This window comes from Hyperolius riggenbachi, chromosome 3 (assembly GCF_040937935.1).
Source record: "Hyperolius riggenbachi isolate aHypRig1 chromosome 3, aHypRig1.pri, whole genome shotgun sequence".
Lineage (NCBI taxonomy): Eukaryota > Metazoa > Chordata > Amphibia > Anura > Hyperoliidae > Hyperolius > Hyperolius riggenbachi.
In genome coordinates, this window is record NC_090648.1 from 354,160,114 (window position 1) to 354,231,995 (window position 71,882).

Consider the following 71,882-nt stretch of genomic DNA (forward strand, 5'->3'; position numbering starts at 1 on the left):
CTTAGTTTAATTGTAATAATGAAGCAACCTCTGGTCACTACATGAAGGGCAATCCCATGTGACTGAAGATACATTTCCTCATGCAAATTTGGTCATTTAAAGAAGATGCACTTGGATTTTCTGTTATATACATGCCTTAACCCATGCTGCCCTTTTTAGTTGTGTACCCTAATTACCTAATTGTGAATGCCTGCATATATAATATTGTGATATCTTTGCTGATCACTTCAATAGCCAACTTTTTTTGTTTTTCACAGGGTACTTGAAATGTCCTACTTCTGCATAAGTCAACATTACAATGCACCTAAGTGTGGTATAAAAACTTCAAGTAGAAGAATAATCGTAATTCTGAGATCATTTCACACTTGAAAACAGTAAGTACAGATTGTTGTTGAAACACATCTTAATGGTTTCACTTACCTGGGGCTTGTTGCTTTGTGCCTGTGCTGTCACAAAATGTTCCCCCGGTCCTCTGCAGCGACTAAGTTTAGATTTCGGTGACAGAGCAAGTCACCGGCCACTCGTCCCTAATCACGCGCCCGCTGTTGGGACTGCGCATTTGCAGGATGCTCCCGGCGATGGGAGTGTGGACGAGGGACTGGAGGATCATTCCAGGACGGTGCGGACACAGGGTAACTGCAGGGGGCTGGTAGAGGCCCCAGAAAAGTGAAACTCTTTTTTTTCAGTTCACTTTAGGTTCCCTTTACGGTGCATTTTGCAACAAGTTTTTCAAAACAAAATTATAACATTTTCATAGGCTAGTTTCAATAGAAACCTGCTTTGCATAATGCGTGTTCTATTTCACCTGCAGCAAAGAGCTCAAAAAAACAAAACCATGAAAAGGAATAACTAGACTCCGATGGCATTGCTTTCCTAACAGATACCTGTATGTCACTCATAAATACAGATCAAGTAGGGAGGTTAATGAGATGCCTGGAGACATCTCTATATTTCTCATTTTTGTCCCTAGCCAGTAGTATAGATTCCTCTGCTTGATGTACATAAGATCCATTCTCTAACAGAGGGAGGATCTGCATGTCTCCAATTAAAGGCAATAAGGCTCTTGGCCACGTTTAAACATAAACGGGAAGATCAGGTTCCTATATTTTTTAGTCAAGATTAGTACAAGATGAACTAGAACAGTCCAAGGGTCATTTGCCACTTCAATGTCTGTGACTCAGGGTCCTGACTAGGGTAGAATCTAGCTGTCTACACTCTACCAGTGTACCAACAGTTTATAGCTGCTCTCCTGGTGCTATCTGTTGCAGCCGCAAGCGGAACCGGAAGGAATCATAATCCAGCCTAAGGACAACTATTGGCTTGTGGCTAGACAATTGTACCACTAAGAAAATGACCAATAGTCATGAGCTTAACACCCTTCCATAAACCAAAGAATCCTCTCTACAACCCCGGGGCAAAAAATGGCAAGCCTTACAATGGTAACATTGGGGACAGGAAGGGGTCCAAACAGATTTTTCAGGGAACAAGTCCCATTGTCTAAGAGTGTGTCTCACCCACATAGGGGTCATCTCACTCAGTCCTCTAGCCACGGGCTCCTGCTAAATTCCTCTTTTCCATCAGCTCCCAGCCCTTCTGCATTACACAGTGCTGCCAGTAAAGTAAACAATGCTGTTCAAGGAAATTGCTCTATGGTACGTCTTGATATCTGGGACCCCCAATCCCCCTTTCCATTTTTTTTAGATTCATATGTCTGTAGGAGTGCCTTGACTGTTTTAAATATGAATACAATAACATGAAAAAGGTCCAAGGCAGAGATGGAACAGTGGCATGCAATATGCTCTAATGGTGTTAGTTGCATAAATGTTGGTTCCAGCTCCAGGATGCCCACCTCCAGTGTGAGTGCTGTAGATAAGATATATATCATAAATCAGACAGTCCAAGCAAAATAACAAATAAATACCCGTGTCCTCTTGGCGACTGTTGAAGTTATTGGAAGGAAATAAAATTCTTTATTGGTTTATGCAATGGAAAGCACTCAGCTAAGCCTAATTTATGTAACCTAATAATGTGAAGCATAGCTCTGGGATTAACCATCTAAAAAGGAAATGCAATCTCTGGCGAAACATTAGACTGCAGCGGAGTATTCCTTCTGGTATCGTAAAAGCTCCAAAATGAAATGTTTAGTTATGAAGATGCCAGACACTTCTTGCGATGATAAAATGACTGTCCTAAGCTTTGAAACATAATTTCATAAAACTGATAAAAAGTAAACAACTTTCAGCTACACTCTGTGCAATTACTATTCCAAACAGGCATCAGGTAAAACACAAACAAGGGCAAGAGGATTGTTTAGATTCAGCTGACTGAATTAATTAGCTCAGGAGGATGTATTGGAAGGAGTTTGTGGCTGGAGAGTTTTTGAAAATATTTGGTGTTTGTTTAGTACACGGGAACATTTTCTCAAAAATGCTTAATGTCTGTTGTGTTCGGGTTCAGTAAGAGTTGCTGAACTTGATGTTCAGCCTGTCTTTGTGGAAAATATGATGCCTATGGTTTTTGCATGCTAAAGTCAGGATATAAAAACAAGCCTTTTTTTAGCCCCTAGTGTGAGAAGGGATGAAGTTGTGGTGCTGTGATGATTTGCTCAGCTGCCTGTGCAGGCAGGCAGGCAGGCAGCCTTTTGACCATTGTGTAGGTTTGCATGCTGCAGGACTCTGGAAAGAAGAGCTTCTGTCAGTTTTGCAGCTTGGGCTTGCAGAGGAATTTGCATACGTTGTCATGCAAATTGCCTGGCCACATTCATTGGAGGCGTGTACTATAAGTACTATGTCTTTCCCACAATGCTTCGCTGGTCATAAGGATTTCGTCCTATGTAACACTCCTGGTGGGGTGTCAGCCTTACTCTCTGTTGAAGATCAGCTTAGAGTAATTCCTGGAAACTGTGCTAGGCAGATTTCCATAGTGCAGTTAGGATTGTTTATCTGTTTTGTTTGTCTGTTGCGATTGTCCTGTCCCAGCGGTGGTCGATAGGAAGTCATTCTGATCTCTGTTCTTGGAGCATAGCTGGTGCAGCGGTTGCTACCAGCTATCTCTTCTGTTCTGCCTCTCTGGATCGCGCTAGCCACTTTTCGCTAGCGCTGTGGATCCTTCTGTTCTGTCTCCTGGGATCGCACTAGCCACTTTTCGCTAGCGCTGTGGATCCTTCTGTTCTGTCTCCTGGGATCGCGCTAGCCACTTTTCGCTAGCGCTGTGGATCCTTCTGTTCTGTCTCCTGGGATCGCGCTAGCCACTTTCTGCTTGTGCTGTGGATCCTTCTGTTCTGTCTCCTGGGATCGCGCTAGCCACTTTTCGCTAGTGCTGTGGATCCTTCTGTTCTGCTACTCTGTACCTGGATCGCGCTAGCCACTTTTCGCTAGTGCTGTGGATCCTATCTCTCGCTTGTCCCTGTTTTCGTGTGTCTGTCTTGTCTGCTACGACCGCTTGCTGGAGGCTCGGTGAGGTAACCGTTAAGCAAGCGTTCGTGTCCTCTGTTTCATGTTTGTCTGTCGATGGTTAGTTAGGCGTGCTTGTCTCTATTGTGCTTATCACGTGGAGACCGCGCATAACCGCGTGCACTGTTGCGAATGAGTGCGGTGTTCGCGGTTAGCTAGCGTTTGTTATTTTCCGTATCTCCCCATTGTATGATTTGCTGTGCCTTTGCTACTCTCGTGCTCCGCCTTGCTGTAGCCTTGTGTCACTTCTGGCGATCGCACCTCTCGCGATCGCGTTTCTGTTTCGTATCGGCTGTTGTGTGTGCGCGGTCGCGGGGTGGCGACTAGATTGGCGCACACACACACAACCTGTCCCTTTGCTCGTTCTCATTTGCAATCGCTTCTCTTGCGATTGCGTTCTGCGCTTCGTACAATTCCTGCCTGGCATTTGTGGAGGTACAGAGGATTGGTTCCTCTGCACTCCCCAGCACCATCTGCTGACAGGAATTTCCCTCTATGGGTGCGTAGCACCTTTTGCTGGGTGCCTGCAAATATACGCTTGTGGAGGATTTCCGACGTATCAGCGCACACGTTGTGCGCTGATCACGGAGAAAGTTCCACAATCGTTACAGGTGCATTTTTAAAATGGAGCTAAAGGGAGCATGTGAATAAGATAATGTGAGGCTTGAATGAGAGTTAACAACTGGGCTTAATGGGTTGTAGTACGAAGTTATCGGGATGTTGTGTGCATGTACAGTATTAATAAGCAGTAGGTCAGGAAGTGGTGGAGTTTTGTTTTACTAATGTTAAGTTTAAGGCAGCAGAAGGGCAAGGATGGGGAAGGAGCAGACAGACAGTCAGGGAGACAAGATATTAGAGTGGAGAGGACAGAAGCTGAGAGTTAGATCTGGCTGTCATCTTCAGGGAATGTCAAAGGAACATATGAACTGTCCCCAAGAAGAGGAATCCAGGAATCACACTTCAGTTTACCCCAACAGACAGCTGAAAGGGCAGAGTTAGTGTAGCATCAGGTGGTTGTGAAAGAGAAGTAAAAAACACAGAGATCCAAGAATGAGGTGCACCTTTGATGCCTAGAGATGACAAAGACTGGAGAAGTATAGAATGATCAACTGTGCGGAAGTAAGCTCATGTGTCTTTGGATATATTGTAGCATTGTTAATGCCAGACATGCAACCTAGCTGAATAGGAGGGAGGAGCAAATGAGTATTTGGCCCCTCCTCCGTAGGCCATAATTAGACCACAAGTCTTTTAGCATTGAAGGCAGTACCTTGAAAGGGGTGGCAGCAAAACACTATTGCCCAAATTCTGATGTCATTCTTACATCACTCAGCAGTTCTGTACATGGCAGTGGCAGTGTATAGCTTCCAGGTTTGAAAATAACTGTTATTTGTGCTTAAATTCATTATTTTGAAACTCATAATCAGTTTCAAGCAGAATTGGAAATCATTTTTAATAAGATTCAATTACAAAAAAATTTATACAACACTGATACATGTATGGAGAGAAATGAATGAGCGTAAGAAGAATATCCCTTTAACAATGAGGGCAGCGCACAGAGCTCTGGCTCATTCTGCCCTATGCTTTGGCCTCTGAGGAGATAGTATATACGCAGGAATTGTAACTATCAACAAAATATCAGTGACCCACGAGGTAAATAAAATACATTTTGTGCTTTCTTTAATGCATTTGCTATGAAGAATACTAAATATTAAATAACAATACTTAAAAGAGAAATGGTCAGACACTCATGTATAGCAATATTAAAAAGAACCCTGATAAATATTATTTCTTGTGAACAAATCCTTCAATTGTTAAACATCAAGACATCTAAACAGACATATTGCAGAATTCTTTTGGTCATCAGGGGAATAAAACATAAGACAGGACCACGTAACAGTCACATGCATACACGCATATCTACAAGAGACAGCCATATCTACCAGAGACACGCAAACATTAAGTCACAGCATATATCAAACAAACTGCGTGATAACAGGCTAGGAAGCCTCATTGCTGATTTCTTGACATGTGTTTCTGACTATCAGTTCTGCGTTCGACCTTCACTTGCTCTCGCCTTTGGAGAATTCTCATCTGTAGCTTCTACAGAATCCTATGGAAGCACACAAAAAGCAAGACAGTGTTACTGTAGAAATTGTAAATAACATAAGATGTCAATCTAAAATGATCCTTACGGATTCATAATCACAATGTGCTCAGGTACAACAATTAGTCTGTGTATTTGCACACAGAGACATGCGCGCGCGCGCACACACACACACACACACACACACACACACACACACACACACACACACACACACACACACACACACACACACACACACACACACACACACACACACACACACACACACACACACACACACACACGTCACCAGCATTTTCTAGTATAGCAACCAGCAAAACACCACAAGATAAATAGCAACTAAGGCTGAGTATACGCCTTCAATTTCTGTCACATGGTAGATTCCTCTGAGCTAGTTTGTGGCTGATTTCTATGCAAACTTGCTGGTAGCCCAGAGGCTAGCAATGTATTTGTTGCTATGGAAGGAGACAAAGTTATTGGCAGATGAATGGATGTAGCGCTGAAAGGTGAAAATTGCTCTGATTTTTAAGGGGAAAACACCTTGGAGGTGAAGTGGTTAAGGATCTGGCATGCCGGATCTTTAAAGTGGATCCGAGATAAACTTTTACTCATTGCATAATTGTGTTCCTTTCATATAGTTTATAGGGCATTCCACAAACCAAATACTTTTTTTTGTTTTTTTTAATACACTAATTCCCTTTAAACAAAACAAGCCTCGCCCACAGCTTCAGAGAGCCTTGGCATTTTCAGACTCATTTACCAAGGGCTTATGGGAGCTCAGTCTGGGCAGGAGGAGGAGGAGGCTACTAGCCATAGATTTCAGAGGCCAAGGGGAGGAGGGAGGAGGGGAGGCTGAGGGCTGGCATCTATTTGAAAAGGGCGCCTGGAAAAAAGGGCGTCTGGTGTAGCCCATGTATGCCAAATTCGGCTACAAAAATGGCGCCTGGTGTAGCCCATATACCAACTTCGGCTACAAAGGACGCCTGGTGTAGCCCATTAATGCCAAATTCGTCTACAAAAACAGCGCCTGGTGTAGCCCATAAATGTCAAATTCGGCTACAAAGGGTGCCTGGTGTAGCCCATATATGCCAAATTCGGTTACAAAGGGCGCCTGGTGTAGCCCATATGCCACATTCAGCTGCAAAGGGTGCCTGGTGTAGCCCATATATGCCAAATTTGGCTACAAAGGGCTCCTGGTGTAGCCGAAAAAGGTAGTTTTAGTTTATAAAAAGGATGCTGTTATAGGCAAAATTTGTCGGGCTATAAAAGGGCTTTAGATATAGCTGAGAAAAGTGACTACTATGACCTAACTTATCCCTACTCTCACACAGAACCCTGCCCTGATGGTGCCTAACCCTAACCCCTCCCTGGTGGTGCCTAACCCCTCCCTGGTGGTGCCTAAACCTAAAACAACCCCTGGTGATTACTATGACCTAGCTTCTCCCTACTCTCACCCAAAGCTCTACCCTATCCCCCCCCCCTGTGGTGCTTAACCCTAAGACCCCCCCAGGTGGTGTCTAACCCTAAGACTCCCCTGGTGGTGCCTAACCCTAAGACCCCCCAGGCGGTGCCTAACCCTAAGACCCCCTAGGTGGTGCCTAACCCTAAGACCCCCTAGGTGGTGCCTAACCCTAAGACCCCCCCAGTTGGTGCCTAACCCTAAGACTCCCCTGGTGGTGCCTAACCCTAAGACTCCCCTTGTGGTGCCTAAACCTAAGACCCCCCAGGTGGTGCCTAACCTTAAGACACCCCACCCCCGCTTTTGATGTCTAATCCTAGCCCCCCTGCACCCCCAAATCAAAAATCTCGTCTAGCAGAATCAAAATCAAGGGGCGCTCTTTTGTAGCAGAATCAAAATCCTTGTAGCCGAATAAAAAATATGGGCTACAAAGGGGGTGCCCTACTGTAGCCGAAAACCTTGTAACCAAAAAAAATATGGGCTACAAAGGGGTGCCCTACTGTAGTTGAAAACCTTGTAGCCGAAAAAAATATGGGCTACAGAGGGGCGCCCGGTTGTAGCCTATATCAAAACTCGAGCGCCCCTTTTCACCACCTTGTAGCTGATATTTGCAGAAATAACATTGATGTCTATAGAGGCGTCCTTTTCCTACAGGCAGCTCAGGCACCCTTTTCAACGGATCCCGAGGGCTGAGATGCTATCAGCTTTGCCGGTGTAATGAGACAAACAGAACATGGCTGCCCTCATTGTATCACAGGAAGAAATAATCATATACTGTTGAAGCTGTTTGCAGATAGATTTGCTGAGTAAACTATCTAAACTTTAGAAAAGATATATAAACAAGTTACTTGTTATAGTTAGTTTTTTATCTCGGATCCGCTTTAAGGGCTGCTGTACACACACTAGAGACATGTTTGATTTTTATGTGAAGGCGGCCTTTATCGGTCAACTTAGCCAAGTTTAATGTAGTGTGTGTATGTAGCTTTATAGCTATAACTCTGTGTGACTGAAAAATGTAACAAAAATAGATGCTCAATTGGGCTCACTTGCAAGTTTCCAAAAACCAAAATCCGAACTCCAGAGTTCATTCTACAGCAACCATCTTGTGCCTATATTCAGACTATCACACATCAACTTCGCAGTCCGGGGTTGTGCCGCGTACCTTCCTGATAATTATGACACTTTTCCATCCCTTATAACATCCAAGTGATTATATACATACATATATATATATATATATATAGATAGATAGATAGATAGATAGATAGATAGATAGATAGATAGATAGATAGTTTTTTCAGGACAATCTAGTCTTTCTATGGGAAATATTTTTTTCTAAGGATTTTTTATTTTATAGGCATTTTTGTAGTAAAAAAAATATAAATGCAGAAATTTCTCTGTTTTTTTTTTTGTTGTTACAGTTTTCATCCTTCTTAATGTTCATATGACAAGTCCCACAGTTATAAAACTTATAACAATATATTCTTTGGCCCTTCCCAATTAAAATGATACCACATATGTCCTATTTCACTACTAGTTGGGTATGTGGCAGGCCACTATCCCCAGCCTGTGTGTCTGTAGCGATCAGATGCGACTGCTAGAGCAACAGTTCAGGGGCCCCAGTGCTGTACAGATGCATTGCTAGGCAACAGCAGAGCAATGCATCTGTACAACATTGGGTTACTGAACTATCTCCCTAGCGAACGCAACTACTCGATACTGGTGGCAATTATTAAAGGTGTATTAACCACTTAAGGACCGGGCTAATTTTGGCTGATCTGTGCTGCGTGGGCTCTTCAGCGGGCAGGCAGGGCGATCAGACTTCCCCCCTTTTTTCCCCACTAGGGGGGGTCTGATCGCTGGGGGGGTCTGATCGCCGCCGCTCTGTTGTGCCTTGCGGGGGGGCTCCTCAAAGCCCCCTTCCACAGCGCTATTCCCCCCTGCCTCCCCTTCCCTCCCTCTGCTCCTTTCTATGGGCAGTACAGGACGGCGATCCGACATGTACCGCCTCTGATAGGCTTCAGCCTACCAGATGCCGGCGATCCCCGGCCAATCAGAGGCCGGGGATCGCCGATCTCCTTTACGGCGCTGCTGCGACAGCAGCACCATACGATGTAAACACAGGGGATTATTTCCCCGCGTGTTTACATTTAGCCTACAAGCGGCAGTTTCCATGGAAACACCACTGCGACCAGCCGCCGCCTATCGGCGTTAGGCGGTCGTTAAGTGGTTAACAGGTATAGGTAAAAAGGGCAGAGGTTTTCCAAGGTGTGATATTTAGTGTTTTTAATGAATGATCATATTTTTGCTCAAATCATTCAGATGAAAAAAAAATATATTTGTTTATCGGTCTACAGCATTAACCACTTCCCGACCGCCTAACGCACAGGGGCGGCCGGGAAGTGGAGCCCCCAAGGACCAGCTCACCCACAGAGGCGGCGGTCCTTGTAAGGGCATGGGCGGAGCGATCGCGTCATCCGTGACGCGATCCTCCGCCGGCGCCTGTCACCGCTCACCCGCCGCAACATCCCGCCGGCCATACGGAAGCGCCGGCGGGATGTTAACCCCGCGATCGCCGCATACAAAGTGTATAATACACTTTGTAATGTTTACAAAGTGTATTATACAGGCTGCCTCCTGCCCTGGTGGTCCCAATGTCCGAGGGACCACCAGGGCAGGCTGCAGCCACCCTATGTCGCACCCAAGCACACTGATTTCTTCCCCCCCCTGCACCAGATCGCCCACAGCACCCCTCAGACCCCCCCCTGCCCACCCCCCAGACCCCTGTTTGCACCCAATCACCCCCCTAATCACCCATCAATCACTCCCTGTCACTATCTGTAAACGCGATTTTTTTTTATCCCCCCCCCTGCCCCCTCCTGATCACCCCCCCACCCCTCAGATTCTCCCCAGACCCCCCCCCCCCCCCCCGTGTACTGTATGCATCTATCCCTCTGATCACCTGTCAATCACCTGTCAATCACCTGTCAATCACCCATCAATCACCCCCTGTCACTGCCACCCATCAATCAGCCCCTAACCTGCCCCTTGCGGGCAATCTGATCACCCACCCACACCAATAGATCGCCCGCAGATCCGACGTCAGATCACCTCCCAAGTGCAGTGTTTACATCTGTTATCTACCCTAAACACCCACTAATTACCCATCAATCACCCATCAATCACCCCCTATCACCACCTGTCACTGTTACCCATCAGATCAGACCCTAATCTGCCCCTTGCGGGCACCCAATCACCCGCCTACACGCTCAGATTGCCCTCAGACCCCCCTTATCAATTTGCCAGTGCAATATTTACATCTGTGCTTCCCTGTAATAACCCACTGATCACCTGTCAATCACCCATCAATCACCCCCTGTCACTGCCACCCATCAATCACCCCCTGTCACTGCCACCCATCAATCAGCCCCTAACCTGCCCCTTGCGGGCAATCTGATCACCCACCCACACCAATAGATCGCCCGCAGATCCGACGTCAGATCACCTCCCAAGTGCAGTGTTTACATCTGTTATCTACCCTAAACACCCACTAATTACCCATCAATCACCCCCTATCACCACCTGTCACTGTTACCCATCAGATCAGACCCTAATCTGCCCCTTGCGGGCACCCAATCAACCGCCTACACGCTCAGATTGCCCTTAGACCCCCCCCCCCTTATCAATTCGCCAGTGCATTAGTTACATCTGCTCTTCCCTGTAATAACCCACTGATCACCTGTCAATCACCCATCAATCACCCCCTGTCACTGCCACCCATCCACCACCCCCTGGCACTGCCACCCATCAATCTGCCCCTAACCTGCCCCTTGCGGGCAGTCTGATCACCCACCCACACCAATAGATCACCCGCAGATCCGACGTCAGATCACCCCCCAAGTGCAGTGTTTACATCTGTTATCTACCCTAAACACCCACTAATTACCCATCAATCACCCCCTATCACCACCTGTCACTGTTACCCATCAGATCAGACCCTAATCTGCCCCTTGCGGGCACCCAATCACCCGCCTACACGCTCAGATTGCCCTCAGACCCCCCCTTATCAATTCGCCAGTGCATTAGTTACATCTGTTCTTCCCTGTAATAACCCACTGATCACCTGTCAATCACCCATCAATCACCCCTGTCACTGCCACCCATCAATCACCCCCTGGCACTGCCACCCATCAATCACCCCCTGTTACTGCCACTCATCAGCCCCTAACCTGCCCCTTGCGGGCAATCTGATCACCCACCCACACCAATAGTTCGCCCGCAGATCCGACGTCAGATCACCTCCCAAGTGCAGTGTTTATATCTGTTCTCTACCCTAAACACCCACTAATTACCCATCAATCACCCCCTGTCACTGCTACCTATCAGATTAGACCCCTATTTGCCCCTAGGGCACTCAATCACCCGCCCACACCCTCAGAATGCCCTCAGGCCCCAGCCCTGATCACCTCGCCAGTGCATTGCTTGCATCTATTCCCCCCTCTAATCACACCTTGAGACACCCATCAATCACCTCCTGTCACCCCCTAGCACACCTACCCATCAGATCAGGCCCTAATTTGCCCCGTGTGGGCTCCTGATCACTCGGCCAAACCCTCAAATCCCCCTCAGACCCCCTTCCGATCACCTCCCCAGTGCATTGATTGCATCTATTTTCCCCTCTAACCACCCCCTGAGACACTCATCAATCACCTCCTGTCACCCCCCTAGCACTCCTATCCATCAGATCAGGCCCAATACAACCTGTCATCTAAAAGGCCACCCTGCATATGACCGGTTCCACAAAATTCGCCCCCTCATAGACCACCTGTCATCAAAATTTGCAGATGCTTATACCCCTGAACAGTCATTTTGAGACATTTGGTTTCCAGACTACTCACGGTTTTGGGCCCGTAAAATGCCAGGGCGGTATAGGAACCCCACAAACTGACCCCATTTTAGAAAAAAGACACCCCAATGTATTCTGTTAGGTGTATGACGAGTTCATAGAAGATTTTATTTTTTGTCAAAAGTTAGCGGAAATTGATTTTTTTTTTCACAAAGTGTCATTTTTCACTAACTTGTGACAAAAAATAAAATCTTCTATGAACTCGCCATACACCTAACGGAATACCTTGGGGTGTCTTCTTTCTAAAATGGGGTCACTTGTGGGGTTCCTATACTGCCCTGGCATTTTAGGGGCCCTAAACCGTGAGGAGTAGTCTAGAAAACAAATGCCTCAAAATGACCTGTGATTAGGACATTGGGCCCCTTAGTGCACCTAGGCTGCTAAAAAGTGTCACACATGTGGTATCGCCGTACTCAGGAGAAGTAGTATAATGTGTTTTGGGGTGTATTTTTATACATACCCATGCTGGGTGGGAGAAATCTCTCTGTAAATGGACAATTGTGTGTAAAAAAATCAAACAATTGTCATGTACAGAGATATTTCTCCCACCCAGCATGGGTATGTGTAAAAATACACCCCAAAACACATTATACTACTTCTCCTGAGTACGGCGGTACCACAAATGTGGCACTTTTTTACACCCTAAGTACGCTAAGGGGCCCAAAGTCCAATGAGTACCTTTAGGATTTCACAGGTCATTTTGCGACATTTGGTTTCAAGACTACTCCTCACGGTTTAGGGCCCCTAAAATGCCAGGGCAGTATAGGAACCCCACAAATGACCCCATTCTAGAAAGAAGACACCCCAAGGTATTCCGTTAGGAGTATGGTGAGTTCATAGAAGATTTTATTTTTTGTCACAAGTTAGCGGAAAATGACACTTTGTGAAAAAAAAACAATAAAAATCAATTTCCGCTAACTTGTGACAAAAAATAAAATCTTCTATGAACTCACCGTACTACTAACAGAATACCTTGGGGTGTCTTCTTTCTAAAATGGGGTCATTAGTGGGGTTCCTATACTGCCCTGGCATTTTAGGGGCCCTAAACCGTGAGGAGTAGTCTTGAAACAAAATTTCTCAAAATGACCTGTGAAATCCTAAAGGTACTCATTGGACTTTGGGCCCCTTAGCGCAGTTAGGCTGCAAAAAAGTGCCAATCATGTGGTATCGCCGTACTCGGGAGAAGTAGTATAATGTGTTTTGGGGTGTATTTTTACACATACCCATGCTGGGTGGGAGAAATACCTCTGTAAATGACAATCTTTTGATTTTTTTTACACACAATTGTCCATTTACAGAGTTATTTCTCCCACCCAGCATGGGTATGTGTAAAAATACACCCCAAAACACATTGTACTACTTCTCCCGAGTACGGTGATACCACATGTGTGGCACTTTTTTGCACCCTAACTGCGCTAAGGGGCCCAAAGTCCAATGAGTACCTTTAGGATTTCACAGGTCATTTTGAGAAATTTTGTTTCAAGACTACTCCTCACGGTTTAGGGCCCCTAAAATGCCAGGGCAGTATAGGAACCCCACAAATGACTCCATTTTAGAAAGAAGACACCCCAAGGTATTCTGTTAGTAGTACGGTGAGTTCATAGAAGATTTTATTTTTTGTCACAAGTTAGCGGAAATTGATTTTTATTGTTTTTTTTTCACAATGTGTCATTTTCCGCTAACTTGTGACAAAAAAATAAAATCTTCTATGAACTCACCGTACTACTAATGGAATACCTTGGGGTGTCTTCTTTCTAAAATGGGGTCATTTGTGGGGTTCCTATACTGTCCTGGCATTTTAGGGGCCCTAAACCGTGAGGAGTAGTCTTGAAATGAAATTTCTCAAAATGACCTGTGAAATCCTAAAGGTACTCATTGGACTTTGGGCCCCTTAGCGCAGTTAGGGTGCAAAAAAGTGCCACACATGTGGTATCGCCGTACTCAGGAGAAGTAGTATAATGTGTTTTGGGGTGTATTTTTACACATACCCATGCTGAGTGGGAGAAAGATCTCTGTAAATGGACAATTGTGTGTAAAAAAAATAAAAAAAATTGTCATTTACAGAGATATTTCTCTCACCCAGCATCGGTATGTGTAAAAATACACCCCAAAACACATTATACTACTTCTCCTGAGTACAGCAATACCACATGTGTGGCACTTTTTTGCAGCCTAACTGCGCTAAGGGGCCCAAAGTCCAATGAGCACCTTTAGGCTTTACAGGGGTGCTTACAAATTAGCACCCCCCAAAATGCGAGGACAGTAAACACACCCCACAAATGACTCCATTTTGGAAAGTAGACACTTCAAGGTATTCAGAGAGGAGCATGGTGAGTCCGTGGCAGATTTCATTTTTTTTTTTTGTCACAAGTTAGAAGAAATGGAAACTTTTTTTTTTTTTTGTCACAAAGTGTCATTTTCCGCTTACTTGTGACAAAAATTAATATCTTCTATGAACTCACTATGCCTCTCAGTGAATACTTTGGGATGTCTTCTTTCCAAAATGGGGTCATTTGGGGGGTATTTATACTATCCTGGAATTCTAGCCCCTCATGAAACATGTCAGGTGGTCAGAAAAGTCATAGATGATGGAAAATGGGAAAAATCACTTTTTGCACCATAGTTTGTAAACGCTATAACTTTTACCCAAACCAATAAATATACACTGAATGGGTTTTTTTTTTATCAAAAACATGTTTGTCCACATTTTTCGCGCTGCATGTATACAGAAATTTTACTTTATTTGAAAAATGTCAGCACAGAAAGTTAAAAAAATGAATAAATATAATAAAAAGTAAAAATCGCAGGAGCAATCAAATAGCACCAAAAGAAAGCTTTATTAGTGACAAGAAAAGGATCCAAAATTCATTTAGGTGGTAGGTTGTATGAGCGAGCAATAAACCGTGAAAGCTGCAGTGGTCTGAATGAAAAAAAAAGTGTCCGGTCCTTAAGGAGGGGGGGGGGGAGGGGGTAAAGCCCACGGTCCTCAAGTGGTTAAAGGATCCAAACTATTTCCAATTACCAAACCAATTGTGACCATATGTATAAAAAATAAACTTGACATGCCTTGCGACCCGTTCATGAAGGAAAAAGAACAATAATTATTATTATTGATTTATAAAGCACCAACATATTCTGTGGTGCTGTACAAAGTAAGAAACAAACATGGGGTACAAAACAATACAGACAATGGTGTACACCAATATACAAAATACAGACTTGGTACAGAATACAGAACTGGTAATTACAGTGGCAAAGTAACTTGATGAATAAGATGTAACATACAAAATGAATACCAAATTCCAAGAAACCAAAGGGCGAGAGAGTATTGCCCTTGCAAACTTAGAATCTAAAGGAATAGGGGGGAATCAATTCGGCCCACCAGATTTTGTGTTTTCATACAATGTGAGCTGAATAACCCGATTGAAAACATGATTTTTCAATAAAAAATGTATAGTTAATATGAACCTTTGGATTAGCACCCCAGCCAAATGTCTGTGAGTTTTAAGCAGAAGTAGGTGATATTCACTATGGGGATTGACTTTTCAACTCGTCAGGGCCAGTCAAATATTGCCTAAGATGCCTCTTGTAAAACAAGAACAAATACAGAACATTTATATCGCATTTTCTCCTGGCGGCTGCAGCCACTAGGAATCGCTCTATAGGCAGTATGTCACGATCGCTTCTGCAGTGTGTACTGCTGGCTGCAGTGGTATTGCAACCCAAGCAGTTCTGATGTCATTACATGCATTTGCTTGCATAGTTTGGTTTGCACTCAAACTAGTTGCTGATTCCATCTGCCCCAGTCCACCCGGTCAAATGCCTTCTCAGCATCCATTGACAGTAGCATGACCGGAAGGGACAGGGACCTCGCCCAATTAATAGAGTTCAGGACCCGAATCGTGTTGTCTCTAGCCTCACGCCCCAGAATGAAGCCAGTCTGATCTACATGTATACGTTTTTGAAGCAGAGGGGCCATCCTATCTGCCAAAACCTTAGCATATAATTTAGTGTCTACGTTCAACAAAGCTATGGGACGGTAGCTCTGGCACTGAGTTGGATCCTTTCCTTCTTTGGGAATTACTGATATAAAAACTTCTAACATTGAAGCTGGGGTAGAAGTCTTACTTTGCTTTAACTCACACATTTCATTGTATACCGACACCATATAAGGGAGCAGGACATCAGACCAAGTTTTATAATATTCTACGTTAAACCCATCGGGTCCTGGAGCTTTTCCAGAGGGTGTCCGGGAAAGCGCTACCTTAAGTTCAGATATTGTAATTGGTTCTTCCAACTGCATAATTTCTTCACTTGTCAATCTCGGCATCCCAGATTGTCTAAGATATTCCTGAATTCTTGTGGTCTTAGCCACTTTATCTTCTTCGCTTATGGGTACAGATATATTGTAAAGGGCATCATAATAATCTTTAAAAGCGTTTGTTATCTCCTCAAATCTACTATATTTAGTAGCATTCTTCCCCACTATACATGGGATATAACTTAAACCTTGTTGTTTTTTCAGGGCTCTTGCCAGGCAAGCACCACTCTTATTCCCGTGCTCAGAATAGACACGCTTACATTTAAGGGCCATGTATTTCACCTTATTGAATAACAATGGTTTAAGTTCTTCTCTCTTATTAAACAATTCCTGGCGTGATGAATTCGAGAGCGAAACCTTATGGGCAGACTCCAAACTATCAATATCTTTTAGTAGTTCTTGAATTTTACCTTCTCTCCTTTTCTTAATCCTAGCTCCCTCCTTTATTAGAATCCCACTGATATAACACTTGTGGGCTTCCCACAGCGTAGTAGAGGATATTTCTTCACTCACATTATATTTAAAGTAATCCTTAATTTCCTGTGTGACGCTTTCTACCACTGAAACATCTTTCAGTAGTGAACTATTTAGTCCACATATGGGAGCCTTTCCCACCTAGTGCTAGATCAAAGGTGATAATGACTGGCGCGTGGTCTGATAATGTCATATTCCCGATCTGCACCGCAGTGGATGAAGAAAGAAGACTATGTGACACGAAAAAGTAATCTATCCTACTATATACGTTATGGGGGTGTGAGTAAAACGTATAGTCTCGTCCCTTAGGATTATGGGCTCTCCATGCGTCCACTAGTTGATATTTTTGTATAAGTGCCTTACATTTTCTGACCATGCTATGAGGCTGCCTAGAGCAACCTGATGACGTATCCATATGTGGGTCTACTGCAAAGTTTAGGTCTCCTCCCATTATGAGGCCTCCTTCTGCAAATTCTCCCATCTTACTCAGAAAGGATCCCAAGAAACTAACCTGTCCCTTATTGGGCGCATAGAATGTACCAATTGTGAACATGCGACCCATATATTTACCTTTAATGACAACATACCGCCCCAAAGGATCTCGTAGTTCTTGAATATCTGAAAGTGGGGTACCTCTAGAAATCAAAATTGCGGTTCCTCTTACTTTAGTAGGTTGAGGATCACTGTAAAAGGCAGTAGGGAAATCTCTATTTATTAACTTGGGCATCTTGGTGTGCTTGAAGTGTGTTTCTTGCAAGCATATAATATTTACACCTTCCTTCCGCAGCAATCTCAATAGGGCTGACCTTTTTCGGGGATGTTGAGACCCCTGGCGTTTAATGTCAATACCCTGAGTGACACCTCCTCCGATCCAGCAGGTTACTGCCCCCCCACTCACCCCAGCACCGCGGACCTTGACTGACAGACAAAAACAAAAAAAAAGAAAGAAAAAAGAAAAAAAGAAGAAACAAAACAAAAGGAAAAATTATAAAAAAGAAACAAAAAAAAATTCAGTACAACAAGAACAAGGTACCACTCCCAGTGGTTAGCACTAGAGTGAAAATTCACTCTGTGCTGAAAAAAGACGTTCCAGTCGAGGCCAAAACAGTTGGCCTCATCATCCCCGCCTGGAATTGTCATGGGGAACAAAGACATGGCACTCCTTGATGGACTAACAGAGCGCGCCACCTCCCCCAATCCGGATCCCTGCCATCCATGGGTCATATACTCGAACTGTTTATATCCTGTGTTCAGTCAGTCAGTTTCTAGCACGCTTTGGTAGGTTGCGCGTATCGTGATCACCCGTGCTTAGTTCAGTCCTGTTCCTGTTACCTTGTGTGGATTGCGCTCACTTCTGCGTAGAAGTAGCGAATCCTTCCTAGTCCTGTTCCTGTTACCTTGCGTGGATTGCGCTCACTTCTGCGTAGAAGTAGCGAATCCTTCTGAGTCATGTTCCTGTTACCTTGCGTGGATTGCGCTCACTTCTGCGTAGAAGTAGCGAATCCTTCCTAGTCCTGTTTCTTGTATTGTTCCAGTTCCTAGCTAGTTTTCCTTGCTTATGTTATATATCGGTTCATCGCCGATATATACATATGTTAGTCAGTCATTTGTAGCTTCATTGATAGCTGTAATCGTAATACACTAGGAATATCGTATCCATTGTATTTAAGTATTGTTTGTGGTTGCTCGGATCTACACCTGCTCTGTGCACCACATCTCCTGCGGGAGTCAGTCCTCTCCTCCACTACAACTGGGGATATTCTGGTTCTCTGTGCTAACGTGTGTGTCTCCTTCACGTCAGGATATACACCATGTGCTGACTGTGGAGAATATACCACCAAGCGTAACACAGTAGCAGTGTAAGGGAGTCTTGCCCAAGGTCTCCTACTGAGAGGCAGAGCCCTTAACCGGTACACTTTCCTGCCACTAGAGCTGTAGAGCTTTCAACGATAATGATTCCAGGGATAGCTAAAGAAAACATCCCATTTCACACATAAGTGGTAATACAGTACAAGCATATTTTTGTATCATAATCTGTGTTTTAACAAAAAATCTTATTGCAGTCAAATTTGCTTCCATATCAAAGCTATGTCCACCTATACATGCTTGAGCAACACTTACAGCTTCAGTAAGTCACCCTTCTAATTGCCAGAAGATCACTTCTATAGCTAAACATTTTGCATTCCTGGATGAGCGCACTATGAACCTGGAGCAGGTCCTTTTTGCCCCATTGCCAGGACTATGGTATTGCCGTTACCTGTGCATCATCTCCAGTATTCGGCAAAGACTTCTGAGGGGTTTGGAAAGCCTTTCAGGAAAAAAAATAAAAAATAAAAGCACAATGGCATTTTATTTAGTAAGGTAGTAAACAATATATGTCATACAACATGCAGTAATCCATAAGGGCTAAACAAAACTTATGCTACTTTTTTTTAAAGGACTGAACTGTAGCGATGGGGATATGGAGGCAGCCATGATAATTTCCTTTTAAGTAATACCAGTTGCCTGGCCATGCTGCTGCTCCTCTGCCTCTAATAATTCTATCCATTGATCCTGGGCAAGCATGCAGATCAGAGCTTTCTGACATTATTGTCAGATCCGACAAGATTAGCTGTATGCTTGTTTCTGGTGTCATCCAGACTCTACTGCAGCCAAATAGATCAGCAGGGCTGCCAGGCAACTGGTATTGCTTAAAAGGAAATAAATATGGCAGCATCCATATTCTTCTCACTTCAGTTGTCCTTAAATTCTCTAAGGCTGTGTTGGTATGCATTAGTACGCATTTTTTTCTCTCCATAGCAGTGCATTGTGAAAAAGCTTTCAGTTAAAATGCGTATAGTGTAAAAGAGCCCATAGGGAAACATGGACATTACTTTGAAAATCAATTCTCTTTCAGTTAAAACAGAGAGCAACTGATTAAGTGTAAAAGGATCCTAAGGGATGCAGAATTGATGCAGAATGAATGCAGAAAAACTGACTCCAATTAATGCCTATAGGAAAATCTGCATCAGAAAAATCGCGTTTAGTGGAAACAGGCCCATAGGCTTTCATTGGAGTCGTTTTTCTGCATTCATTCTGCATCCAATCTGCATGTAGTGGAAGTAGGCCCTTAGTGTATCAGTTATCAGGAAACATTCCAAAACATATTTATTCTACCTCATTGAAATGATCTTCATTTTCTCAACATCCTCCCAATGTGTGTTGGAGAGGATATCAACAGATACAAACTCTGGGTGCAGTTATCAAGAGTATCTGAGACAAAATAGGTTTTTAGAAATCCATGCAGAACTGTCTCAGACATCCTAAGAAATCACTAAATAGCGCAGATTCCTTCTTAAACTGTTTGGAATGGGAGGAGTTAGGAAGGTCTCTCATGCAGTGCAATGTGTGAGGGATATTGCTGTTGCTGAGGTAACTAATACATCTGTTATATTGCATCAATGTCCAGCACTGAAAGGGTTAAGCACAGAACAGCTTCACTGGACATCTGGCAGCAGGGGGGAGGAGCACTTCACAAATCATGCCTAGCCTACACTGCTGCACTGTCTGTAGAACTGCTATTATGCACTTCTTAATCTGCAGCAGTTTAGGGATGGATTTGCACTTTTCTTAACTGTAGTGCAGCTCTAGAAATCCACGGTAAACTGCTGCTATTAAGTAGGATTTGAGAAGTTTCTTATTATCATGCAGAACAGTTCCCCTGCTGGTTAGAACTGTTTAAGAAGAAAAAAACTGTCGGTAATGCTTTGATAAATCTGGCCCTCTGTATCATATTTTTTGGGGCATTTTTCCAGCATGCTCGATCAATGAATTCAACCAATCTTGACTCGAAATTGATGAAATCATCGATCAAGCAGACATGTAGCGGGACCAATTTTTATTCGATCTGATAGAATTACTACTAGATGTATGGCCACCTTTAGTCATTATTGTTTATATTACTAGATAGCTCTAGAAGAATACGTTAAATGATTAAAATAGTGTATGTAAATCAAGTTTTCTTGAGGCTGTTTACACAAATATAAGGTATATTAAAAAAGATAGATAGATAGATAGATAGATAGATAGATAGATAGATAGATAGATAGATAGATAGATAGACTGGCAGACAGATAGATTGATAGATTTCTTTTACACTGATTTCTTGCTGATTGTATCAGTCAAGCTTCTTTGCTGGGGTATTTAAATTTTAAACCTGGAGTATTTTTCTTTGTCATTCTGTAGAGTATAATATGCAACATTTAATATTTACTTTTATTCAGTTGTGTAGTACATTTGTGAACTGTGAAATTTAATTTCACTACCTTTTTCTTCTATGTTGCTACACGATTTTAATGTAAGTGTATGCATTTGTTTTGTTTTTCTAAGTTCTGATAAAAACTAATAAATAGGAAAAAATGCCTACAGTAGTTTTCTTGGTAAAAATCTTTAATAGAATTTTAAAAGAAACTTCAAAATAATTTCATTTAACATTTTCATATTTTTGCTCAGAATTTTACCATTTTACTTACAATTTGTTGTTTTTCGCAATGAAAACTTGAAATCATAAAAATTCACAATGATTTTCAAAATGTCTGAATTTAGGCAGATTCTGACCATCCCTATCAGCCATCTTTACGCGCTATCCTTCTCCTTCCTAGCACCCAACTGTAAGCTCCCTCTCCCAACATATATCTGTAACGATTGGTGTCAGCACACAGAGATAATCTGATTGTTGATGATCTGCAGAATCATCCACAATACAGATGTATACTTGATTATGGATGATCTGCAGAATCACCAATAATACAAGTATGACTAACATCTGGACACCAACTGAGTGAAGTACTGGATGAACTGAAGGCTATCTCCCGAGGAGCGGGAGATATGAGTGGCTCGACCAAGAGCAACCTGAGGGGCAGGTGGTCCTGGGCAGTGCAGAAACTATCTCCTAGATAGCAAGGGCCTGGTAACCAGGGACCAGATGGTAAACTGTACGGCAGCTAGAGGGAGAGACCTCTGGCTGCTAACAGGCCGGACTCTCTGAGGAGCGGGAGTCCTGTATGCAGCTGACACCTGGTGGAATGGTGTTACTGCTAGTACACATCGACTGAGCAGTCTGGGAGAGTGACAGCTCGAGTGGTCGGGCAGGCCAGGTCGGCAACACACGTGCAGATTAGGTACAGGGAGAGACTGATTCGGTAACCAGGTACAGGCAGGGTCTGGCAACAGGTAGGCAGATATGCAGAGGTACCGAATCAGAAGACAAGAGCAAGGTCGACAGAGCAAATGGTCATAACATATCAGTATAACAAAATCCTAGACTAAGGTGTGAGTTCCTTGGTCTCGACACCCTGGAACTAGTCTAGAGTATAACACAGTATTGGTTTAGTATTCCTAAACTTGAGTGTGTGGTCCTTGGTCACAACACCCTGGAACTGGTCTAAAGTATAACACAGCAATGACACAGTATCCCTAAGCTTGGTGTGAGGTCCTTGGTCACAACACTCTGGAACTGGTCTAAAGTATAACACAGCAATGATACAGTATCCCTAAGCTTGGGTGTGAGGTCCTTGGTCACAATACCCTGGACCTGGTCTAAAGTATAATACAGCAATGATACAGTATCCCTAAGCTTGGGTGTGAGGTCCTTGGTCACAACACCCTGGAACTGGTCTAAAGTATAACACATCAATGACACAACGTAATCTGGCTAAGTGTGAATTCCCAGGTCCTCCTGGTTCTAACACACTGTGGGATCTGACTGGTCTGAGTGCTCACACGTTAAGTATTCGCAATGGCAGACAACCAGCAACTGACAGGCAAGAAGTATATATAGTGCAGCGCTCCCCAGCGCCGCCCAGCCCCACTCAGCCAATCACTCACTCCGCTGGGATCAGCTGACAGTCCTGATCAGCTGATCCCTCTCTTATTGGCATAAAGGTCCTGTCTCCTAGCGCGCATGCGCGCGTAGCTCTCCATCTGTGTGCACTACTAGGCTCAGACACACCAGACACATGCTGCTGTGCAGAAACCGCCGGTCTGAACGCGGAGACAGCCGCCCCGCTGCCAGACCGTGCGGTGGTGTCTCCGCAATCCATTACAATATCTCTCCATAATGCCTATTCCTAACCCCCTTCCCCTTAATGTTCAATTCTAATGCCTAACCCTAACCTGCCCCTGAAACCTTACTCTAACTCCTGTTCCATTTGGGCACCAGAGGGAGTTAGAGGCTGCAGTGGTGGGGTCTATATTAGATAGGATTTCTGCTGAAATCTTGTATAATATCAACTGGTGCAAGCAGGGGCGTAGCAATAGGGGGTGCAGAGGTAGCAACCCAAAGGGCCCTTCCTCAACTGCAGTATTAGCTCTCTATTGGTCCTGTGCTCATAATAATAACTTCTAAAGATATTTTGAATAGTAGTGATCATTAACAAGCTGTTCCCCATCCCCTTCTTGCACCTCTGACACTGTAGTTGCCATTGGCAGATTTTGGTGTGCCGCATCAATTGTTATGTATAGAATTCTTGGGGGGCCCCATTGTAAAACTTGCATCGGGGCCCACACCTCCTTAGCTACGCCACTGGGTGCAAGGTAAGAGGACTATGTATAAGATCAACATCAGGAAGATATTATTTGTTTATCTGATCTGGTGCAAACTGTGCAGTATATGCTTTAGAATGATGTTACTTGTAGAATATAATCTAGAGGGGCAGATAACAGAATGCTGCATATCCTTAGGTGGATTGTTAGTGAAAACCTCAGTAGAGAGTTTTGTACAAGAAGTAAAATAAATCCATGCTCTACAATTGATTTTGAATTGATGTGTAAGTACTTTTGCATGATCATAAAGTCATGGTCTAGTTAGTACATAATGAGGGTGCGTGAGACAGAGGAAGCACCCTAGTTTCTTGGCATTTAGCTGATCTTCTCCCTGGATATTAGGAGGAGTTTTACACACATCTGTTATCACAGCTATAAAGGATATTTGCGTTTTATACTCTTTTTGACAAGTTAATGTAACATAGTGCATTTAGGTTTTGTACTTTACGAGACTTCCCAACGCAACACATTTGTTATGAAAGAGACCATCCCAGTGATTTTCTATCTCATTCTCACCTAAAACAAACTAGAAGTTTGCCATTAGCTTGCTGGGTGTTTCAAGTGCTACCTCATGGAGTTATATTTATGTATGCCTTGCACTGATGAGGACCACCCAGTTCGAAACTGTCTGTATGCATGTTGGATTAGTGTGGCTCTGTAAAATTAACAAACTGACACATCATTGCATTCCAGCGATTCTGGGGTTGTTTTTGGCTTTCAGGGACAACAAAGGGACAATTTGCATATTCAGCCGTGATGCATTGTGGGACACCTGTGTGGGGTTCGTTGGAAGTTGCAATAGCAGGTTTGGACAGTGATGGACCAACAAGTAAGTGTGTCCTTTGCTCATAAAGCTACAGAGGTCATTGCTTTGGGTGACTTCATGGGGAGCCTGTTTGTCCAGGTGGTGCAGAACGTTCAAGGTGGAGTCAGCAGGAATGCAACAGACTATAGAGCCACCAACTACTACAGTGAAAGTTTGCACTCTTTTATACCCTGTTGCAGTATTAGAAATGTCATTCTACTGATTATTTAATGTTACATAATTTTCTAGGTTGGAAAAAAAGACATGCGTCCATCAAGGTCAGCCTCCTGAGCCTCACTGCCCCTTGGTCCAGAAGAAACAAAAAGTCACAAAGGATGGAACTATCTTTCTGACCGGATCAAAGTATCATCTTCCCACACATAGCAATCATAGCTGTGAATGCCCTTCAAAGTAAGGAAAGGATCAAAGCTCTTTTACATGCAAGTATAGAATTTGTCAATTATTATTTAATCCTCCGCTAAATTTGTAAGTTTGCCCATAAACAAAGAAAGGAACCGTACGTAACTATTATTGTAGTTTAGTTTTAATGAAGAGAGAGACAGAACATCAACCAAAAATCCAGAAGAAACACATTATATAAAAGTTATAAATTGATTTGCATGTCATTGAGTGAAATAAGTATTTGATCCTCTAATACACAGCCAGGTTTGTGGCTCCCATTGGTGTTATGTGCCCATGTGGCACACAGATTACAAACAATCACTCAGTCACACTCAGTGATATTCAGATTTCACTCAGATCTCAACCTTTATGTGGATAATGCTGTCCACAATTTTACCATTTTTAAAGTACACCTGAAATGGTAAAAAAATGTTTTGACTTTTTCTTGCCTTCTTCCAGACCACCGTAGTCTATGAGGTCTCTCAGTGTCCTCCGAGTCCCCTCAGTTGTCACCCCAATTAATGCCCATGACTGGCTGAGTTGTGTACCTTCTTTATTAGGGTCCCTTAGCCAAGAGCGTTCTGTGTATCCACAGTTCTTAACCACTTAAGGACCCTGGGCTTAAACCCCCCCTAGTGACCAGGCCATTTTTCAATAATTAGGCCACTGCAGCTTTAAGGGCTTGCTGCAGGGCCATACAACTCAGCACACAAGTGATTACCCCTCCCCCCCTTTTCTGCTTACCAACAGAGCTCTCTGGTGGTGGGTGAGGATCACTCCCAGGATGTTTATTTTTATTTTTTTTGTAAATATTTATTTCTAATTTTTATTAATAAATATTACTATTTAACAAATACATTTTCCCCCCCTACCCTCCCTCCCCTTGCCAGTCTATGACAGCGATTGGCTCTCATAGGCTTCAGCCAATGAGAGCTGATTGCTCTTGTGCGTCCCAGGGGGGCAGCCGTTTCACAAGGCTGTCCCTCATACAGCGCTGCTCTAGATCGCATCGCTGAGCTACATAAACAGACGGCGATCGCCGTTGGGAGGCTGATAATGGAGCGGAGCTCCATCATTCAAGCAGAGATGCACCCACATCAGCGCACGATCTCCTGCAAAACACGCCCACAGGACCTCACGCCGATCTGCGTTAGGTGGTCCTGGGTCTTCTGCGGCGGCCTCGCCCATCAGCATGATGCTGTCGGCTAGTGGTTAACCACTTGAGGACCACAGGTTTATACCCCCCTACAAGTGACCATGCGATTTTTTACAATTCAGCATTTCGCCACTTAAACGATTTATTGCTTGTTCATACAACTTAGCATCCAAATTAATTTTACCTCCTTTTCTTGCCACTAAAAAAGCATTTTTTGGTGGGCTCTGATTACTGCCGGGATTAGATTGTGAGCCACTCCTGCGGACAGTTAAGTACAGTGCTGCGCTAGATCGCAGCTCTGTACAAATGTAAATAGCTTTTTTTTCTCAGTTACAGCCTGCCAGCTCCAATCACGGCTGGCAGGCCGATCATAGATCCCTGTTGTATTGTTGTACAGGGAAAAGCATGCAGGAGCGGGCACGCGTTCCCTACTAATCCCGCCCACTATACATTGACGCCAATCGCCATTAGGCGGTCCCCAGCCAGGCACTCTCCCAACGCCCAAAAGTCCACTTTTATCCCCGCCTCAGGTTAACTTTAAATAGTAACTTATCCCTCAGAACATTTGGTGTTTTTTTTTTTGCTTGCTGTAATTGCCCTTCAGATGTAAAAATCTTTGTTCCGGGATTCCCTTCACCCCCACCAAGTTTAATACTGTTCAGATTCAGGATCACCAAAACCAAAAAATGTTCACCTGTTTTGGTTGATAAACCCTTAAACTGAGTCAAGCAAAGATACTGGCAAATAGGAATAGTCGGAAAATGTCTGCAAAATTCTGATTTCTGAGTTTCCAATCGGAAATGGACTTACCGTGGCGGAAATTGATATGCGGAAAAAGGAAATCCACGCATTACAACAACTTGGAAATTTTAGCCTAATCTAAGAACTCAGAAGCATTGTAACAATCAGAGAATGCAGAATTCTTCCACGGAAATCAGATTACTTTGAAAATTTTAGACCAATCAGAGAAGGCAGAATTTTCCAGCGGAAATTTGATTACTGCGCTAATTTTAAGCCAATCAGGAGACTTTGGAAATATTAGAGCAATCACAGAATGCATACGTTTACTGCTGTCAAAAATGCGGTTCCCAAATAATAGTGTATATCTGAAAAAAATAGCGGATTCCACATTTTTTTTCCTTTTTACAATTAACTCATTTTATTTCCACCAAAAAAAAAAAAAAAAAAAAAGAATAATAATAATTCTTCAGAAATATGATGAAATTGGATTTCCGAAGAAATCCACAGAATTAGAAAGACACTCTTTGGGAAGTGATAATTTCACTGGAATTGGAAGTCTGCATTTCTGCCCATCCCTACTGGCAACTTCAGACAGAGGGACAAGAATGAAAATCTATGAATTATACATTTTATTCTTATTCTATGGTGAATCAAAAGAAACTTCAAGGAATGTCACTTTAAATGGGCAGTGACGTTATCTACATTACCTTTTTTGCTTGCTGAATCTCCTCTGTGGATTTTGACCGGCCTTTGACACCTTGTTTGTGTGGAGAAGAAGCCTGCATACACAAATGTTCAAAATTAAGTCTCCATCTATGCCAAGGGTACAGTATGCTCAGAGCACTACATTTGCTAAATGAACTGGCAATAACCGAGATGATTATTTTACACATGGGTCCTGTATCCTCTAAGTACTGCGAGTATCTCAGTGTATTTTCTGCATACACTTCCCAGCCTGGGTGATGTTTATGCCAAATGATGTGAGCTTCCTTCCAGCAGTCAGTCAGCAGTCACCCAGAGAAGGAAGTCTGCCAAGTCTCCCTGGATTTCTGCATTTCATCATTTGGACTTGAGTCCTGGATGCTTCCAGCAGCTTTCCACATATTAATGGACCTTTGCTGTTAAAATGTTCTTTCTCATTAAAATTAAATTTTTTCTGCCTAGTTCTTCCAAATCTAGACGGTAAATATCTCCCAGTGATCTATACCGAAGCATTACTGAGTTATTACTGTGTCGCTGTTTACAAATGGAAGGCAAATTCCCAGCACTAATTATGTAAAAAAAAATAAAGGCGAAAGTAGGATGTTTATTTGTTGTGTCAGTTGAAAAAGTAACTGAAACAAAAGTGGATCTTCTCCAAGGGTGCCAAGACCTAGCTGGGCCTGCCATGCTAGCAGACTCAGAAATTCTTTATTTTTTTTAATTTGATGAGGTTTGTTGGTGGTATTTTGACATTTTGGTTCCTCACTTTATTAGATGATTTTGGTAGTTACACTTTTGTCCATATAGGCTATATAGAGTCAACTGACACGCCCACTTGCACTCCATTGAAAACTTTTAGTTTTATATTTATCATGGTTTATTTTACTGCTTTTTCATATAGTTATTGTTCTTGACTACTTGTGGTATATGAATGTAAACATGATGAGCCTCAAAGGAAGTGGCAGTTAGGGCTGCAAAACATGCATATTAGTGATGGGCATAGGGACTGTTGAGCTTGCACTTAACGAGGCACTGTAGTGACACATAGTAGAATGTAGAAAATTATTACAGTAATTATTTTATGGGAATTTTCCTGGTTTAAGCAGCAAAAACATCCTATATTTATATATTTCTGTATACTGGAATGTATGTCCACCCTCCCAGTGATGCTTAGCTTATTATGTGGAATTCTCCTCCCAGAGCATTCTGGGAGACCAGGAATTATTACCATTCATGTGTAATATATCTCTCTTGCTTACTGCAGATAGCCCATTTACGTTTTTTTTCAATTATCAGACCTCTGACAGAAATTCATTATTTATATGGGATTTTAGTTTGTTTTATAATTTGTAATGTCCATCTGGTTTTATTCAGCTGTCTCCCCCCTCTTTTTGGTGTAATATTTGTTAACATATTTCATAGGTTACTTGTTTTGTTCTTTATGTTCTTCATTGCGCACCACTGTACATATTTTTGCACTTTTCTACTTTTGTACTCTATGCCTTTAAGAAAAGTTAATTTGCATGTCTCAGTGCACTGATCTGCTCATTTGGGCGTGACTATACATGTATAAATTGTTGCTCCTGTGAGAACATTTTAGCTATGACTAATGAGTGAATTTGTGCCCTTATACGCGTGAGCTGATATGTCTCTGTCGGACTGGGAGATGGTAAAGCTAGGGAAATCCACTTGCTTGCTAGAGATGGCCCGAACTGTTCGCCGGCGAACGGTTCCCGGCGAACTTCCGTGGTTCGAAATCGCGGAGAACCGCGAACTTTTGTGGAAGTTCAATTCGCCCCCATAGTGCTTCATTAGGGTCAACTTTGACCCTCTACATCACAGTCAGCAGGCACATTGTAGCCAATCAGGCTACACTCCCTCCTGGAGTCCCCCCCTCCTTATAAAAGGAAGGCGGCGTCAGGCATTGGACTTACTCGTGTGCCTGCAGTAATTAGAGCTGCTGCAGAGAGAGCTATAGGGAAAGCTTAGTTAGGCTCTTGTAGGCTTGTTAACTTGCTCCTTGCTGATTCTTATTGCTAAAAAAAAAAAAAAAAGCACCCCTCAACAGCTCTTTTGAGAGCTAATGTTGTTCTTGTGATTTTTTTTTTTGGGGGGGCCCACTTGCATTATGTACAGCCCTGTCAGTCAGTCGCAGCTGGCCTTTGGCACCTTAATTCCTACTGTGCCACTGCCAGGCCCAGCACAATCAGTGGCTGCCTGTGTGTGTGACAAGCAGCTGCAAATTTGTAATCCCAATCACTGCACATGTTCACTGTTCAGTGCACCTACCTACCTATACCTACGTGAGCGCACGCATTGTTAATACCACCAGTCATTGCACCTGTCATTGCAGTCCGTGTGTGTGTGTGACAGGCAGCTGCACATTTGTAATACCAGTCACTGCAACCTGTTCACTGCACCAGTGTAACCGCACATTGTTGTACCAGCAGTCACTGCATACCTGTTCACTGCGCCTGCGTAAACGTACATTGTATTAGTCAAGCCAGTGCATACCTTTCACTTCATCCCCCCAATATGGACAAAACAAAAGGCAGAGCCAGAGGCAGGCCACCTGGCAGGTCTGTTCGAGGTCACGCTGTCGTGATATCATGCGGCCTTAGACCAAAGTACAGTGTTCAGAAGAAGGCACGTGCCATCAACCCCCAATATTGTCAGGATACAGTTGACTATTTAACACAGAACACCTCATCTTTCTCAGCTTCTGCACGGAAGCGTGACATATCATCCTCCTCCTGTTTTGATTCTGGCACCTCACTTAACACTCAGTCGGCCATCACCACCAAAGTGCCATCACCCCAGGGCTCAGCGGTGTGGAAATTTTTGTGTGTGTCTGCCTCAGATGAGAGCAATGCTATCTGTACTCTCTGCCATCGAAAATTGAGCCGTGGAAAGACCAAGACCCACGTAGGGACAACTACCTTACAAAGGCACATGATTACAAAGCACAAACTGTAATGGGATGACCACCTGAGGAAAAGCAGCACACAAAAGCAAAGCCACACACCGCAGTGGAAGATACCAGGCTGCAATTTTTTCTCAAAAAAAGTGATACCTAAACTGTACCATGATGTTGAAAGGCAAGTGGTGACATCTCTGGCACACAGCGTTGGGTCAAGGGTACATCTGACCACGGATGCCTGGTCTGCAAAGCACGCCCAGGCCTGCCCGAAGACTAAGTCAGTCCCCACACACAGCATCTCTGCCTACACGCTGTGTGACTGCCTGCCCCAATACTAAGTCAGTCCCCACACAGCATCTCTGCTAGCAGGCCGCTTGACTGCCTTCTCCGCCACCACCAACAGAGTCCACCAGGACTCCAGGCGGATTCCTGAATTTTTAAGGCCGCTGCCAGCAGCGGCCGCTATAATAATTTTTCTGGTGCGTGTATATGCCTGCCTAATTTTTCTGGCTGCACTGCGGCTGCAACAACAAAACAAAAGGCATGTGTCAATTCCCCTTCGTGATCGTTACCTTGCCGCGGTGAAGGGGTTTGCTTATCACAATGAAGCAATGACCGCCGGCTATATGAGTGTCTTGGGGGTTGGCACACCAAAGATAATAAGGTCGTTGCTTCATTGTGGATAGACCAAATTTGATCAGCTGGACAATCACTGTTGTTCTGTCATTGAGCTACCTCAGCCTGGCAACCATATGGGCTTGAAAACCGCTATCGCCTGCACACTCACCATGGTGTGCACCAGTCCAGCACGGCCGTCAATACACAAACAGCTGTTTGCAGTGTGTTACACAGTGAGTTTGGTGTGTCAGTGTGAAGCAGTACACTAATTACACTCCCTGATTGATGTATACACATGTAAGATGTTTTAAAGCACTTTAGGCCTCCAATTTAGCATGCAATGTGATTTTTGCCCTTAAGACGCTGCTTTGCGTCAAATCCAGATTTTTCCCCGTGACTTTTGGCATCCCACTCATCCATGCAAAAACTCAGATGTTAGACCCCTTGAAACATCTTTTCCATCGCTTTTGTGGCCAGCATAAATGTTTCTAGTTTTCAAAGTGTGCCTCTCCATTGAAGTCTATTGCGGTTCTCGAAAGTTTGCAAGTTCGCAAACGTTTGCGGTGGTTCGCGAACCCGGTTCGCGAACCTAAAATCGGAGGTTCGGGCCATCTCTATTGCTTGCCAAGCAGCAGTAATCATGTGTTGCTGCTCACAGTGAATACTTTCTACAGGTATCTATTGGGAGTGATAACACAAGGTTTCTGCTGCTTGGCCACCAGGCGGATTTCCTCAGCTTTTCCATCTCCCAGCCGGACACTGTCTCTGTCCAGAACTATTTGCCAATAAAGATTGGACTTTTATGCCATTTGGTCGAGCAGACTCTCCTTCTACCTGTGTCGAGGTGCCCCCTGGGGTCTTTCCAAAAATCTGTCCCAGTTGGCTACACACTCCTAGACCTTCTCCAGTATCTTATAACCACATCCCACATACATCTACAAGTTGGTCTGCCTCCAGTGGAATTATATTGCTAATCCTATAAGACTTTCTCCTACAATTGTCTCTCAAAACCTAGCTTTTTAAATGTGTCTATCAACCATCTTATCTACTATGACCATTCATTAACACCTAACAGCATCAGCCACTGGTATATGTTATTTATCACTGCTGATCTTCTACACCAGCACTAATCTCACAACTGTCAGCAAATTTAACACTAAGCAAGCTGTTATGTTGCCTTAAAGAGAAACTCCGACCAAGAATTTAATTTTATCCCAATCAGTAGCTGATACCCCCTTTTACATGAGAAATCTATTCCTTTTCACAAACAGACCATCAGGGGGTGCTGTATGGCTGATATTGTGGTGAAACCCCTCCCACAAAGAAATTCTGAGTAAGTACTCTTGGCGGTTTCCTGTCTGTGAACCCTGTTGCATTGTGGGAAATAGCTGTTTACAGCTGTTTCCAACTGTCATAACAGCAAGCAGCAGCTACATCACCTTCCAGCAGTAAAAATGTCACCATGTAATAAATGTCAGAATATAAATCAGGGATTAAAAATATTTTACAATGGGCAAACACTTTTATACACTTTTATACACATTTATACATAATTATTGTAAAAATGAAGCACTTTTTAATTACAGAGTTCCTCTTTAAATCCTTGCTAAATATAGAGCTGAACTTAATGGACTGCACAATTCTTGACAAAAGGAGAATGTCACATTAAAAGCTTTGCCATGTAAGCAGCTTAACTAGAGAGGATTATTTATTTATTTTTTTCGGAGTTTTCCTTTGATAAACACTTCCTCATTAGGGGCCCTTAACCGTGAGGAGTAGTCTGGAAACCAAATGCCTCAAAATGACCTGTGAAATCCTAAAGGTACTCATAGGACTTTGGGCCCTTTAGCGCAGTTAGGCTGCAAAAAAGTGTCACACATGAGGTATCGCCGTACTCAGGAGAAGTAGTATAATGTGTTTTGGGGTGTATTTTTACACATACCCATGCTGGGTGGGAGAAATATCTCTGTAAATGAGAGTTTTTTAATTTATTTTTTACACACAATTGTCCATTTACAGAGATATTTCTCCCACCCAATATGGGTATGTGTAAAAATATACCCCAAAACACATTATACTACTTCTCCCGAGTACAGGGATACCACATGTGTGGCACTTTTTTGCAGCCTAACTGCGCTACGGGGCCCAAAGTCCTATGAGTACCTTTAGGATTTCAAAGGTCATTTTGAGGCATTTGGTTTCCAGACTACTCCTCATGGTTTAGGGCCCCTAAAATGCCAGGACAGTATAGGAACCCCATAAATGACCCCATTTTAGAAAGAAGACACCCCAAGGTATTCCGTTAGTGGTATAGTGAGTTAATAGAAGGTTTGATTCCTTGTCACAAGTTAGCGGAAATTGATTTTTATTGTTTTTTTTTTTCACAAAGTGTCATTTTCCACTAACTTGCTACAAAAAATAAAATCTTCTATGAACTCATCATACTCCTTACGGAATACCTCGGGGTGTCTTCTTTCTAAAATAGGGTCACTTGTGGGGTTCCTATACTGCCCTGGCATTTTAGGGGCCCCAATCCGCGAGGAGTAGTCTGGAAACCAAATGTCTCAAATTGACTGTTCAGGGGTATAAGCATATGCAAATTTTGATGACAGGTGGTCTATGAGAAGTCGAATTTTGTGGAACCGGTCATAAGCAGGGTGGCCTCTTAGATGACAGGTTGTAATGGCATTGAAGTGCAGAAAGCGCAGGATGTTCTCAAATAGTGACCTGGACATAGCAGCAGAGAACATGGGCATGTGATGTATTGGGTGCGTAGACCAATAAGACCACAATACATTCTTTTTTACTAGACCCATGTTAAGGAAAAGGCCCCAAAAAATTTTACATTTGGAAACTTGGAGTGATTTCCACCGAAAAGGCTGGGCATGGTAGCTTCTTGGTTTGGCGGTTGCGTATTGTGTGGCATAACCGTTGGTCTCAGCCACAATTAAGTCATAGAGACCAGCAGTGATCAGAAAATAAAATTCTGTCACTGCCGTGGGGCGGGTGTGGGTTTGGCCGGTGATCAGAAGCCCACAGGGGGCAGATTAGGGCCTGATCTGATGGATAGGAGTGCTAGGGGGTGACAGGAGGTGATTGATGGGTGTCTCAGGGGGTGATTAGAGGGGAGAATAGATGCAATCAATGCACTGAAAAGGTGATCGGAAGGGGGTTTGAGGGTGATCTGAGGGTTTGGCCTAGTGATCAGGAGCCCACACGGGGCAAATTAGGGCCTGATCTGATGGATAGGTGTGCTAGGGGGTGACTGGTGTTGACAGGAGGTGATTTATGGGTGTCTCAGGGTGTAACTAGAGGGGGGAATAGATGCAAGCAATGCACTGGGGAGGTGATCAAGGGGGGTCTGAAGGCGATCTGAGGGTGTGGGCGGGTAATTGGGTATCCGCAATGGGCAGATTAGGGTCTGATCTGATGGGCAGCAGTGACAGGGGGTGATTGATGGTGATTGATGGGTGATCAGTGGGTGATAAGTGGGTGATTAGAGGGGAGAACAGATGTAAATAATGCACTGGGGAGGTGATCAGGGGGGTCTGAGGGCGATCTGAGGGTGTGGGCAGGGTGTTTGGGTGCCCGCAAGGGGCAGATTAGGGTCTGATCTGATAGGTAGCAGTGACAGATGGTGACAGGGGGTGACGAGGTGATTGATAGGTGATCAGGGTGTGATTAGAGGGGAGAATAGATGCAAGCAATGCACTGGCGAGGTGATCAGGGGGGGTCTGAGGGCGATCTGAGGGTGTGGGCGGGTGATTGGGTGCCCGCAAGGGGCAGGTGAGGGTCTGATCTGATGAGTAGGATGGGTAGCAGTGACAGGTGGTGATTGATGGGTGATTGATGGGTGATCAGTGGGTGATTAGAGGGGAGAACAGATGTAAATAATGCACTGGGGAGGTGATCAGGAGGGTCTGAGGGCGATCTGAGGGTGTGGGCGGGTGTTTGGGTGCCCGCAAGGGCAGATTAGGGTCTGATCTGATGGGTAACAGTGACAGGTGGTGACGGGGTGATTGATAGGTGATCAGGGTGTGATTAGAGGGGAGAATAGATGCAAGCATTGCACTGGCGAGGTGATCAGGGGGGGTCTGAGGGCGATCTGAGGGTGTGGGCGGGTAATTGGGTGCCCGCAAGGGGCAGATTAGGGTCTGATTTGATAGGTAGCAGTGACAGGTGGTGATTGATGGGTGATTGATGGGTGATCAGTGGGTGATTAGAGGGGAAAACAGATGTAAACAATGCACTTGGGAGGTGATCTGAGGGCGGGTCTGCGGGCGATCTGAAGGTGTGGGCGGGTGATCAGGTGCCCGCAAGGAGCAGGTTAGGATCTGATCTGATGGGTGGCAGTGACAGGTGGTGACAGGGGGTGATTGATGGGTGATTGACAGGTGATTGACAGGTGATCAGTGGGTGACTACAGGGGAGAATAGATGTATACAGTACATAGGAGGGGGGGTGTCTGGGGATGATCTGAGGGTGTGGGGGGTGATCAGGAACCCCCAGGGGGCAGTTTAGGACCTGATCTAAAAAATAGATAGTGACAGGGGGTGATTCATGGGTGATTAGGGGGGTGATTGGGTGCAAGCAGTGGTCTGAGGGGGTGATCGGGGGGGGGGGGTGTCTGAAGGGGGCTGTGGGCGATCAGGGGGCAGGGGGGCAGGATCAGTGTGCTTGGGTGCTTACTAGGGGGGCTGACTCCTGCCCTGGTGGTCCCTTGATCACTGGGACCACCAGGGCAGGAGGCAGCCTGTATAATACGCTTTGTATACATTAGAAAGCGTATTATGCACTTTGAATGCAGCAGATCGGGGGTTAACAACCCGCCGGCGCAGCTAATTGGCCCGGCGGGTTGACGTCGCGGGTGGGCGGAGCCTATTGCCGGCAGATGCAGCATTTCAGTCCCCCAGGTACCCCCGCCGATCTGTGTTACGTGGTCCTGGGGGTGCCACTTTGCCGCCGCCCATAGGTAGTGGGTGGTCGGCACCTGGTTAAAAGCAAAAATCCATCTCCTTCTCAGTTTAGGTTCCCTTTAAGCACAGAGGTATGTTAATGCTTTATCCACATACCTCTGTGTGTTGCCTCTTCTGGTCCTCATTCCCCCGTCTCTGTAATCACTCCATGAAAAATGTACTTTTGATTAAAGTCAGATTTTCAGACAGGAATAGGTATGTTTGCGGAATGTTCCCTCCTATCACCATCCCATTTCCTCCTTGAATATGGCATGGAAGAGGTGGGAATGGGAGGGTGTTAGGCAGGAACATTGTCGTAAGCCAGTCTCCTACTAACTGAAAATTTGACTTTAAAATGAACCCAAGTTGAAAATAAACTGATGAGAAAATTACTTTTTTATATACATAGTTACATAGTTACATAGTTATTTTGGTTGAAAAAAGACATACGTCCATCGAGTTCAACCAGTATAAAGTACAACACCAGCCTGCTCCCTCACATATCCCTGTTGATCCAGAGGAAGGCGAAAAAACCCTTACAAGGCATGGTCCAATTAGCCCCAAAAGGGAAAAATTCCTTCCCGACTCCAGATGGCAATCAGATAAAATCCCTGGATCAACATCATTAGGCATTACCTAGTAATTGTAGCCATGGATGTCTTTCAACGCAAGGAAAGCATCGAAGCCCCCTTTAAATGCAGGTATAGAGTTTGCCATAACGACTTCCTGTGGCAATGCATTCCACATCTTAATCACTCTTACTGTAAAGAACCCTTTCCTAAATAAATGGCTAAAACGTTTTTCCTGCATGCGCAGATCATGTCCTCTAGTCCTTTGAGAAAGCCTAGGGACAAAAAGCTCATCCGCCAAGCTATTATATTGCCCTCTGATGTATTTATACATGTTAATTAGATCCCCTCTAAGGCGTCTTTTCTCTAGACTAAATAAACCCAGTTTATCTAACCTTTCTTGGTAAGTGAGACCTTCCATCCCACGTATCAATTTTGTTGCTCGTCTCTGCACCTGCTCTAAAACTGCAATATCTTTTTTGTAATGTGGTGCCCAGAATTGAATTCCATATTCCAGATGTGGCCTTACTAGAGAGTTAAACAGGGGCAATATTATGCTAGCATCTCGAGTTTTTATTTCCCTTTTAATGCATCCCAAAATTTTGTTAGCTTTAACTGCAGCGGCTTGGCATTGAGTACCATTATTTAACTTGTTGTCGATGAGTACTCCTAAGTCCTTCTCCAAGTCTGTATCCCATTTATTTTGTATGGTGCTAGCTAGACCATTGGTACGACTAAAATGCATGACTTTACATTTTTCAACATTGAATTTCATCTGCCATGTATGTGCCCATATAGCCATCCTATCCAGATCCTGTTGCAATATGACACTATCTTCCTGAGAGTTGATGATTCTGCACAATTTTGTATCATCTGCAAAAATAGCAACATTGCTCACTACTGCATCTACTAGGTCATTAATAAGTAAATTGAAGAGCACTGGACCCAGTGCTAACAGTCTCCCATTTTGAGTACGATCCATTGACCACAACTCTTTGTTTTCTGTCCATTAGCCAGTTCCCTATCCATGCACACAGACTCTTCCCCAGTCCTTGCATCCTCAACTTTTCCACCAGACTTTTGTGGGAAACAGTGTCGAAGGCCTTTGCAAAGTCCAAGTATATCACATCTACAGCATTCCCAATATCCATATAAGCATTCACTACCTCATAAAAGCTGAGCATGTTAGTCAAACAGGAACTGTCTTTAGTAAACCCATGTTGATGCTGAGAAATAAGATTATTTTCTACTATGAAGTCATGTATAGTATCTCTTAGTAACCCCTCAAATAATTTGCATACAACTGATGTTAAGCTTACAGGTCTATAATTTCATGGATCTGATTTTTTGCCCTTCTTAAATAATGGGAAAACGTGGGCTGTACGCCAATCCACTGGGACTCTGCCAGTTGAAAGAGTGTCACAAAAGATAAGATAAAGGGGTTTATCTATAACTGAACTTAATTCCCTTAGGACCCGAGGATGCATGCCATCCGGGCCAGGTGCCTTGTCTATTTTTAATTTATTTAGTCTTGCCTTCACTTCTTCCTGCGTTAAGTATTTAATATTACAGATAGTTAGAAGATTCAGACTCTTCTGCCTCTGTAATTTGCAACAGTGCTGTTTCCTTTGTGAAGACAGATCTATCAGGCCTATCAGTCACCAGATCAAACGTTATCATGTTGTGATCACTATTTCCCAAATGTTCTTGAACTTGCACATTTGACACATTATCCGGTCTATTAGAAATGATCAGATCCAGTAACGCATTCCCCCTAGTTGGTTCCGTTACCATTTGAGTCAAGTAATTGTCCTGTAGTGCTGCCAGAAATCTGCTGCTTTTACCAGAATGGGTAGCCTCAATACTCCAGTCAATGTCTGGAAAGTTGAAGTCGCCCATAATTATGACCTCATTTTTATTTGCAGCTTTTTCTATCTGCTGTAGTAATCGCAGTTCTGCAGCTTCATTAATATGAGGTGGCCTGTAGCATACCCCAATAAGCAATTGGCAACTTTTATTTCCACCATGAATATTTACCCAAACGGACTCCACATCTTCGCAATCTTCCTCCATCTCATCGTTGAGGACAGCTGTAAAAGAATTCTTAACAAAGAGACAAACCCCTCCACCTTTTTTCCCTATTCTATCCCTCATAAACACATTGTATCCTTTTAAATTAGCTATCCAGTCATGGCTTTCATCCATCCATGTCTCGGTTATTCCCACAATGTCATAGCCTTTGTCATTCAGAATGAACTCTAGTTCGTCTATTTTATTTGCAATGCACCGAGCATTGGTTATCATGCACTTTATATTTTTACCACCACATTTACCAATTTTGTTTACATGAAATGGGCTACTTGAAGTTTTACCAACCTCCTTAATCTTTACACTGTCCCCCCCCCCCCCCCCCCCCATAATGTTAGGCTCCCACTGTCCCATGGTTTTATTTTATATTTAAACATTTACAAAGTAGATTGAATGTTTTATTGTCACTGCTCACTGACAGTCTATTAAGTGCCCCAGAGTTAAAGTACATGAACTATTTACCTTTTTTATCTTTCCCCTGCCCTCAGAAGTTGTATCCTGCCAGAAAAACTTTTATGACTGTAATTTGCTTATCAGTGAGGTTTACTATATTACTGGCAAGGTACCGACAAGACAGAAGCTGCATGTCTGATAATTAACTCTTTTAGTCAGCAAAATAAAAAAAGAAAAATAGCATGGTTATTAATATGGTTTGCACCGTACAAACACACGTTTATCTCATCATGTCACTTCACATGTCACCTCGGGTACACTTTAAAGATTAAAAAGTAGCAGTGAACTTTTTCTTTTAATAGTTCAAAAAGGTGCAGAAAATGTACAGGAAGTCTGTAATCTGTAGAAACATCGACAGACAAGAACAAATTATTTAAAGAAAAAGTTCACTGCTACTTTTTGTTTTTTGTTTTGCCCATTGATTTCATCCGTAGATGTCCATGTTGTGTAATTCAGTATATTGGAGGTAAATGTGGTATACCATTTAGGATATCATTTTGTTTTTTTGGATCTCCCAAATATCGTTAATATACACTTTAAAAGTTTGCTTTAAAGCGGACCTGAACTCAGAACTTCCTCTCTGCTCTAAAAGATATGCAACAGCATAATAACCTTTAAAGAAAAACATTTCTTTGTTACAGCTGATACTAATCCTACAGTAAATCTGCAGTGATTCTGCTTCCTACTTTCATAACATCCTGTGCTTTTAAATGAGCTTATTTGCTGTGGCAGTCAAGTGACCCAGGGGAGAGATCAAATTACAACTTGTGATTAGACACAGATGAGGGGGGATTAGACAGGCTAAACTCTCTCAGTACATACAGGGTGCATTTCTCTATGTTTTCCTTCTGTCCTGTGCAAGAGTTCAGGTCCACTTTAAATAAAAGAATGTATACTTACCTGGGGCTTCCTCCAGCCTGTACTCAGTGGGCTCCCTCGCTCACCCTCCTGGGTGGCTCCGTTCTTCAGCTGCGCCATTCAGCTGCTCTGCGCATGCACCACCTGGCCATGTGAAAGCCCCCATTGTGCAATGGTCACCAGGAGCATTCTGCACATAAGCAGTACAGCCCAACTGGCACAATTGAAGCTTTTGTACCAGGGAACATTTAAGATGAATGGAGCCACCTGATACAGAGAACAAGGGAACCCACAGAGTACATGGGACTGGAGGAAGCCCCAGGTAAGTATACATTCTTCCAGGGGCATTGCTAGCCCCAAAGATCAGTGGCATGCCCTGGATCTCTTCTGCCCTGGACAGAGTCAGCTGTGGTGCATCAATGGCAGGCATGCTGGGAGCTGTGGTGCATAAATCAGGGTTATGCTGGGTGCTGTGGTGCCTCTATGTGGGCATACTAGGTGCTGTGGTGCCATGCTGGGTGCTGTGATGCCTTTATGGGGGCATGTGGGAGCATGAGAGGGGGTCCACTAGACGTTCAGGGAATGCTATGGGGGAACTGCCAGATAACCTGGAGGCAGGCCAGCCTGCCCAGCAGAAAGCCAGACCAGCCAGCGCAGAAGCCAGGTAACTCCGCCTAGTTATGTTTAAGTGACACTGCATATTTATGTGATATGGTGCTTTTTCTCTGTATTAATAGAGGGGGTGGGGAGGGGGGGCTTAATTTAACAATTTGCAGGGCAGGCCTACTTAAACTGCTGCTAAGTTCATGTAAATTTGGCTCCACCCATGACCAAACCCACATTATGGTGCATGGCCACACCCATTGCCCAGCTGAAGTTCCCAAAAGTGCCCCAGATCTCTTAGGAGTCTAGCAACGCCCCTGCTTGTTCTATGTAAATCCTCTCAGGTTTCAGTGGACTGTATCGAATGGATCAATTGTTTTAAATGGGTCCTTTCATTCTTGCTCCTGTACACACCACACTGCTGCATGATTTCTGGACACTTCTGCCACTTATGACTGTAATGTGCTGCGCAATGTACAAATATAGTGTGAAAGGAGCCTAACTGCTATTGGGATATGCCTGTATCATAAAGTCTGCCAAGTGCATGAGAAATCTTTTTCATACAGCACAGTTATCAGAGAATATTGTTCTCAGTTATTACATTATGTTTTACAGCAAAATGTATCCTTTTTTTTTTCACTTTGCTTTTTTTTTTCAGGTGATTCCAATTTATAAGGGACACATTACGGCTGAATAATATATGACACCTGAATGCCATGTGTACTTTATCCAAGATAGAGTCACACAGTGTGCACAGCCCTCCCCTAACTGACTCTTGTTGTGGAGCTGACAGATGTACATAAAACACTCAGAACCTAAAGCCATTAAATATTTACAGCAAATTACCACAAGAATCAGCTGGAATTGAATTCCATCATTAAAAACTTATTAGCTTGGAATTATGCAGAGAAGATGATTCTCTTTAACAGATTATTCTAAATAAAGTCTTTTTTCACATTCTGCCAATGTATAATGTATGCGAGGAAGACTTGGGTTCCTTTGTGTCAATGTTCCTGGAATAAAAGCTCACCTTTGGGTCCATTTCCGAGCTGGCAGTCTCACAACCGAGCCAATTACGTGACCACAGCGACTTCTCTTGTTCAGACAAGGACCTTTTCCGGTCAATAAGAAGAAGAAAAAAGCAAGGCTTATTATAATTACACTGTTTGGAGAAGCAAATGACACTCGTCTGTGTACCCATTTAATGCACCATCTAACAGTAATAGCCCATTTCATTTTTTTGGTTATATGTTGCTGGCGGTGGTTGAGTTTAAAGCACTACCGGCAAATGTGAATGATCCGTGTTAAAGTGTGTTTTATGCAACCAATTTCTCAGCATCTCTTTCAGATTAGCAGAAATATTATATCATGCCCCGTGGGGGTTGATAGAATCAAAGTGGATTGCATGCTTGAGCGTAGTTAAAGGAAAACGTCACCTTTAATCTAAAAATAAGTTATCCATCGGCCTCCAGACATGCAGGAAAACTGCCACTACCCACTACGGATATGGCAATAACTCAAAATAATGACTGTGGGCCTGCGATCCTCAGCTAGATTCTTAGGTATGAAAACATCAGTGTTCCCTCCTCTTATGTTCTTATAGACCCAACCTACAAACAAGTGTGCTGGATGTACAAACTCTGCATACACATGCACAGTAACTAGCCAATCCCCTTAATAAAGAATACAGTTCCTGACACGCTTCCCCCCCCCCATGTTCCCCCATCCTGAAGCCTATCCCTAATCTTCCCGATAATGTTAACTACTTCTTCCTAAAGCTCTTCTTTTACTTCTTTTAATCATAACAGCTAACGTTAACCTCCCCCTACTCCACCCCAACACTAACTGACTTACTCTGCACCTAACCCTAACCAATACTCCCTTTACAGCATCAGATTTGGCGAAATACTACAGCACCCAATTCATGCACCTGCAACATAAAATTACCGTTTTCAAAGACAGCAAGTGCCCTCTGATGACAGCTGGCACCCAAATCTTGCATTGTTTGCTGATAACACTGGATGCCAGACACTCAGTATAATGGAAACCACCTGCTAGCGTGGGTGATGTACGACTTGAAGAATGCCCCCAGGGCCATAACTGGCACTAATGAGTGAAGCACGACTGAAGGTGTGGTGGTGGTGGGGTTATAACTAAGGGTGTGGTATAACTAAAGGAGTAGCACTGGCAGTTTAAGCATGCCTGAAGGTATAGAATTGATGGTTTAAGCATGGCTGAAGGTATTACAGTGGTGATGAGGGTATGACTGAAGGTGTGACAGTGGTTATGGAGGTATGACTGAAGATGTGGCAGGACTGGAGAAGGCTAGAATAAAGGTGTGACAGTGGTTATAAGTGTTTGACTGAAGTTGTGACATTGGTGGTGGTGGCATGACTGAAGGTAAAGGTTATCTCATGTTCAGCAGTCCACCACCACTGAGTCCAAAACTTCTCAATGCCTCAAGCAAGACCTTAGTAAAAAGTATTTTGCACTTAGGCAAAATAGAGATAACTTTGGTGGAGACACAACTAGCCAGGAACCCTACATGTATGCCAGACATTGTTACCTGTGCATGCGTCTCTCTCTGCCTTCTGTGCTGCATGTGGCTAGTTGTGAGAATGAGTAATGTGGTCTTTTTTACTGATTCAGCTGTGCATGTTTTCCTCCACTTTCTCCACTGACTTATGATCCAGCATTTTTGTTTGTGGGGCAACCTGGGACATTAGCTAATTATATGAACTTAAAGAGAACCCAAGGCAGTGCGGCAGGAGGGGCAGATGGGACACAAAGGCATGTTCCCTGCCTCATGACATGCCTCTGTGTGTCCACCACGCCACTCTCTGCCCCCCCACTGCCGCACTACAGCCCCCCAAAATTAGCAACAATGATTGTTGCTATTCCGGAGGGTAATGGGAGGAGAGGAATCCCCTGCTCAAAATGCCCACTAAGGGCAGGCTTTCCCCAGTTGCCATTGGGCAGCTGTCTTTCCCTGGCTGCGCCCCCTGCCACTCCCCCGCCTCTGAGAGAGAATCTATTTCTCTTTCCAGTGTCGTGACCCCAGAGGTCACGAAAGAGAAACTAAAGGAAAGCAGGCCAACGGAGCGGCGGAGAGCGCAGCAGGTAGCATAGGTTTTTTTTCCTATTTTATTTCCCCACCTCAGGCTCTCTTTAAAAATGCTAAGCAAAGAGCGCCAAGTTTTTTTTTCATACAATTACCATAGGCTAAAGCATATAACTAATTTTGAAACCATTGAGGGAACTGGTGGTGAGCCTCTATTATCCAAAGGCTTTACATTGTATTCATCTTCTTTATCTACTATTATGTTACAGTGAAACTCCACTCATTTTTTTTCTCTCTATTAAAAAAATTGTAAAGGTTTTAAACTGCTGCTAGGTTTTACTGCCGTCTGCGCCCCATCACTCCCCATCCCAAAGACCCAACATAATGCTAATGAAAACTCACCTGCTGAAATTACATCTTTGGCTTTGTGTTTTTGTTTTTAAGCCCATCCGAAGTGCGATTTATACAATATAGAAAAAGTGGCAGACAGCTGTATTTTTTAGTGTTTACTGTTGTTTGCTGTGACACCACAGATATCACCAATATGGTACTGCTCTAGAACTTCTATTTTTAATGAATTACTGGCAGTGTTAAAGGAATTCCAATATTCTGTTATTAATGAGAAATCTTGTATTCTGAAACTGTGATGCACAAATTGATTCTCTCTTGTCCTGCCTCGCCCTGCTTCTGCAGTCACTGATGGGAGTAAAGCCTCATACACACAGTTACTCTCTCCCAGAACAACTGTTGCTGAGCGTTCTGGATGCCAACTTTGGAAACAAGTGCTTAAACGTACACCTGAAGTGACAAGTGTCATGATGAGATAAACATAGGTACATATAGTACTAGCCATAATAAAAATTGTCTGAAGTTCCTTTCTTTTTCCAGTACAGCAAGTGTTAAAAAATTAGTTATCTATGCAATTCAACTTGTTGAAGAGCTTTCCAAATTCAGTTATTTCTTGCAAGCTAAATAGAAGCCAAAACAGCTTTATCTGTGTGATGGCCGGTTCCAGGACCGGATTTACCATAAGGCACTGTAGGCACGTGCTTACAGGCGCCTGATGATGAAAAGGCGGCTCACTCCCCTCCTCTGATCTCCCTTCAGTCAGGGGAACCTTTGGCTACTTAATACTGAGGTTCCTCTAGCTACCTAATACTAGGGGGGACCTCTAGCTACTTAATATTGAGGGTACATCTGGCTAGCTAATACTAAGGGACACCTGTAGCTACCTATGATGGGCAATGCAAGTAAGGGAGAAATGACATCCAGGACAGCCAGCACACATGTGTTGCAGTTTGGTGTGAGTTTGTAGGTTCTTGGACGGCGCAATCTAAGGTGCCATAACATCTGTGCCTATAGGCTCCTGTGAGGTAAATCCGGGCCTGGCCAGTTCAGACAGACAACTGCCAATGTTTATCCCCGGAGTATGCCACTAGGGATGCAGTAGGATCCACTAGGGATGCATCGCAATAAAGGTGAATAAAGCAGAGCTCACTTCTGCTTCTTCCTTCCGCACTAGCTCGCAAGGCCGACTGGGACCTCTAAGCATGTTCTTCCTTTCTGTAATCTGATATAATGTATGCTGTACATAGGTAGTTTAGTGTAACGTAGTTAGGAAGAAGGTACCTGATAGACTTCAGCAGGGAGTCTCATCACGAGCTTGTAACGCAACATGAAGATTGGCATAGCTAGGATATGATGACTGTATCGATCTGTCTTTCTGTGACTTGAATAAATAACGTAAACATTGAAGAAGCCTGAGAAAGTCTATCTCCTGTTTGATGTGTGGAGAGTCAAGTGATCTCACAGTCTGTGAGACGATGGTGTCGAAGCAAGGTGATATAGAACAGTTTATAACAGTGGTGCCGAAACCCTTCCCTGCCTAGGAAAACAGGCAGACAGGGGCCGGGGCCGAAGAAGGTGTTTTCAAGATATTCCATAACAAAACAAGCGGAATAGACGGACGCGGACTGTAAAGCTTATCAAGCTGATACTGATAAGCTGGTGTGGGGAGTGTGCGTTGCGGGAGCCAAGCAAGCACACGGGCTGCAATTCGAGGATCAGCGGCGAAACTCTTGGACGTTACACTGTAACTGCATGTGCACACAGTTACAAGCCTAAAAACCTGGGTCAGAAGGAACTCTCCGAGGCTACGGCTGCTCGCAACTGCCGCTGGAGATTGATCCGCTGTGGGGGAAGGTGGATGCCCCCACTGACGTTCCGGAGTCCACAGAAGTTTCGTGGGAGGAAAAGTTGCGGAATGCTGATGAATTGCGAAGTATCTGCAGCTCAGGCAAGTTTGATTTACGTTGTTAGATGGCGTTATCTGTGTTGTATTTGGTGTTATAACAAGGAGAGGTTAATGTGTACATTCTGTGTTAATTGCAGCGTGGTGGCTGCGGGCTTCTCATCTCTCCCGTGCGTGGTGGGAGGGGTGAGGCTGTTTTCAGAGTTTATGTGCTTGGGTTTTTTTTTTCTTCGGATTCAAGCTTCCTGTGTTGTATATTTACGTAGTGGTTATCTCTGCATTTGTCTCAGGCATGTTTTTGCTGGAAAGAAGTCGATTGGGTTTTTTTTTTTTTTTTCTCTCTCTCTTCTCTTCTCTCCCCGTCTCTACAGAGGTTGGGAAAAACGTCCAGATAGAGCAGGGGGGGGGGGGGGGGGGGGGTCCCCCGCAGCAGGAGATAAGCCGGTAGTAATGGATGAGGGGAGAGAAGAAAGGAAGGAGAGTGAGTGACAAGGGTTAGCTGTTTTTTTTTCCTCTTCTTCTTTTCCTTTTTTTTCCCGGTGAGCTGGTTAGACAGGAAGGCACAGCCCTTGTCTCTGGGTAGCTGTGTGAGTAAGATTATAGTTACAGCTGAGATAATGGGTGAGGTGCGACTGTACTCGGGCGTGTTTTTTTCGGGCAGCATGTTTGGTTCCCTGTCCGTAGTGGATAGCGTAGTGAGAGGTGCAAGCTTATCTAGTTTCAGTCAGGGCCGCTAAAATTATAGGTTTAATGTTGTTTAGTCACGTCAGACTGATAAATGTGCGTCTCAAAAGTACTAGCTGTTAATGTGGTTTAGAGTTACGCTGCGCGCTTGAGTAGTTTTGAGGTATGGCGGAGATAAGCTGCAGATGATTTGTGGAGATAGGGAGTTTTCCACGTCCCAAGGATTTCTCCTTAGGTTTTTACGGACATCCAGGAATGTATGTGGCGCAATGCTTTTTTTTTACTCTGCATTGTGGATAGATGCTGAGTAACTATGCATAAAAAATGTTTGTTCTGTTTGTATTTTGTTTTCTCTCCTAAGATATAGGAACGAGAGGCTTCTATGGGAGCAGCCATCTTAGCTGGCAGTCCAGGACTCAAAATGGCGGCAGTGGAGAGAGCCCGCCCCCGAGAGTCATGGCCCCCACACGTCATGGCAGGGGGGAGGAGGGGCTGGGGGATCCACGTCACGTCAGGCTGTGCTCGTGGCTCCGGGCAGAGCAGCTGAAAGGGAGGGGGGTAGAAATACAGAGACATGCTACTGTGTGTCTCGGGTCTCAAAGTATTTCCCCAGAGTTTTTCCCTGAGTCCATGGAAAGGAATGCCAGGATACGTGCACCAAGCTATTACTGTCAGATTAGCAGGAGCACAGATAGGAAGTGTGTCCCAGCTAGGTGCAGGGACACACGTAGCAGTGCAGGTCAGGAAAGTGTCTGTACTGAGTTGCTTACGGGATTATTCCTGTAAGTGGGGCACCTTAATGGGTGGTGCAGCATGAGTTCCCAATAGAGTATAGGGAGGGACAGGGCATCAGGGGGGTGCCGGAGGTGGAAAAAAGGGAGTTGACCAATCCGGGTTTCAGTCGCCGCTGCTGCAGAGCGGTAACGTTTTTTTCCGGTTTTTGACGTGGACGGCGCCAGAGCTTGACTGAGAGGTCTATGCTGGGCTGAAGCTGTTTTTTTGTGCGGTTTTTTTTTCGTCTACTGATTGGTCAAATATGTTTTTTCCAGCTCCTATCAATTGTAGCACAAAGAACAAGAACTGACAGCAGTTCAGGGGGCAATTATACAGATGATAGAATTGCCGTTTACAGAGTGACAGTGTATCAGTACGGTGTTTGCCATGTGACTACCTACCAAGTGGGCATTCAGGGATCTGCATACAGGCATGTGACGCTGGTATGCTTAGCCCTGCACCCTGTGTAGTTTAAATGTAAAGTGCCCCTTCCTACAGGGAGGCAGCCATTTTTTTTTTTGGGTAGTCTAGGTGGTGGCACGGCAAACATTGATCAGAGGGTACAACACACAGAACTTCTAGCAGAGCTGGTATCGCGATGAAGTTCTAGATAAGTAAATGCGATAATGAGTAAGAGCATTGCAGGCTCACCGGCAAAGCAGCAACAGGTGTGGCATCCGGAATCTGTGCATGCGACGGCCGCGCATGGACAGATAGGGGAGGATGTGGAGTGAGCTGCAATGGGGTGAGAGCTTCCAAAGGTGAAGCGAGCTTCCAAAGGTGAAGTCCGCGGGAGCATATTTTAAACAGGTAAGTACTGAGGATAGTACTGAGGTAGGGGGGTGAAGTTTAACTCCAATCTACCAATAAGAGTAAACAGAGTTCATGAGAACCATAAAACAACGAGATCAATTACGGTATATATTGATCATTTTAAAGGGTAAAGAGTACAAGCCGCAGGGCGAATCCCAAATCATTAATAAGAATTGATTTGTTTGTATTTCGATTTCAGGTGTTTGGCAATATGGAATTGAGACAGCTGCAATGCTGGCAGCAAAGATGGAGATGTCAGTCGGATAAGCGAAAGGTTCCAGATGCCAATCTAAGCTTGGAGAAACACGAGATTCCTGAAATTGGAAAGAGACTAAAACACGAGATTCCTGAAATTGGAAAGAGACTAAAACACGAGATTTTGGAGATCGGAAAGAGACTAACAAAACTTTCTGAGCAAAGCATAATGCAAAGTGCTAATGTTTTTCTTTCCCAAGGTGGTGCTTTTATAATGAAGAGTACCGTGCTGATGGTGATCCTAGGTTGCCATTTCGTCCTAGGAGAACGAAGAGAGGACATTCTCATGTATAATAAGGGGTTAATGAGAATGCAAGGCCCAAGCACGTTAATGTTTGGTGACAAAGGTACTAATCCTTTCACACCTCCCTCCGCTTGGCACAGATGGACCATGCAGGGATGGAGGAAGAGAGCACTTGTGCCAGGAGAAATCAAATTTCATGGCACAATGTGGGTGAAAGGTCTGAAGGGTCAGGTGTGCGGGCAGTGGGAATTGAATGGCAGTGTAAATCTGCTATTTAATACCACACTCCCAGAATCGATGCACCGATCCAAAGGTTTGTTAAAAGGTACATTGCAGTACAATGGGTACATGCAAAAGGTGGAGTGTGTGATTCAGGGGTACCTTGTCTTGGTTATGCAGAGTGAGATGGTTCCAGATTGGAGAGGAACGAGCAGGAGGCGTCAATTCTCTTACCAGAGAGACGCAGGGGACAACATCACACTCTGGAGCTACCAACAGAGAGTGCCTCTGAAACAACTATACACACGTAAAGGCTGGAAAGCCGAGGGTGGGTGGTTCTCGAAACAAGAAGTAAAAATCGAGATCAAGCCACATTTCCAGGTGACAAAGAGGGTGGGGAGAGCGGTCCCGGGGGAGGGAAAGCCCACACAGGGAACAAATGGAAACGGTGCAACATTCCTTTAGGCACCGCTACTTCCTTAGTTCCCACCTTAACCCGTGTCTTACACCAGGACCTGAGAGGTCAACCTTTTTTGGTGCTAGACGGGGAGGTGAAGCAAGTAGAGTTGTCCTCATGCGGGCAATTCTTGCAGAAGTACCTGCGTTGGCCGGGGCAAGTCAAATTTAGTGAAGAAGCCTGCAGGCTCAATAACGCAGAATGCGAGGCTACCATTCAAAAGATCCACCCTGAAGCCCAACCGATAATTCCGGCGGCTGAAGGAAAGGTTTGGTTTTTTAACATAAGGTCTAATGATACATTCAAGGTATATTCTCATAATTGTTCCGATAAGGGAGATTTTCCAAGGGGAACATATTGTGGGAGCGGAGATCCCATATGGATCCAGTCATCCAGGTTGGATGACGTTGTTTCTCAAATTGTTAAGAGAACTCTAAAGTGCAAAGTTTCACGGGTAGTTCCCGTCCTGAAAGAGAACACGACATGGGACAAAGGGGAACAGGGTTTGAACCAAGACGACCACATTTTGTTATAAAGGTTAAACAAACAGTACACTAAGTTAGAGGTAAGATTTCACCATGATACAGGTGATCTTAACGAGGTAGAACACGAAAATGAGCAGGTGAGTGCCAGTCTGACCTGGTGGACAAAGGTTCCGGTGATGTTCCAGGGACACTCGGACTGGGCCTCTGCAGTTCCAAAGTTCTTTCTACACCCACCGGTCGTCTGGATGGGGATGACAACTTTAGGCATCATTATCCAGGTGAGGTTGCGTGTTAAAATTACGTAAAACAAATTAACCTGGTCCAGAGATTGGTGCCTCATAAACAATCTCCTGAACCAATAGTTTAAATTAAGGGATATACAGGGTTACGGGTATAGGTTTAGTAGTACCTGTGATGGAGCTGATTGTATAAAGGCGCTCTTTTAGAAGGCACCTGGCACTGCTCCGTTTTGTAACAACCAAACGAGTTTCACTTTTCTGTGGTCATGCAAGTTTGTGAGTGATACGTAAGTGACGCAAATGCTGAGCATGTGGTATAGAGGGACTTAGAAGTAGGGCCTCCCCAGAGAGCCTGGTTACAGGAAGACCAAGAGGTCTTGCTCTCTCTCTTCCAGGGGTAATCGCCTAGAGCAGAGAAGTTGTGTGAGCACGAACATCGAAAAGTGAAACATAAAAGAAAAGAAACCAGGTACTGGGAGGTTCAGACGCTGGGATCTGCGGGTCAAGCCGTTTTAGGGGGGATTGTTATAATTTAAGTAGGCCTCAGTTACTTGGCCTGAGTTTTATGTAAAAGGCTTGTCCGCAGTGTATGCCTTTAAAATAAATAGAGGTTTTGTGATGCAGGCAGAGGCATCTCAGGGTCTGCGTGTAGCAGAGGATACACGCAGATACTGAGAACATGTTCCTAAAAGAAGGCCATCGGACTACTCTGACCTTAACACTACACCACAGGAACAGAAAACATTGGCCATATTTACTAAACATCCACGTTCCTGCATATGGGTCAAATGCCTCATTGATTATTAATCAAGTAGGTGTGTATGATGACACCACGAGTGGGTCCACCAATAATCTGATCTAGGGGGTGGCGAAGATGATGTCATATTTAACTCTTTCCTAGTCGGTATTAAAGGCTGAGGGAGCTATGAGAGCTCACTTCTGCTTCTTCCTTCCGCACTAGCTCGCAAGGCCGACTGGGACCTCTAAGCATGTTCTTCCTTTCTGTAATCTGATATAATGTATGCTGTACATTGGTAGTTTAGTGTAACGTAGTTAGGAAGAAGGTACCTGATAGACTTCAGCAGGGAGTCTCATCACGAGCTTGTAACGCAACATGAAGATTGGCATAGCTAGGATATGATGACTGTATCGATCTGTCTTTCTGTGACTTGAATAAATAACGTAAACATTGAAGAAGCCTGAGAAAGTCTATCTCCTGTTTGATGTGTGGAGAGTCAAGTGATCTCACAGTCTGTGAGACGATGGTGTCGAAGCAAGGTGATATAGAACAGTTTATAACAGGGAGCAGTGTGATTTCACAGTGTTTACCATTGTTTTCCATTGTCTTCCATCATTTACTCAAGCACCACAGTTGATTGAGTTATCCCAGATACTATGTGAGATGAAAAACTATGTCAAACGCTTTTTAGTGTGCTAGCTCTTCTTCAGTGGCCCCTTCCATGTCCAGCCCCGCCCACGGCTCAGGCATTTGTAGCCTTTCCAGAAACCTGGCTCTGGGTCGTGCCTCAAATTATGTAAAAGTGTTAAGATTGTACTATCAAGATTGCACGATTAGTTGGCACCGTAGTCAGATGTGTCCATTTTTGCAATTTATGAATGTAATTTCTGAGAGCAAGCGAAGGACTCTACTTGCCACGATAATAGGACTGGCCCATAACTGTATTCCCAATAGCTGTGATTAGTGCTGCTTCCAAGTAACATTAATTACAAGCATATAATAAATGGTCTTTTTAAAATGTAATTACTAACACTGGTAGGAACATTCTGTCTGCCCACAACTTACAACTTCCCCCTTTTCTAACCTCTAAATCAGAGGCATGCTCTCAGCTCTTCCATTATTCATTACATCAAAACCAGGGACGCTTCCTTGCCTTACATGTCTGTGTTTCTATACCCAGACAAGGCTGTGGGCATGAATTTCAGATGTCTTCATTGCATCATGCAGGAAATATCTTCCTCAGCCATCATCAACATCTTAGCTTTACCCTCGCCTGACTTCTCAATGCAAAATCTAGCTGATCCCTTCACAGGGCTCTTAAATATAATAGGAGTTGAAACTTCACACAGTAAATATGATGTATACACAAAAATATTTCAGTGTTGCCCATAGCAATCAAACACATCCCAGTCATTTCTGCAGTGCAGGATAGAAAATTAGGATGATTGTGGTTGCTGTGGACAATACAAACACAGACATTGCGTCTGCTGACATTATTGGATGAGCTCCTGTACATCACTGGCTACACCACATGCTGCCTTCATCAGACATAAGGACTGTGTGCTTATTGTACTATTCTGTCTCACCTGCCTGTACTGGTATCCATCACGATAACAGTAGATGTTGTTACCAGGACGACGGACCTAGCCAGTAGCCATATTTATTATAAACAAGTGTGTCAGCTTCTCTGTCATTTGCAAATAGGGTGCTCTTAGGTGGCACAAGTATGCAGCCCTTGCCTGGGTCATAGCAGGACATGTGCAGCTGAAGGGTTAGTATGTAAATAATTAAGAACTTTTTCAGAAATCCAGGTTATCCTAATTTATTAAAAGTTAGTTGTTGTTTTAAGGAACCGCAATAGCAAACTCTCAAATTTTCTAATTTTCACTAAACTCTAATATGACCCAAATATTGATAGCAGAGTTTTGCTACCTTATAGTGACAGTCAGTTAGCATAGTGTATTAGAAGAATACTTCTCTCTTAGGCCCGGTTCACATTAGCGTTCGCTATCTGGATCCGGACCGCATACTGTACAAACGGAACGTACGTTCCGCATAGCAATGTAAAGTCTATGCGGACGTTCACACGTGTCCGTTCCGTACAGTACGGAGCCAGATCGCATCCGGACTCTTTTCCAACATGCGCTATTTTTTGGGTCCGGATCTCCGGCCCACGCACCCGGACCGGAGCCGGACCGGAGCCTGACAGCACCATCAGGAACACAGAAACCAATGGGGAACGGAAGACACAGAACACACTGCCTACAAAAACCTGACGTTCTACCCCACTTCCTATGCATATGCAAGCGGCCATTTCGGATGGGGACACATGGGCCAAGCATGTCTGGAGTGGAGCAGCAGTGACAGACGTGCTGGGGCTGTTTGGCAGAATGTCGGAGGTGGAGGTGAGGCCTACAGCGGAGGAACCTGATTCTACACGTGCACCAGGTGCACCTTCTGCTGACCCCAACATTTTATTTTTTTAAATTCGCTATTTTTTGCCCACGGATCCGGATGGCAGCCTGATGCATGCCTGATACAAACGGACCGGATCCGGATCGGAACCGTACGGTTCTGATCAGGATCAGGTCAGAATCCGATCAGGATCCGGTTCGTTTATTTGCCAAAACGCAAGTGTGAACGGGGCCTTAAAGCCAGTTCCCTAGATTTTTTTCCATAGGATCAGTAATGCCACCTACTTCAGTACTGTACACTTGTCATTACGAATCCTAAATACCCTTTTACAGCTCTGTAAGGTCACTTTCACATGGAAGGTTGAAGGTGGTGAATTCACTGCCTGTCAGCTGCTCTAGTGCTCCTCATGAGCCCTTGCTAGTACTGGGCACAGGCGGTGGAGAAGCTGCTACCGCATTAAATCACACCTGAGTGTGGTCACAGCCGTGCTTAGTTGTGGTGTTGATGCAGTTTTTTGCTACTGGGTAGCCACACCGCATGTCAAATGCTGATGCATGCGCGTATACAAACGCTGCCATTTGGTTGCAATTTAATGCAGATGCTTGGTGGCCACTGGCCACCAGCAGACAGGAGGCTGAACCCCGTGACAAGCATGGACTTCAGCATCCAATATGCAACTGGTCTATAGCCCGGGCCCACAAGAACTGCTTCAGCTGAAATTTCAAAAGCACTAGGCTAATTAAAGTTAATGAAGGTGATCCCACAGGAGATGTTACAATTTCCCAAAATTAAACTGTGGGGAAGAATGCTTATCAAATGTTCTACTGTTTATTTTTTTATTTTTTGCCTCTTAGTCAGCTTATACTGTACTATACAGTGGTTATATTGTTGCTAGAGAAAAACTGATAAGAAAGGGGTAACTTTATTTGCTTGATTAGCTTAGTTTAGCACTGATTGTAACACTTGAAAAATCTGACCAATGTACCCCACCAGTGTGTTCAATTTTTCCACAATTATTAAAAAATGATTGAAAACTCAAAAAAAAAAAAATTGCTTGAGTCTGTACAGTAATAAATTGACAATCTACCCTACACCATTCAATTTTCATAAAAACTGATCAGAAAAATCCACCACTCTTACATACTGCAGTTCATCTGCAGCAGTCAGTGGGTTTTTCGAAAGTGCTGAAAAATAAATTAAATTATGCTTAATATTATGCTTAATTTAAAGTGATGTAGAATAAATTAAATAATATTTAAAGTGATACTTAAAGAGGAACTCCAGTGAAAATAATGTAATAAAAAAGTGCTTCATTTTTACAATAATTATGTATAAATGATTTAGTCAGTGTTTACCCATTATAAAATCTTTCAAATCCCCGATTTACACTCTGACATTTATCACATGGTGACATTTTTACTGCTGGCAGGTGATGTAGCTGCTGCTTGCTTTTTTGGCAGTTGTAAACAGCTGTAAACAGCTATTTCCCACAATGCAACAAGGTTCACAGACAGGAAACTGCCAGGACCATGGTCCTCAGAGTTTCTTGTGGAAGAGGTTTCACCACAATATCAGTCATACAGTGCCCTCTGATGATCCGTTTGTTAAAAGGAATAGATTTCTCATGTAAAAGGGGGTATCAGCTACTGATTGGGATAAAGTTCAATTCTTGGTCACTGTTTCTCTTTAAATAGAAACTCCGACCAAGAATTGAACTTTATCCCAATCAGTAGCTGATACCCCCTTTTACATGAGAAATCTATTCCTTTTCACAAACAGACCATCAGGGGGAGCTGTATGACTAATATTGTGGTGAAAACCCTCCCACAAGAAACTCTGAGGACCGTGGTACTCCTGGCAGTTTCCTGTCTGTGAACATTGTTGCGTTGTGGGAAATAGCTGTTTACAGCTGTTTCCAACTGCCAAAAAAGCAAGCAGCAGCTACATCACCTGCCAGCAGTAAAATGTCACCATGTGATAAATGTCAGAATGTGAATCAGGGATTTAAAAGATTTTACAATGGGCAAACACTGACTAAATCATTTATACACTAGTAGACCTAAGCCCGTTTAAAAACGGACTCTGGGTCTGTGTTCCTGGTGGCGCACCCGCGCGCGCCACCCGCCGCGCCCGCCCGCTCATTCATTCACCGCCGCATGCGACCGCCGCCCGCTCACCCGCCGCACATCCAGCCGCCTGCTCACACGCCATCCGCTCACACACCGCCCGCTTTACTCCCTGGCCCCGTCCCCGGCCTCCTGTCTCTGGGTCCATGCTGCGCACATGCGCACTGCCTTGCAGCACGGACAACGCTACACAGAGACAGGTGTCCGCAGCACGGACACTTGTCTCTTATTATAGAGGATAATTATTGTAAAAATGAAGCACTTTTTTTATTACATTATTTTCACTGGAGTTCCTCTTAAAGTCTAAAAAAAAAGCAGTTAAAAGAAGTTAAACTGCTTTTTTTTAGACTTATGATTTTCTTTAAAGTGGATCCGAGATAAAGTTTTTTACTCATTGCATAATTGTGCCCCTTACATATAGTTTCTAGGGCATTCCTCAAGCCAAACACTTTTTTTTGTCTTAATATCCTAATTCCCTTTAAACTAAACAGTTTAGTCCAGTCTAGTCCAGTGCCTAGGCATTCTGAGTCCCATGTAACAAGTGCTCATAGGAGCTCAGTCTGGAGAGGAGGAGGCTTTTCCTGAAGGAGGAGGAGGAATTACAAGCCAGGGAATTCAGAGGCAAGGGGGCAGAGAGAGGAGGAGAGGGGAATGGAGTTTTCACAGGCTGAGAGGTGGAGATGCAGAGCATATTGCCTTTGTGTAATGATGTTAAGCAGAATATGGCTGCTCTCGTTGTATCCCAGGAATAAATAATCATATACTGTTGAAGTTGTTTGCAGCTAAATTTGCTTTGTAAACTATGTAAACTTTAGATAACTTTAGATAAGATATATAGACAAGTTACTTCTTATAGTTAGTTTTTCATCTTGGATCCACTTTAAAAACACTTTCAATTGTTTGGATGTGGGCTTAACTTGCACTTCTGCTGAACTTTGTTGATTGAATAACCTCCAGCTACAATAAGCAATAGCGCATAATAAGCAATATGGCCAGGGCCATGGGCCATAGGAAGAGATTCCAAGGTGCCCCCCCCCCCCCAAAAAAAAAAAAAATTGTGCCAGCCCCAGTATACGTAGCAGATAGGCCTGCGTCTAGAGATAGCTCACCCCTAATATGCAGAGTGGAGCTTGCTGGAGGAGTCATAGAGAGGGGGCATGGCAACAGGGCTTAAGAGAGACTCACCAAAAGTTAAGTAACTGCTCCAGCTCGCGCTGCTCACAACTATGGTCGGGGTAGTGAGGCTCTGCCTCAGTCCGGCCCTGCACATGGCATTGCAGTGACTCTTCTCACCACCCTGTAGGAAAGGGGTATGCAGAGCATGTGTTCAAAATACAAAAAGACTGTGATGTGTTTCTAGCTATGTGCAAGCTGTCTGATCATTGCACAAGGGACTGCTTTGTCCTGTATTTTTTAAGGTCCATCACCGTCCCTTCTCCAAAGTACCTGCCATACCACTCACATAACCTGTCAGTCTGGCATATGAATCTCCCTGGCTTGTGTACATCTGATTTATTGCTGCCTTTTCATGACTGTAGCTGTGTGAGCATACCTGTAACACTGACAGAGGTTGAATACTGTAAGTGCTATTTTTTATTTGCATAAATAATAGTTAAGGATTAGCATTCAGTACTTAACTGTGTTTCATCAGATTATGAGCCTAAAGACACACATTCCAATTTTTTACATAATATAAGAACACATTCTGTCTCTTTATGCAAATATATTGTCCATTTCCGATCGTTCCTATGAACAATCATTTGTAAAGGATTGTTCAGCAAATTGTAACGTTGGTTAGTGGACACCTTTAGACACAAACTGGTTACAGGAAGCTTCATTTGCTGATTATGACAAAATTATGTGTCAAAGTTAAACACTGAAAACTGTGCAGTCACATTAACCAATCATTTAGTTTTACATGTGCCACAGGAGCCTTTAACACGACTCATGGTGCTACTGCTGCTCTTCCAGCAATATTGCTTATTTCAAACAATGAAACAAGCATGACATGGGATGTTACAATGGAGAAACATCACAAGTTACAAAAAGGAGTGGACTTTCATACACACATAACAAAAGGACAATTTACTGCACTCCATCATTATTTGCAATCAGGACATAATGCTAATGACCTACAGTACATGTTATTGTGAAAGGTAGTTTAGGTTCTGTGCATGACCTAAAACGCTTAGATGAAATCCTTTTTTTTTCTTTCTTTAATACGGGACTCAATATTCACCTTACCTCTCTAAATCACTGCTCAAAACTTTTGTGGTTGCATAGTTTGGGCATGAGTTCACAGTACCCAAGCCAGCACTCCAGAGGACAACTGTGAGAGAGAGAACCTTCCAAGACCATCGTATTTACATGGCATTGCATGTATGGAGTAGTGGCTAGTAGAAGGTGAATGATACTAAGGATCATACAGTATTGTTGGGGAGAGGGTGTGATTTAGTGGAATGGGAGAGGCAAGTACAGTCAGGACTGAATTTCTGGAAAGGTCACAAAGGTCCCGGTCTTGGGCCCTGTGATACAGAGGGGCGGCTGGACATATAAGAGGAGTTGCTGCATATTGAAGGGTGTCTGAAAATGGGGAGCATCACATGGAGGAGGTTTGATACTGCCAAAGGAAGTGGTGCATGAAAAGAGGGCTGCTGTATATGGATGATACCCATGGAAGAAAGGGCTGCACATGGAATGGGAAGGTGGCTGGTGTACATGGAAAGGTTGCTACAAATAAGTTAGGCCAGAGACAGAAAAGTAAAAACTTAGGTGTTGAATGGTGTTGAATGTAGTAACACGTGAGCAGGGTTTTGGGGAGGCAAGCTGGCAGGAGCTGGAGTCGAGCGGTGGTAAAGAGCAACAGGCACCTACACTGCTTCATCTTTGGGTAGTATATACTATGGGTAACTAAAACTCTAGCAGAAGATTACATGCCATCTTTGGCTGACACTGCTTCTAATTAATAATATCACAGTAGTCTGATGTTACAGAACTCTTCTATTGTTCATCTGCTTCTGGGAGCCGGGAGGGCGTGCGAGCGGCCGCCGGGTGGGCGTGCGGCAGGTGCACATGCATGCGCAGTAACAGGCGGGTGGTGGTGGTGAGAAAATACAGACCTAGAGCCCGTTTCTAAACGGGCTTGGGTCTGCTAATCTGTAGAATAAACTGATCATCTCTACTGAACACAAAGCAACCCCAACTCAGTAGTGAAACAAGAAAAATCTGTTTGCATCCTGATCAAAACTTATCTCATGAATTACCGTACCTCTCCTTACCTGTTTCTCTTCTTATCTATAACATACATTTTTAAAACTTTCCATGTCACCAAACTGAGAATAAGCCACTTTGTGCATACATTGACATCAGTATTACTTTTCTCAGCTTAATTTCAAAACTTTTTTTTTCTTTTGCTTGTTTGAAAGGTATTTACAGTTAATGTGAAAAACATATAAGGTTAGATAACTTCTGAGAAAAAGTTTTTGAATTTAACCCCTTAGTCAGACAAATTTAGGAAAATACAAACCCAATGTGTGACGCTCCTCCTTCTAGTAGGGATTGTTAACAAGATTTTAATTTCAGGTTGATACATTGGTCCATTTCAAACTAGAGCAAAGTCCCCATTATCCAGAACTCAAGCAACTGGAAGTCTCAACTAAGTGGCATGCCTGAGGGGGGTAACAAGGACAGAAGATTTCAACTTTATATTACTAGCATCTTATTAACCACCCCAATTCTAGAGATTATAAAGAGATGGTACAGGCCCCACATAGTCACAGTGCATGCTAAATACCAATCGTCTTAAAGGACACCTGAAATGAGAGAAATGTGGCAGCTGCCATATTTATTTCCTTTTAAAGTGGACCTGAACTCTTGCACAGAACAGAAGGAAACATAGAGAAATGCACTCTGAATGTATTTAGAGAGTTTAGTCTGACTAATTCCCCCTCATTTGTGTCTAATCACAATCTAATCAAAGTTGTAATTTGATCCTCCCATGCGTCACATGACTGCCCATGGCAGATAAGCAGATAAGCTCATTTGAAAGCACAGGCTGTAAACAATATGTCTGCTTCCATGAATCAGGAAGAAGAAATAGTGCAGGTTTATTTTAGGATTTGTATCAGCTGTAACAAAGACGTGTTTTTTGTTTAAAGGTTATTATGCTGTTGTGTATCTTTAAGATCCAAGAGGAGTTCTGCGTTCAGGTCCACTTTAAACAATGCAAATTGCCTGGCTGCCCTGCTGATCTTCTGCCTCTAATACTTTTAGCTATACACCCTAAACAAGCATGCAGATCAGATGTTTCTGACTGAAGTCTGACTGGGTTTGCCGCATGCTTGTTTCGGGTGTATGATTCATTTACTACTGATGCCGGAAAGATCATCAAGACAACAGGCAACTGGTATTATTTAAAAGGAAATTCCTATGGCAAGCTCCATATCCCTCTCACTTTAAGTGTCCTTTAAAGGTTTATTGAAGTCAGAGGAATATAGAATGTCTCATTATTAGCTTTCTTTTCAAAATGTTAAAGTCTGGCAGGTGACCTAGGATAAGTCATGTTTCCTGACATCACTGGCCCTATGCTTCTTGCAGGGATGTGTGTGCTGAAGGATCAGCATACTAGTCAGGCAACCCGGCATTTATGAGAGGAAACAAAGATGGCAGCCTCCACGTTCCTCACGTTTCCTTTAAAGCAGGGCGGGTTCAGACACACAGTGCTCTGGGAGTCTGGTTTCAGGGATCAGCACATTTTGCATTTTAGCAGTCATCATCACATGAAGCAATTCAGACAGCTCTGAAAGGATCTGAAATTAGAAACTATAGGAAAGTTTGCCTACTTCATATTCAAGCATTATTCCAATTCATTCTCACCTTCAGGTGTGAGATAACTAAGGACTGCTATGACACTAGAATGCACAGGCTTAAGAATCCCTGCTTGTCAATTCTATGAGGTAAAACACTGCATTCTCTCTAGCACTCCAAAAACAACCTCAGCGTTACGAAAAGCAAAGCAATCCTAAAGGCAGAACGAGATGGAAGCGTGCAGAATACTAATTGCTGCATCCTTCATCTTCCAGCCGGCGCAAATGACGCCAGGGAGGCCAATCCGCCTTAATACGGGGGAAGCTTGTTAAGAATTGAGATGACATTCCAGGTTGTTACATTACTGGGATGGAAAGTCTTAGCAATCCCCGGCCGGAGCAGTGCAGGAATATCAGCTGCCGATAAGCCATACATGCATTACTGAAGTCAGATACATGTTAACCTCTATCAGTCTGAAGGATTACAACTTGCCTTCCAGACATACAGTCTCTGCTCTGTATCTCTCCCTGAAACGCCTGACTCTACAAATTGTTGAGAATGAATGAAAAGCAACCCACAACTCGGCAAACACCCAGACAAAGAGGTCCACTAGTGTTCCTGTGTGACTCGTGCTGTGTTTGGGAATAGCAGGTCTCCCCTATAGCGTGCATAGAGCATGGCTTGTGGTGACAGGTGGCTGCCTGTAGCATCCTTACCTGTCAGATGAGCTCTTCCTAGGCTTTCCTGCTGTTTCTCTTCTGCATTCTTATTGCAGATTCCTATGCACACAGCTGCAGACAGCAGCACAGTCAGGTTCTCAGCTGTCACATGCTCTCTTCAAGCCAACCAACACAATGGGCTTCACTATTATTAACACCTCCACTGCTGAATGGCATTTTACACACTGCCTAAGCACAGAACATCCTGTCACTTTCACAGCTGCCATGCCTTCATTGTCCTGTCAAGTGTTGCCAACCCATCCCTTTAATTACTAATACATGTGAATTATACAGGTCATGTGGCTAGGAATCAGGAATGTTAAGCTTCAGTCCTCAGGGGCTGAGGTCCTCACACATTTTTGGCACAGCTGAAATGAATTGATGGGAGTGAATTAGGAAGGGCGTGGTTCATAAATTAGAACACATTTCTTCACTTCTCAGTCCACCCTAAACACTGGCATGAATATCAAGGATGCATACATTTGAAAACACCACACTCTAATTTATGCGCTGTGTTAAACAAAAAAAAATTATTGCAGTAGTAGAATATTGGTAAATTTACAGATATTCTACAACTTGATTGATATATTGAAATATCAGCAATAGTTGATTGCCTATTTGATATTTCACTATGCCCTAACCTCCTCCTACTCTTACACAGAACCCCCCCCCCCCTGACAACTACCTCCCCCCCCGGAAACTAATAACCCCCCCCAGCAACTAATCACCTCCCCCCGGTAAGCAATTAATAACCCTCTCCCTGGGCAACTAATAACCCTCCCCCCTCCCGGGCAACTAATAATAACCCCTCCCCCTCCCCTGCCTCAACTGACAACCCACCCCATCCTTAACAACTTACTTATAACCCCCGTGGCCAAAGTGGCCCTCCCCCCAAGCAACTAATAACCCCCCCAGCAACTAATAACCTCCCCCCGGCAAGCAATTAAGAACACTCCTCCTGGGCAACTAATAATAACCCTGCCCCCTCCTGGGCAACTAATAATAACCCCTCCTTACAGAAACTAATAACCCATCCCATCCTTAACAACTCATACCCCCCGTGGCCAAAGTGGGCACCCGTTGTTTAGCTATTAACTGCTACACTAAGGGCTGTTGTTGGACATCCCTAGCCGATAGGTAGATGAAGGTTAAGTACTAATTATGTGTAAATAGCCCCAGAATCTGTATAACTTAGACATGTCCCTATTTAAAGGGATGATTTGGGAACCCTGCCATATGCATAAAGAGCCAAGAAATTATGAAGTCCTATTTCCCTGTCCCTCAGTTGTCAGCCTATTATATGTAAGTAGCCCCAGAACCCGTATATCTTAGACATGTCCAGCTTTAAAGGGATGATTTGTTAACTTTGCTGTATGTATAAAGTGTCAGTAAATTATGCTGTCCCCGTCCCTCAGTCGTCAGCCTCATATCCCGATTCCCTAGTCCAGTGTTTCTCAAACCTGTCCTTGTGACTCCCCAACAGTGCATGTTTTGCAGGCAGCCTCACCTTCTGTCTTACCTAGGTGGATTCCATGTAGCTGAGACACTAATTACCCCACCTGTGCATAGGTGAGGTTACCTGCAAGACATGTACCATTGGGGAGTCACTAGGACAGGTTTGAGAAACACTGCCCTAGTCTATCCTTCAGTCTTGTGAAAAGTCATTTAACATAATACTTTGTACATAAATTAGCCTTTTTAAATTCTTTATATGGGGCACTTTACTGTTTAAAAAGTAATTACTATTATGCTCGTTTCTGATATTTTGAAAAGCCATGTGATAGCTGTTGGACAGTATTGCTCTCCACATTGCCAGGCTAAACTCCTAGAAAGTATTACTGTTAGTTTTTTTTCTCATCATATCTAATCGCTGACTGATCTTGCTTCCCCTGCTTAAAGGGAACCTAAACTGAGAGGGATGTGGATTTTTCCTTTTAAAATAATACCAGTTGCTTGACTCTCCTGCTGATCCTGTGTCTCTAATACTTTTAGCCACAGCCTCTCAACAAGCATGCAGATCAGGTGCTCTGGCTGAAGTCAGACTGGATTAGCTGCATGCTTGTTTCAGGCATGTGATTTCACCACTACTGCAGCCAAAGAGATCAGCAGGACTGCCAGGCAACTGGTATTGTTTAAAAGGAAACATTCATATCCCTCTCAGTTAAGGTTCCCTTTAAAGCAGACCTGGATTTAGAACTTCCTTTCTGCTCTAAAATATAAGCAACAGCATAATAACCTTTAAATAAAAACATTTCTTTGTTAGGCCCGGTGCACACCAAAAACCGCTAGCAGATCCGCAAAATGCTAGCAGATTTTGAAACGCTTTTTCTTATTTTTCTGTAGCGTTTCAGCTAGCATTTTGCAGTTTTGTGAAGCGTTTTTGGTGTAGTAGATTTCATGTATTGTTACAGTAAAGCTGTTACTGAACAGCTACTGTAACAAAAACGCCTGCAAAACCGCTCTGAAGTGCCGTTTTTCAGAGCGGTTTGCGGTTTTCCTATACTTTACATTGGAGGCAGGAACGCCTCCACAATCCAAAATCTGCAGCAGCCCGGGAGTATGCGTTTCTGCAAAACGCCTCCCGCTCTGGTGTGCACCACCCCATTGAAATACATTACCCTAGCGTTTCCACATCCGCAATCGGATCTGAAAATGCGACCGAACCGCTCTGGTGTGCACTAGGCCTTACAGCTTATAGAGCAACCAATTAGGTTAACCAATAAGGTTAGGCATTGTGGTGGGGGGTAGGTTAGGCATTGGGGAATCCGCTATTGTATCAGGTGCCATGGGGCACACAAATTTCACTTAATTGCAGACATTAAAATAGGCAACTATTGGGTGCCCAAACTTCCGCTGGGCCCAATATTTATACTGTACAGCGCCGAAGACAGCATGGTTATCAGCGGGTTTGTAGTGGGTTAGGCATTGGGGTGGGAGGGTAGGTTATGGCTAGGCATTGGGGTGGGAGGGTAGATTAGGGCTAGGCATTGGGGTGGGAGGGTAGATTAGGGCTAGGCATTGGGGTGGGTGGGTAGATTAGGGCTAGGCATTGGGGTGGGAGGGTAGATTAGGGCTAGGCATTGGGGTGGGAGGGAAGGTTAGGGCTAGGCATTGGGGTGGGAGGGTAGATTAGGGCTAGGCATTGGGGTGGTAGGGAAGGTTAGGCTTTGGGGTGGGGCAAAGTTTAGGGTTAGGCATCATTGGGGAGTAGGTTTGGCACGGTTGATCATGCTCTGCTTCTGCAGACACTGTCATCTTTAGGAATCAAGGGACAAGCACATTCCTGGATCTCCTCTTATCTCTCTGGACGCTCTTACACTGTCTCCTTCTCTAACACCAAGTCCTCTCCACACCCACTGTCTGTTGGTGTACCTCAAGGCTCTGTTCTTGGGCCACTTCTTTTCTCAATCTACACCCGTGGCCTGGGACAACTAATTAACTCTTTTGGCTTCCAGTATCACCTCTATGCGGATGACACCCAAATCTATCTCTCAGCTCCTGACCTGTCCTCACTACTATCCAGAGTCCCCGACTGTCTACGTGCCATTTCTGCATTCATGTCCTCCCGCTTCCTCAAACTCAACATGACTAAAACGGAAATTGTGATTTTTCCACCATTGCTATCTACACCCCCACCAATTGCAACCATAACGGTAGACAACACCCCAATAACCTCAACCACTAAGGCCCGCTGCTTGGGGGTTATACTTGACTCAGAGCTCTCCTTTAAACCTCACATTGCCTCTTTAACCACCACCTGCTATTTCCAGCTCAAAAATATATTCCGTATCCGTCCCTTCCTCACACAAGAGGCCACCAAAATGCTTGTTCATGCCTTAATCATCTCCCGCCTAGACTACTGCAACACCCTGCTCTGTGGCCTACCAAAAACAGGCTAGCTCCTCTCCAATCCCTTCTAAATGCAGCGGCCCGCCTCATTCACCTTTCCACACGCTCTTCCGATGCAGCCCCACTGTGCCGTTCTCTCCACTGGTTACCCATTACCCACAGGATCCAGTTCAAACTCCTGACTCTAACATACAAAGCCCTTCACGAGTTGTCTCCTCCATACATCTCCTCACTAATCTCAAGATATTGTCCCTCCCGCAACCTTCGCTCCTCCCAAGAAATTCTCCTGGCCTCTAAGCTGATCACCTCCTCTCATGCTCGCATCCAGGACTTTACACGAGCATCAGCCCTTATCTGGAACTCTCTTCCACAGCCTGTACGTCATGCTCCAAACCTGGACCTCTTCAAACGCACTCTTAAAACACACCTTTTCAGACAAGCTTATAACATTCTATAGCCCTTTATTTACTTATTTGTCACAATGTAATCAGAGGCAAAGAATCACTGCCTCATCCATCCTCCACCCCCTTACCTAGTGTGTCCCCCACTACCCATTAGATTGTAAGCTCGCAAGGGCAGGGTCATCCTCTTAATGTTTACTGTTTTTGTAACAATATTTGTGCTGCTTGGAACTCTGCTGTATATTTGTTAGTTGTATCTATGTTCCCCTTGTCGTCTTATTGTGCTTTGTAAAGCGCTGCGGAATATGTTGGCGCTATATAAATAAAAAATAATAATAATAATAATAATAATTGTTAGGCAGAGGTGGTGGTTAGGGTTAGGTATCAGCAAATGGAAAGCTCCTGTGCGAATAGGGTTAGGGTTACCTCTGAACGCAACAGTAGTGTATGTAGAGCAGGGCAGAGATGGGATCAAGTAGAGAAAAAAATGAGTTCATTTTCAGTAATAAGTCAGTCCATCATGTAGCATTTACAGAAGTAGAAAATGCAATCTTAGAATGCAGGCAATAATTATTCTAAGGCTAATTGCAATATCTGTGTAACGATCGGTGGGCGCAGAGAGTATCTGATTACCGGTGATCTGCAGTATCACCGGAAATACAGATATATACCAGATTATAAGTGATCTGCAGTCTCACCGATAATCCGATATACAAACTAACCTCTGTTCGCCTGAGTAGAGTGTAGTGTTTTGGTGTAACAGTAACACTAGGAGGCCTAGGCCTCAGTGCAGCAAGGAGAACTGCACGGATTCCTTCCGCAGACCTGAGCTCTCCAAGACGGGAGGAGTCAGACTGACAGTAGGAAGGAAAGTCCGAGAGTGACACTCAGGAAGAAGTGTCACTAACAGGACTGGGAACCGCCTCCAATCGTGAGGTCGGTTCTCGAGGTCGGACAAGCCAGGTCGTACACACACAGACAGATAAAGTACAAATACAGTAGGCAAAGGCGGAGTCAAAGTACAGGCAGGGTTCGGCAATGGGGTATCAGATATATCGGGGTACAAAATCAGGAGGCAGAAACAGAGTCTAGGAACGAGCCGAGGTTCGGCAACAGAGTATCAGAAATATCGAGGTACAAGGTCAGAGTTCAGGAGGATAGTCGAGGCAGGCAAAAGTCATAACAGATAATCACAATCAAACTAGTACTTTAGCTATCAATAATCTAGCTAAGTGTAGGATTACAGCTCCAGCTGGTCCCGGCACACTTAAGGATCTGACTACGGATCTGGGTGCTCCCACATATGTGATCGCACGCCAGACAAAGAGCAAGTGAACAGCCAGCAGTATATATACTCTAGGACCTTTCCAGGACCTCCCTAATTGCTGGTCCAATGAGAGCAGTGGAATTTGTCAGCTGACCCAGCTGGTCAGCCGACACCCTTCTAACTGCTATTTAAACTCTGCCTCTCTGCTCGCGCGCGTGTAAGTCTGAATCTTGGTGGACTATCAGTCCCAGCCACACCAGTACTGTCATGCAATGTATCTAGTGCGGGGGCCGCCTCTGATGCGGATTCCGCCGTTCCCAATGCGGATTTCGCCGCACTGCCTATGCGGCATGCAGCGTTTTTTCCGCGTTGTGACGCCATGCTGGACGCGGAAACAGCCGCCTCACCTTGAGAGACGGCGGCATTTCCGCGTTTCCTTACAGTACCCCCCCCCCCCGAGGAGTGGACTCCGGACAACTCCTACCAGGTTTCTCGGGATGTAAGGCATGAAACTCCCTCCTTAACTCGTCTGCATGCATGCGTGAACCCGGTACCCACTGTCTCTCCTCAATGCCGTACCCTTTCCAATGTACGAGGTACTGTACCGAATTCTGTACCATGCGTGAATCCAATATCTTTTCTACCTCGTACTCAGGTTGGTCGTCCACCACCACAGGAGGAGGAGGAGTGGGACTCACATGTACTGCTGGTTTAAGCAGGGATACGTGGAAGGACTTTACCCCACGCATGCTGGCGGGAAGATCAACGGAATACGTAACGTTGTTGATCTTCTTGGCCACTGAAAATGGACCCACAAACCTGGGGCCCAGTTTATCTGAGGGCTGTCTCAGGGTTAAGTGACGTGTGGACACCCAGACCAAGTCTCCTGGCTGGAACTTCCACTCCAATGAGCGTCTTTTGTCAGCCTGACCCTTTTGACTCTGGAATGCCCTTTCCAGATTACTCTTCACCTTCCCCCAGATGACTTTAAATGCCCTGTGCCAGGCTTCCAGGGTTGGAAACGGAGAGGAGGCAACTGGCAAGGGGGAAAACTTGGGCGATCTCCCCGTTACCACCTGAAAAGGCGAAAATCCGGAGGAGGAATTTCTCAAGTTATTTTGAGCAAATTCTGCGAAGGGCAAAAATCTGACCCAGTCGTCTTGTGCCTCCGCAACATAACATCTCAAAAATTGTTCTAGAGACTGATTTATCCTTTCAGTCTGGCCATTAGTCTGTGGGTGGTAGCCGGACGAGAAAGACAGCTTCATGCCCATTTGGTGGCAAAATGCCCTCCAGAATCTAGAAATGAATTGGACTCCCCTATCCGACACTATGTTTTCCGGAATGCCATGCAGCCGGAAAATGTGGATGATGAATAGGTCGGCCAATTCCTGAGCCGAGGGGAGTCCTTTCAAGGGCACGAAATGGGCCATCTTGCTGAAGCGGTCGACTACCACCCAAATGACCGACATGCCTTCAGACCTGGGGAGCTCACCCACGAAATCCATGGACAAGTGGGTCCATGGCTCACTCGGGGCGGGCAAAGGCTGTAAGGTACCGACAGGTGCCAGCCGGGAGGGTTTACTCTTAGCACATACTGCGCATTCCCTAACAAATTCCCTGCAATCAACAGACAGGGAAGGCCACCAGGCACACCTGGCTACAAGATCCTGTGTTCTGGCAACTCCAGGATGTCCAGCATTTTTATGTGCGTGGAACATTTCAAGGATCTGAAGACGAAAGGTCAAGGGAATAAACATGACCCCTTCAGGCTTCCCTTCCGGGATGTCCTGCTGGAAGGGGCTCAACGTCTCCTTCCAGTCTTCCCAAGTCTCAATTGCAGCCAGCACCAATTTTCGCGGAACAATTGTCTCCGGGACGGAGGCCTGTGCTGTTTCTGGCTCAAAGCACCTGGATAGCGCATCTGCCTTAGTATTCTTACTGCCCGGGGTGTACGTAATCACGAATGTGAACCTTGAAAAAAACAGGGACCATTGAGCCTGACGAGGGCTTAACCTCTTAGCCCCCTCGATGTATTCCAGATTCTTGTGGTCGGTAAAAACCGTGATAGTATGCTCCGCTCCTTCTAACCAATGACGCCATTCTTCAAAGGCTAGTTTAATGGCTAAGAGTTCCCTGTTGCCTATATCGTAGTTTCTCTCTGCTGGAGAGAATCTCCGAGAAAAATAGGCACATGGGTGCAATCTACCCTGTAAGCCTGAACGTTGAGACAGCACAGCCCCCACCCCGACTTCTGAGGCGTCTACCTCAACAATAAAAGGGAAGGAAGTGTCTACGTGTCTTAGTATGGGTGCTGTGCAGAACAGCTCCTTCAAGGTCGAAAATGCCTGTAGGGCCTCAGGCGACCAGTGAGTAGTATCCGCCCCTTTCCTAGTGAGACTGGTGAGAGGTGCAATAACGGTGGAGTACCCCTTTATGAACCTCCTATAATAGTTTGCAAAACCCAGAAAACGTTGCAACGACTTTAACCCCACCGGCTGAGGCCACTCCAGAACAGCGGATACCTTGGCAGGGTCCAAAGACAGGCCCGAGGTGGAGATTATGTACCCCAGAAAGGCGACAGATGTAACTTCAAAAATACATTTTTCCAACTTGGCGTACAGCAGATTTTGTCTCAACTTGTTTAGCACAAATCTGACATGGACCCTGTGCTCGGAGAGGTTGTTGGAGTAAATTAGTATATCGTCAAGGTATACAAGCACACACCTACCCAACACCTCCCTGAATACCTCGTTAATCAATTCCTGGAAGACGGCTGGCGCATTGCACAACCCGAAGGGCATCACTAAGTACTCGTAATGCCCATCGGGTGTGTTGAAGGCCGTCTTCCATTCATCGCCCTCTCTAATGCGGATCAGGTTGTATGCACCCCTCAGATCCAATTTTGAAAAGATCTTAGCGTCTGTGACCTGCGTGAATAAATCGTCTATTAATGGCAACGGATAACGATTCTTCACCGTGATTTTATTTAGGCCCCGATAATCGATGCAAGGTCGAAGACCTCCGTCTTTTTTCTTAACAAAAAAGAAACCGGCCCCTGCAGGCGAGCGGGAGGGGCGAATGAACCCCTTGGCCAGATTGTCACGGATGTACTCCTGCATAGCCACCTTCTCTGGTCCAGACAAATTATACAGGTGACCCCTAGGGGGCATACAACCGGCACGGAGATCGATGGGGCAATCGAAAGGGCGATGAGGAGGTAACCTATCAGCAGCCTTGGGACAGAATACATCCGAGAACTCGGAGTATTGCTCGGGAACACCCTCCACATGTACCTTGGTCTGACCTAATACCACTTTTCCTAGGCACTGTTGGGAACAGAAGTCTGACCAACTGGTTAATTGTCCTGTCGCCCAATTAATCTGTGGCGAATGAAGCTGCAGCCAAGGCATACCTAGGACAATGGTGGAGGTGGTCATATGTAACACAAAAAAACGTAAACTCTCCCTATGCAGTACCCCAGTAATGACTTCCACCTCTGGTGTCTGGGACAGCGGACGGTCCCTTTGTAACGGGGAGTCGTCCACGGCAGTAACCTGGATAGGTGGTTTTACTGGGGTGAGAGGAATGTCCAACTTCTCTGCAAATTCGGAACTCATGAAGTTAGCCGCGGAGCCTGAATCAATAAAGGCCTCCGTGGCTTCAGATTTGTCCCCCCATGTAATCGTACAGGGGAGGAGCAATCGTCTTTCTTTCAGGGGTGCGAGCTGGGCGCCTAGGGTGTCACCCCTTATCACTCCTAGGCGGTAGCGTTTCCCGGCTTATCCTTATTAGGCTTAATGAGACAGTCTCGTACCCTATGCCCCCCTTCACCACAGTATAAACATAGTTGTTCCGACAATCTCCGTCTTTTCTCCACTTGGGTCAACTTAGACCGACCGATCTGCATCGGCTCAGGTGGAGGCAAGACCGGAGATGATGAGACAGAAGGAGACGGAGTTACTAGGGGTGCAGCGGGAGGCACTGTGTAAGAGGTCGGCCTAAGCCGATGACTGCCCCTAGTCTGTCTCTGATGGCGTAGCCTACGGTCGATTCGAATGGCCGATGAGATGGCCTCGTCGACTGTTTTGGGTTCGGGTTGGCTTAACATTAGGTCGGAGACCTCATCCGACAACCCAGACAGAAAGTAATCTAACAGGGCATAAGTGCCAAACCTGGCCGTAACTGACCACCTACGAAATTCGGCCGCGTAATCCTCGACTGGACCCCTGCCTTGCCGTAAAAGTTTGAGCTTCCGCTCAGAGGATGCAGCAAGGTCAGGGTCGTCGTAGATTACGGCCATGGCCTTAAAAAATTCCTCTACCGAGGTCAGAGCAGTATCGGTAGAAGGCAGGTTGTATGCCCATGACTGGGAGTCACCAGACAGCAAAGTTTTAATAAAGGTGACCCGTTGGGTCTCAGTACCCGAGGATCGGGGTCTCAACTCGAAATACGATAACACTCTACTCCTGAAATTCCGGAAGTCAGACTTGTGGCCGGAAAATTTATCAGGTACAGGCATACGTATGTCAGTACTAGGAGAGGATCGCACTGAATCAACTGACGTCTGGAGGGTTTGCACAGAGCCTGACAGGACATCAATCATAGTCTTGTGGCTACCCAGCACTTGGTTGATGTTTTCCACCGAAGTGGCAAGTGCGCCCAGACGGTCAGTATGTGCGTCCATTTGCATTTTTTGGGTCTGGCGTTCTGTAACGATCGGTGGGCGCAGAGAGTATCTGATTACCGGTGATCTGCAGTATCACCGGAAATACAGATATATACCAGATTATAAGTGATCTGCAGTCTCACCGATAATCCGATATACAAACTAACCTCTGTTCGCCTGAGTAGAGTGTAGTGTTTTGGTGTAACAGTAACACTAGGAGGCCTAGGCCTCAGTGCAGCAAGGAGAACTGCACGGATTCCTTCCGCAGACCTGAGCTCTCCAAGACGGGAGGAGTCAGACTGACAGTAGGAAGGAAAGTCCGAGAGTGACACTCAGGAAGAAGTGTCACTAACAGGACTGGGAACCGCCTCCAATCGTGAGGTCGGTTCTCGAGGTCGGACAAGCCAGGTCGTACACACACGGACAGATAAAGTACAAATACAGTAGGCAAAGGCGGAGTCAAAGTACAGGCAGGGTTCGGCAACGGGGTATCAGATATATCGGGGTACAAAATCAGGAGGCAGAAACAGAGTCTAGGAACGAGCCGAGGTTCGGCAACAGAGTATCAGAAATATCGAGGTACAAGGTCAGAGTTCAGGAGGATAGTCGAGGCAGGCAAAAGTCATAACAGATAATCACAATCAAACTAGTACTTTAGCTATCAATAATCTAGCTAAGTGTAGGATTACAGCTCCAGCTGGTCCCGACACACTTAAGGATCTGACTACGGATCTGGGTGCTCCCACATATGTGATCGCACGCCAGACAAAGAGCAAGTGAACAGCCAGCAGTATATATACTCTAGGACCTTTCCAGGACCTCCCTAATTGCTGGTCCAATGAGAGCAGTGGAATTTGTCAGCTGACCCAGCTGGTCAGCCGACACCCTTCTAACTGCTATTTAAACTCTGCCTCTCTGCTCGCGCGCGTGTAAGTCTGAATCTTGGTGGACTATCAGTCCCAGCCACACCAGTACTGTCATGCAATGTATCTAGTGCGGGGGCCGCCTCTGATGCGGATTCCGCCGTTCCCAATGCGGATTCCGCCGCACTGCCTATGCGGCATGCAGCGTTTTTTCCGCGTTGTGACGCCATGCTGGAAGCGGAAACAGCCGCCTCACCTTGAGAGACGGCGGCATTTCCGCGTTTCCTTACAATCTGATACAATTATATGGATATTTGCAATAATTTTACGATAAAAATAATCAATAAGGGGTGTATGCAATCATTAATCCATCTG

At 44.6% G+C, this 71,882-nt stretch overlaps 1 long non-coding RNA gene across 1 annotated transcript; it reads right to left on the reverse strand.

Annotated features, from left to right (window-relative positions):
- Positions 1-4,876: 4,876 nt before the first annotated feature.
- On the reverse strand, positions 4,877-60,689 carry LOC137563963 (uncharacterized). The gene is made up of 5 exons (XR_011030482.1): positions 60,456-60,689; positions 41,202-41,283; positions 27,113-27,184; positions 18,977-19,027; positions 4,877-5,562 (listed from the first exon to the last, which is right to left on the reverse strand). It is a non-coding gene; the product is annotated as an uncharacterized lncRNA (long non-coding RNA).
- Between the last annotated feature and the right edge of the window lie 11,193 nt (positions 60,690-71,882).